At 33.1% G+C, this 72,089-nt stretch overlaps 3 protein-coding genes, 1 long non-coding RNA gene and 1 pseudogene across 4 annotated transcripts; 2 read left to right on the top strand and 3 right to left on the bottom strand.

Annotated features, from left to right (window-relative positions):
• Positions 1–27,992: 27,992 nt before the first annotated feature.
• Positions 27,993–30,354, top strand: LOC130957372 (uncharacterized; annotated as a pseudogene).
• A 5,681-nt stretch (positions 30,355–36,035) lies between these two features.
• Positions 36,036–37,243, bottom strand: LOC130957373 (uncharacterized). Its single transcript, XM_057884236.1, has 3 exons — positions 36,975–37,243; positions 36,185–36,283; positions 36,036–36,057 (listed from the first exon to the last, which is right to left on the bottom strand). Exons 1-3 carry the CDS (start codon positions 37,241–37,243, stop codon positions 36,036–36,038), a joined length of 390 nt encoding a protein of 129 aa, XP_057740219.1.
• Positions 37,244–40,079: 2,836 nt separating this feature from the next.
• On the top strand, positions 40,080–43,633 carry LOC130957374 (protein FAR1-RELATED SEQUENCE 5-like). The gene is made up of 6 exons (XM_057884237.1): positions 40,080–40,190; positions 41,004–41,063; positions 41,160–41,830; positions 41,985–42,385; positions 43,019–43,473; positions 43,565–43,633. The coding sequence occupies exons 1-6, from the start codon at positions 40,080–40,082 to the stop codon at positions 43,631–43,633; spliced, it is 1,767 nt and encodes a 588-aa protein (XP_057740220.1).
• A 2,625-nt stretch (positions 43,634–46,258) lies between these two features.
• Positions 46,259–48,337, bottom strand: LOC130954150 (uncharacterized). The gene is made up of 6 exons (XR_009076198.1): positions 48,064–48,337; positions 47,610–47,963; positions 47,408–47,527; positions 47,141–47,302; positions 46,659–46,904; positions 46,259–46,574 (listed from the first exon to the last, which is right to left on the bottom strand). It is a non-coding gene; the product is annotated as an uncharacterized LOC130954150 (long non-coding RNA).
• A 992-nt stretch (positions 48,338–49,329) lies between these two features.
• Positions 49,330–52,804, bottom strand: LOC130957375 (uncharacterized). The gene is made up of 5 exons (XM_057884238.1): positions 52,761–52,804; positions 52,590–52,674; positions 51,879–51,975; positions 51,491–51,660; positions 49,330–49,585 (listed from the first exon to the last, which is right to left on the bottom strand). Exons 1-5 carry the CDS (start codon positions 52,802–52,804, stop codon positions 49,361–49,363), a joined length of 621 nt encoding a protein of 206 aa, XP_057740221.1. The 3' UTR covers positions 49,330–49,360.
• Between the last annotated feature and the right edge of the window lie 19,285 nt (positions 52,805–72,089).

Genomic DNA, 72,089 nt, shown 5'->3' on the forward strand with positions numbered 1-72,089 from the left:
TCATTTGGTAGTTAAAGTTTTTAAATTAAAAGTTATTTAATTACCAGTAATATTAGATCAGTAGATATTATTTTGGGTTAGTACTTAATCAGCAATAATTTATACTCATTTATAAAAATTTACACATAAAAAATATATAATTTGCATTTATATTATCAGAGTTTGTATGTGTCAATTTAGTTTATATTCATATCATATTTATCAGAATTTATATACATAAATTAATAAATTTATTTGTTGAAAATAATTTGGTATTTATGTTAGTTAAATCCTGGCCAAAATTACTAAAAACCATGTCTGAGTTTCTGTTTAATTAAAAATCTAACACGAGTTGGCGATGCCCTTTGATAACCATTTCATATTTTCATACCAGTGTTTGTGTAAAAATAACCTGTCTCTATCTCTATAGCACATATAATTAACTCTTCAGCATTCATAAGAGCTAAGTACTAGCATTTAAAACACCTTCCAAGGAACCACAATCTTGCCTCATATATCACACCTCACTACTCCTTATGCTTTTCATATAGCATGTCGCCCCTTCCTGATGATTTGTTACATGAAATCCTGTTGAGGTTGCCGGTGAAGTCCTTATTTCGTTTCAAGTGTGTATCAAAGTCATGGCTCTCTCTTAAATATAGTATATCCGATCCCCACTCTGAAAAAAAAGCATTTTGAACTAGGAGCCGCATGCACCCATAGAGTTATGGTCATAGCACCAGAAGCTCTTCACGCCCTATCCATTGACTCAGAACCATCGCCTCAAGATGATTCTACCAGTGACAAAATGGAAATGGATTTTCTCCACCATGAATTGGAACCTTGTTTTGATCCCTTTTTTTTTTCTTTTTGATCCTGCAGAGGGTTTCTTCTATTTAAGAGAAATGTTCCTGTTGAAAACCATTGTTTGTGGAACCCATCGAATGGTGTCCACAAAAAACTAGCACCTTTTTCCTCATCTGATTTCTATGATTTTGGACACGACCCCTCAACGGGTGATTATCTGGTAGTTTGACAAACAGAAACTTTTCGCTGATAACCAAATTGGGTTTTTCTCTCTGAGAGCAAATTCTTGGAAAATAGTAAGCACCCCTTTCCTTATCAGAAATGTCACCTCTACATTCCTAAAGCTGGGACGCTGTTCAATGAAGCTATTCATTGGTTGGCTTATAACTACAAGGCTAAGATAAATGTTATCGTTGCCTACTTGCCTTTGACTTAAAGGAGAGAGAACTTTCTCAGAGATACATTCTACCACGTTTGTTAGATGGTTGTAGTTTATACATGCGCTTCTAAGATATGTGGGATATGGGTGATGCAAGAATATCAAGTGCGGTCGGTCTTGTCTTTAAGTTACCCAATTCTTCTGTCTAAAGTTAGGCCTGTCACTTGCATCCCTGTTAGCAATTTTCCCTCCAAATTCTCCGCAGAAAAGATTTTTAATATTTTTGGAACATTGGCGTGACAACATTGGTGAAATGTGATGGGTACTGCTAGGGAGCCAATGTACAATGTGTATAATGGGCTAAATCTTTGGTCCATGAATAAAATGGACATTATCCTGTACAATGGGCTAAATCTTTGGTACATGAATAAAATGAACATTATCCATATTATCCAGAATAACCATCCGGAGGATAATAAACATCTCAAGTCATAAAACCACTCATCCCAAAAGCTTAAACTGATTTTGGGGTTCACCAATGATCAAACTCTTAACCTTTCGAATCTAGAACTCTAATACCATGTCATGAAACCATTCATCCCAAAAGCGTAACTTGATAGGACAATGTAACACTAATAGTTATATCTCTAATACTTCCTAAACCTTCATTATACACATTGTACGTTTAGGCCATTGGCTCCCTATACTTTCTCTTTGATTAAATGCCTAAAAGAAAAGGGGAGCTCTACAATGTTGAAGCCTTCTACCTTCAGTAGGTGCTAAGGACAGATGTGCAGGCATGGATGATACACTTTGCAGCAGTTTATGGGTCCCACAAAAGCAGCATTTGTCGATTACTTACACACCTATTTATAATTATAATGTTGGCTTAATCCTTGCAGTAACTAAAGTGAGTAGTGTTTTCGTAAATATCGTTGGATTTATTGTAAAAACTGTGATGAGTTATTATTAGTTTTACTGAAAGGTTATTTGTAGTACATAACTTAAAAGTGGATTGCACAACAAAAAAAAAAAAAAGACTAGATTGAGTTGACTAAAATAAAGGAAATAAATTTACCCTTATCATGTTAGAATTTTGTCTGAGAAGCCTTAAATGAAGATGTCTACAAAATGCGTAATTTAATAATTAAAGTTGTGAACATTTTTTAGCAAGATGAAAAATAGAGATAATATAATTTTTAGATTAAAAAATAAATTTTATTTATTTTTTTGTGAAATTAGTCACTATTTCCTAAAATTAATTGTCAATAACAATCACTTTTATTTACTCGTAACATAGAGAGTATGATATTCTCGATTATTTTGTTATTTAGTTTCATTATCATTGTATCTATTATTTTTATTTTTTCTAAATTTCTAATAATTTTAATTAACATAAATAAGTGAATAAAAATACAAATAAAAATAAAAAAAATATGAATATGATGAAAAAAAAAAGTAGAAATAATTTGGAAGTGGGATGATATTGACAAATATCATACTATGTCACGAGTGAATAAAGGTGATTGCTATTGACAAATAATTTTTAGACAACGGTGTCTAATTTCATAAGAAAAAGAAAAAATTAATATTCAATTCAAAAATTATAAACGTAAATTAACTTTTAATAATTAAATTTTGCTTAAAAAAAACTACACAATAATTGGACACCAATTTACAAGCACCATATAATTAACCATGGATAAGAAATAAAAAATCACTACACAACATAATTTCTTCGAATCTTAAATTATTGGTTTTTTATTCTTATTCCATAAATAATCAGACTATTATTTCAATTATCAAACATGAATTATGTCATCACTATCTTTCATCTTGACAAAAAAATGTTGTCACAATTCTAATTATTAACTTACACTTTTTTTAAACCGTTTTTCTAATGACATATTCACTTAAAGCTTCTCATGAAAACAAAAACGATTAGTGCACTTTTTTTGACACAAAAACATAGTTTTACCGCAAAAGTGATTGGCAAGAATCACTTATGACTTATGAGACATGTTGTCGAAGCTGAGCATGGAGACCACCATGTTGATAATCTGTTGAAGGAAACATGGTTACCCAAGTGATACAAAGGCTTCCCACACACAACATATAACAAAAATGTATGTTAACCATTACTTACGTCGTCAACAACTTAGTGTCCTGGTCGCAGGCTCCACAGTGCATGCCGATCACCTTGTGCGTGCTCATCCGCAACTAGAATCACTACCAAAAGAAACGGTAAACAATTATGATCACGCTCTAATAACTGAAGACCGCTCAAGTGTATTGTTGCGACAACTCACATTCACCAAGCCAAGCCGAATACATACGTACCGTTCATCCAGATTTTTCGAAAAAATGTAAGCGGTCACAACAAATTTCGACTCCTGAAAATACATTCCCTCTGGTGGCCGAAATGCCAATTTGAGACACTACCCAAGCAAAGCAACACAAACTCCATGTAAGTTAACTCCATTTGGACTAACACAAGGAAACTTCACAAAGCAAATAAATATTACTAAGCACCCAAACAGGAAACTCATTACCTGCGGCATCTCAGATGCAACATGGAAGGCAGGGTGTGTGTGTGATATGTGAATGGCGACCCATGCTCAATTTACCGGACGTCACTACCTTCTGTTAACGCAGAATCCTGATTTTCGAATGTTAACTTGCGCTACACCAACAGTAAACGATGAAACAACTAAGTTCATACTTTGGAAGTAAATTGTCGAAACAAAATAACTTCACTTGCTTTCAACTTAGCAAACGTAGTTGCAACACCGTTTCCGTTCTTTTGTGTCTTCCTTTGGCGGGTCGTGTCCCCTCTACACTATAAGATTTTTATTCATTTGTGGAGGTTTTTTCTCCTATTTGTGGAGGTTTATAAACCCCACCAAATGATGTTTGGAGAGTTTCTAAAACTGCCAAAATTTGAAGTGCCACGAAATTTTGTAATAAATTTTGTATATGTTTAGTGGAATTTATATTGGACTTTTATGGCGGTTTTAAATTACTTTTGTGACAGTTTAAAACCTCCACAAATTAATTTTTTAATTTAACAAAAATAAACTGTGATATTTTTAAACTTTCACAAATCTTATAATTGTTTATTTATTTTCAATTTCAAAACCTTCATTAATCTCATCTCATTTACATTCTCTCCAATTAGAAATTTATTTTTTAATATCAAAATTTAAAAACTAAATCTTTTATAATACAATTCCTCAATATAAAAAAATTCTCAATATCAATAGTTCCAAACATAATTACATATGGTATTATTCTACATAACTATTCCTGCTTTTCTTTAAAAAGTAAAGTAAAATAAAACAACTTTCATATTTCAATATCATCTAATTACATAAAAATCTCAAATATTTGTCTTCGGGTGTCTGTTGCTATCACCAACTGATCTCCTAGCATCAAAGAGAGTAGTAGGCTCACTTTTAATATTGTGCATTTAACTGTGTCATATTCAGCTCAATTTGTTCCTATTTAAAGTAGTAAACAGAAACTATTCAATTTATCTATCTATCTAAAACAAATGTGTGTAGTAAACAGAAATCAAGTACATTAAAGCAGTTCCGTTCCACGCCCCATAATATTTAATTTTCTATTTTGCACTGTCACTGAACTAATTTTCTTTTTCACTCACTTTCAGCATTCAATGGTATTAAAGCTATTGCGAAAAGGGTAAGTATTTGCATCATTACCTTCTTTTTTTTCTAATTGATATGAGATGAGACCCTAGCCTAATCTATTTTAGCACCACCTAATTGATATGAGATATGAGACCCTGGCCTAAATCTATTTTGCCTCATTACCTTCATTACATAATTGATGCTTACTATGTATATTATGTCACAGAATCTAAAGCATTTATCTAATTTACACATAATTACATACAAATAAAATAAGATAAAATAGCAACGGTTTACAAAATACTTACCACTATAGTTAATGCCTCGTTATTTATAAAAGACCCATCCTTTCTCTTATGTGTTTCAATGTACATCATTAACATATATAATGCAAGTAAAATCACACATGTACCAAGTGTGTGTATATATATACCATCTCATGTCACCTCCGAGAGTTGGCTTTAGATCCACAAGTGTTAATTTTTCATGCAAAGCTCCTAAAAATAAATATAATATCTTCAATTAAGACCAAGAAATTTTCTAGACCAACTATATATTCATCTGAGTTTCGTGACTTAGCAATCCAAGATTTATCCATTGTTGCTAATTAAACTTCAAGTAGGGAAAACAATTACTAGACATGTGTACTACTAAAAAAATATATATGGGACTTCTAACATAATAAAATACAAAGCTATAATAGACTTTTAACATATTTAAAACAAAATAGGATATAATTATTATCTTACCTCAACAAGTGCTTGTTCAAAAGCAATAGCAAAAAACTGGTGAAAGGAAAATCGGTACCTACTTCAATCCCAGAAACAGAAGAAACCCAACCAAATGCCTAATAAAACCAGAAATTAAATCCATGAGCGAGATTAATTTGTAAAATAAAAATAAAGAAATGAAAGAGAATAATTAATAAAGAGGGGCAATAGCAGAACATAATAATTTTGTGTAGATACAAAAATACCTATAAATATTTGATAACACATGCAAATGCAGAACATAAATAAATAGAAATATGACGAGACTGTATAAATATTTGATAACACATGCAAATGCAAATGTAGATTATTCTTTACTGATTTCCATATATGCTAATTAAAGTAAATACAAATCCAAAATCCTGTCCATACCTGATTTAGAAGCTAAATAAAATACCATGCATTGGTGGATTGCATTCACATACATGTATATATTTTACGTTAGCAGATCATTCAATTCTCGTCAATTTTCTACTATTTCTTTCTAATTATTGTATATATATATTTTTTTTATATACAGAAAATAAGATTTTATGCATAGAAATAGTCAAAAAGTATTTATAGATGACACATTAAGTATTTTCTGAAGTAGTCTCAACCTGAAGGTGCATAAGTGGCAAGAAGTTAGAATCACATACTTTTGGTTTACAATTGACATAGAGAAGCATGATTTCCCGGACCCAGGTAAAAATCTACGTGAGAGGATCTTTGTGTAAAATTGAGTGGGAATTCACATTTTCTCCAGCTGAGGACATGAACCAAACAGGCACTTCATGTTTTGAGTATACAAGTAACTGTTACAAAAGAATAGACCACAATCGCCACATCATTATAACTAAAAAAAGAATGACTCGTGTTACTATAAGAAGTATTTATACTATGCTAGTGTGAATAAAAAATTGTCTGGCCCAACTAAAGCGTCTGCGAATCCCATCATTAGTAACAACCTCAGCAGCTAGCCAATGCATTTAAGTAGTTGTACCACTGAAGTTTTAACCAATGTTATCATGCATTTTGAAATTGTCCAGATATTTTTATCCAACTGAAGAGAAAAAAAAATTATGTGAATGAGTAGTATTAATCTGTTGAAAATATTAGGCCTCTTTATATTATCCAGAATTTTAAAATCACAAAAAAAATGTTACTATTGATGATTGGTGATGACAGTACACATGCATGTATGTAAAGCTGGCAGAGAATAACCAGCTCCATATGCTTTATGAAAATAGTTATATGAAGTTAAATAAGAGGGTTATCAACTTAGCAGTTATCATATATCATTAGTGAAGTAGATGCCAAAAGAAGAATTAAAATCAGGAGTTGACCACAAATCCATTGAACAACGGGTAATAAATTATGGAAACATAACAATGAATTGAAATTAAGATTGAAAAGGAGCATTAAAAAGGGTAATAGTGATAACAGTACCTCTGGTAACAATTCCAACTTCAGTACAAAGCTCTGCCTCTGCTATTATTATTAGCGGCTGTCTTCCCATATGAAATCTGCTCCAATATAGCCACTAAAGCTCATTTTGGGGGGGGGGGGGGGGGGGGGGGGGGTATCACAGCTATAAATCATCCGACACCAATCAGTACCCCTTAAATGCTAGTTAGAAACTGAATGAGTAACAATTGAATGATAAAATAATTTCTCTGCTGGGTGATAATTGAGCAATATTAGCATATGGTATATATAAGGGGAACCAACAATATTTATAAATAAAGAATATGACAAAATCACGGGATTACAGGAATTGAATGGTAAACTAAATGCAGATATGCTGTTCACACAAGTGACAAATCTATCAATCACAATCTTATAAAACATACTAGTAAGTGCTTGGCGATATGCCTAAACAACTGCTCTTGCCAAGATGCCCCCTCCCATCACAATCAAGTTTGCAAGAATCTTTGTTGTCTGCATAAACAGCTAAGTAACGTTAAAACCCTAAGGCGAGAAGCCGAAAACAATGCATACAGAAAAATTGAATTTTAACATAATTATTGTTAAAATAAGAATTTCATAATTATTGTCAAAAGGAACAGCTAGGACCCTGTGAAGAGAGTCAATTACTCAACTAACTGATATCATTATCATAGCCACAGTGGCATACCACAAGTAAACTTAAAAAGAGCATTGCTAAACTGCTAATAGTCATTAAATCATGACAACTGAAGATTTATATATTCATAAATGGTTCCATTTTTCTTTTTCCATTCATGTTTATCAAGTTTATTGAAACAAAAAAAATAATAAATATGAGATATTGAACATACTAGTCAAACAATTCCAATTCTTACTCCTCCAACAACTTCCACCTGAAAAATTAATTAAAAAGAAAGAAAAAATTAAAGAAAGAGTAGCGAAAACTATTTATGTACACACTTCACAGTAAATCAATCAATTTTTCATCCTCCAATTACTGGAAAAGAAAAACGAAGAAGAATAGAAAAAGATACTAGATTCGAATACATCACATTTGCAGATTCCATTGTCATTTTTAGTTACAAAACAACATTACACAGCATAGCATACCAGGGGTAACTAGTGAAGCTTTATTAGGAAAAGAACCAAGAAGTAGAGAGTTCATGTGCGGAATGCGAGTGAGTGAATGAATGAATTTGAAGAGTGTTTAGATTTTTGAGTGCGTGGAGTGAGGCACACAGAGCTAGCTACTTCATGAAAGAGTCAGAGAAGAAATTTATTGTTAACAAGAAAGAAATATCAGCAAATTAATAGGAAAGAACAAGAAAAAAAAGTACCAGCGGCAGTTCAAAGGAGAAATTGGAGTGAGAGAAAACAGCGTTGAAGAAGAAGCTCGGGAGTGAACAGATTTGAAAATGCATTGTACCACTTCAACTACGGCGGGATCGACGTCAAAAACTGTGGTGGCAACGGCGGCAGAAACTGCAGCGGCAACAGTGACAGCAACGACAGTATAGAGAGAAAGATCTGAAAACGTGTTGATAAGATAGGTGGCTCGATCCAGAAGCTCTCTACTGCAACGGACACGGCAGTGGTAATGACGCCGCCGGACAATGTATAATAAGTATATGCAGCAGTGGGCAGGTGCTAAACCAAAGTTACTTACAAGCACAAATATATAAGTATACAATTCCAAAATTATGGACAATGTATTTTAGAAAAGAAAGAGAAGCCTCTTGTACCAGCAACGTTGAATTGATTTATAGTTTCACTTTTCATCCAAAAATTCAAAGGTAACAATCATAAAGCCAAAAACCATAAAAAAGAAAGTCCAACTAAATTGTCTACTGCTATGAATCTCTACTCTAGTTTTTAAGCTCCTGGGCAATTAGAACAGCCAAATAAAAGCCAGGTTCGTCTACAAATTCAGCCAAATCAAAAGAATGAGCATCTGCAACAATTTGTAAACTTGTCCTATCAGGTAGGTCAGAAACTACAACTTCCGGATACTGCTTTCGTTGCTGTTCTAACACTAGTCTCCCTTGCGGATGACTGATAATCACCCGTCCACCTACAGGTCAGATCCAAAATTAGAGAAAGAATAAGTATCCAGAGCTCTGACCTAAGTTTCAAAAGAGGGAACAACAATTGAGCTAAAATATATGTGCAATAAGAAAATCTATTAAGTTTGCTACTATGTTTGGTGCACTGTTCTAATACACTTGAAAATTTTAGCTTCTATACCAAAGTAGTACCTAAGGAGTATTAGAAATTTGACATTTTTAATCTATCCTCTTATTCAAACTTCAGTTCAAGCAAATTAAGAGCCAGGCTTTGGTAATAGGTGTAGAAATCTTGGAATGCAAATAGCATTCTCTCCAGAGCAATTTCATTTAATGGGGCAAAACATTATTCAAAGCTTGATGAAAGACAAGATGTGTGAATAAGTGTAAATGTTACAGTTAAAATTGCAAAACGTTTTATTTTCTACCTCATAATACATCATTAATAACCAAACTATATCCACACTATCATCCTTCTTTTAACCAATTTTGGCACTATCAAACTTTTCGTCATCCAGATAAATGGATTCTTTTGAATGATTTTTAAGAAATGTGTGTAAAACATGGTACATAAAAATCAAGTCCATTTTCAAATACACAATTTGCAGAGAAATGCAAAGTAACAAGGAAAAGAACAAACTTCAACCACGAGAAAAACTTACCAGGTGAACATTTCTTAGCCAAAGACTCCAAAATCTCATCAAGTTTGAAGGGCAAAGCAGGAAGAAAATAGAGAAAAACAACATCAAGAGGAGCCCATTTCTCTGGAACATACACAATCTCTCCTTGCCAACACTAAACCTTATCATATTTCTCTTTAATAAGAGCCAATATCAGAAGTGAATCGTGCACCACAAAAAGAGACTTACACAAACCCACCAATGTATCCACAAACTCTTCAGACCCAGTTGAGACTAAGACCCTTGAACCCTCTTCAACATTCCCAGCAGATACAATATGTTCAATGCTTCTCTTGAATTCTACATTAGAATTTGACTCAACAGAATCAAGTATAGACCAGTCCTTTTCAACAACTTCTTCAATGTAAACAACGGATGCAGAACCCTCAGGGATTGAAACTTGGGCATCTGTGTCTGACTCAGTGGCTTGCAGCAAAGTTGAAATAGGCTTAATGGGTTTTGATTTTAGGGAATTTGATGAAAATTTGAAAGCACTGCCACAGAGATAATCTTGTTGGTGCTTCAATTGAAGGTTTTGGTGGAATTTGCATAGTGGTGGGGTTATGGGGTGGAAGGAACCTATAGAAACAGAATTCATGGGAAGAAAGAACTGATTTTTACAGGTGGGTTTGCTCTTAAAACCGGATCCTGATGCTCAAATCAGTGTCTTGGAAGTAGAGAATAGAGGTTAGAGCTTGGGTTTGGATATTGAGGACTTGCCGAAAGAGGTTTTACTCAGAGAAGACATCAAGACAGGATATAATTCCTGGGAGGTGCTGCAATTTTCATTTATTTAAGAAAAATATCAGATCATTAACAATTTTTTTATATTTATCTTCCATTTAAATTGATATGATTAATTTTTTATTTTACTTAAAGTATTGTCTCTAGCCTTTTTAATCAAATTACAGAAAATTATAAATAATTCTCAAGAAAAATTTTACATGCGATATTTTGGTTCTAACAAAATTGTAGAAAATTAACTTATCTTATAATAATTTTTTATTTAAATTATTTTGTAATAAAATTTATTTAAAATTTATTTACTCTATATACATAATTTTTTTTACTGAAAACAGTAAAAAAATTAATGTCTCTGATTTAAAATTTATTTCGGACCAATTTAAATTACTCATTTAATAAAAATTTATAATTTGGTCTTGGATAATTTAAAATTTGTATATCAAGTATTGAAGACCAAACAGGTTTACAGGAGCAAAGATAAGGTAATACTTAAAGACTACCATAAGGTGGTTTGCTATTATAGATAAAATCATGATTGAGATTAACTTCTTGTTTCTGGCTGAAAGTTTTATATCAGAACTTCAAATTATATTATTATGAGTCTTTCTTAAAAGGTTATGATGGCAAAAAATATGTTTATTTGCTTCAACAGGAGACCAAAACTAGTAAATTCACGTGTAAAATTTTAACATCATACCTAACACAACCAATCAACATTCAATTCATATTAGCTTGTTCATAGCTTATCAATTGAAAGGTGGGTTCATAAGAAATAGAATAAGTAAAAGCCAAAAGGTTATTGTTGAGCATAATTAAATGTAAACAAGCTAATTGGCTCTAAGGTTATATGGAGACAAAAATGATCAATTTATCATTTGTGTAGTGGTCTCAGTGCCAATTATCATCCTCCCACTTCTTATCTATTTCGTGCTCCATTAAATAAACCAAAATTCTCTCGCAACTTGTTTAGACCAAAGAACAGTAAGTACCTGTATAGAAGCTTTGGATGCTCGATTCATTAGTGGAATTATACAATTTAGTTTTCTAGCAATTAAATTTATATTAAAATATAAAATATGCAGTTGATAAGACTTATTTAGACAGGAATAGATTAGAACCTGAAAAACTTGGTACATGGCTTCAATTTGCTTCCTACACCAGTTGATAAGGAGTCCAATTCTCTTGCAAAACATTACTACTTCTTCTCAGTTAACATACTCTTGCTTATTAATTTAGTACACTTTGTTCTAAAGCTGTTAAGAACTTAAGAAAGAAGAATATCATATTTACTTCTGAGTAATAAGATTTTAGAGATTTTAGAAATTTTACCTGTTTACACTTTCAGTCAATTAATTAACATAGCAAGCTTTTAATTTAAAGAATAAAAATTGCTTTTGAGTTGTAATATGTTTAGAAATTTTTTATGTTCACGCTTGGATGTTTTGAGTTCATTATGAAACATTTTAAAGAAAGCAATGGGGGCAACCACATAAAACATATGTAGGTATATTTGTGTCTTTGTGAGCATGGGAGAAGAAAACTCCTCCTCATTAAGCTCCACAGCAGACTGAATCTATAGTTGTTCTCTCTCACACACATACGTACATAAAAGTTTCATAACAGTGTGGATAAGCTTAATTTTTAACTCATTATTATTACATTTTATAGACACAAAGGAAGAAGTTTGCACATAAGTATTACATTAAGACTACTTTGAACAAAAAAGGAAAAACAAGCAGCTTTCAAAGCAGAACCAAAATATAAGAGAAGTAAACAAAACTACAAAAGTGCAAGATGAACCCATAAGAACTAGAATGCTAAAAAAACAAACGTTGCTTGTTTTTCTTGAGTCCTCCGTTAACGAGTTCTGAATCAGAAGGCCGAACACGGGAAACCCTATAAAGAATAAGGATTTAATTTTCAAGTAGAGGGATCCAAGTGGGAAGTAGAAGAACAAGGAGAGAATGGGGGGTTTGGAGGACGGAGGAACACAGAATTTGAGAAAGGGTGGCTTCAAAAAAGAGAGCGATAGAAGGGCAACGCTGAGATTATAAAATCTTTCTTTTCCATATGTTTTTTCTCAGATTTTTATTGATTTACTACAGGAGTGACGTTATAAGCATAGTTTTCAGAACCAAACCGGCAATCAATCCAGTCATATGACCGGGTTACTGGGTTACTGGTTCAACCGGTGAATCACTGATTCACCCGGTTGACCCGGTCATAATTTAAAAAATATAAAATTATATAAATGAAATTAAAATTACGTATTAAAACTTAAAATGCAAGTCTTTACAAACATAATAATAATAATAATCAAATATTAATTTTTAGACATAACTAATGCAAAAAGAGATAATAAACTAGTTTCTAGTACAAAATACTTTCTCCATTAAATAAACAAGAGCAAGCAAAAGATAACACAATCATTAAATCAAGTCCAAGTGATCTTAAAATCGACATCTATATCTTCATAGGATAAATTTGGAACTTGATCAACATTTTCCTCATTTTGATTTGCATCTATATCTCCCATAAGAATCACTGCATTATGCAGAACATCAGAAACAGAGAAAGAAGAGTTTGAATAGAGAGGTACAAGAAGCTAGTGAATTGAATTAACTTCATCTTATTTTTCCATCAATGAATCAATTTTACACACCTCTTAGAGGGATGCAAGAGCTTCATTTATAACAGAGTTGGAAAAGAGAGAAAGATCAGAGATCAGAATAACAAATCCTAACTAACTGTACCAAACTGATTTTGTTATTGACCAACTCTCTTATCTCTTATCTCTTATCCCTTAAGATACAGCAACAAAAGATTTAGCATTTTTTTAAGCAACACAACAACAAGGTTCAGTAACAAATTCAACTCAACTCAGTTATCCAGCAACAAATTCTACTTCCAGCAACAACCACATTTATGATATGTTTAGCATCAAATTCAACTTACAGCTGACAACAAATTCTACCTCCAGAGTTCTAGAAACAAATTCAGCTATGTGAACTATGATAACTTTCAGGCAGCAACAAAAATTTAAACTATGATAACTTTCAGGCAGCAACAAAAAAAAAAACAAGAAAATTGAAACAGAAAGAACAGGGGGAACTCACCAACAAATTCAAGGTTCATGATAATCAGTAACAAATTTCAGCAACACATTCCATTTTCAGCAACAAATTATTTTGGCAACAAAATCAAAGAGCAGTGATGCAGCAACAAAATTGAAACAGAAAGCACAGGGAGACTCACCAAATCGGGTTGCACGAAGGAAGTTGACGGCGAAGGAGAAGCTGATGGCGAGGGAGAAGCTGACGGCAAGGTTCGAAGCAAGAAGACGATAACGAAGACCAGCCCACCGGGATCTGTTGCCTCTGATAGCGGCAACGAAGAGCGCAGGGAAGGGAGAGATCGAGACCAGGTACGAGACAGAGACCTTGAGAAGCAAGAAGACGATGACCACCACCACCACTCGAGGGACCAGATGCGGTTCCGTCTGCTTCTGCCGCCGGCGAAGCGAGCGCGGGGCACGGGACCGCGACGACGACCGAGGTGAGGGGGCGAGGTGAGAAACTGAGAGAGCGATGAGGTGAGGCCGTGAGAGACTGAGTGTGACGACTGTCGAGGTGAAGGGAGAGACGAGAGAATGACGAGGTGAGGGGGAGTGCCAACTGCCGAGCTAGAGACGGAGAGAGCACCGAGACTGGCTGGGTTAGGGAGGTTTCCACTCAGACTCTCAGAGTCAAGAGTCTCAGATTTGGCATTTGGGCATTAGGGATTCATCGAAAGGGAAAGGGAAAGGGAAGGGGGGAGGGGGCGTCTGAAACGACGCCGTTTCAGGTATTTGGAAAGAAAAAAAACCGATTCGGACCGGATTAAATTAACCCCGGATTTTATGCAAACCCGGCAGGTCAAACCGAAATCGACCATATCCGTTGCCCAATTGGTTATAAGTGAATACATCACAAAATAATTAATATGGTAATGTAGATTATTTTAAGTTTTTTAACATAGTTTTGTTAAAACCATTGCGAGTTAACAAATGAAGTAAGCACAGGGATAAGGTTTACTTACATTCGTTTAGAAAATATCAAATATCAATTAGAAAGAATCATGTTGCTTAGCATATTTTATATGGGGCATCTAGTGTACAGATGCACTTGTAAAAACTTTTATCTTTTATGGTTTTGAAAGCGTGTCACTAAAAGTGTTATTTAAAGAAAAAGTGTTACCCTTAATCGTTAACTTGGCTATGATACCAATTTTTTAATATCTTTTTCAGAATTTCCATTAACTCTTTTCAAAATTTTTTTCAGAATTTCCATTAACTCTTTTCATATGAGTTTATAATTTGTATAGATTTAGTTGGTGATACTTTATAGTTTATAATTTCATAATCAAAAGTATTAACCATTTTTACTACTTCTGATTTCATTTTTATAGTTTTTTTCAATCTTGTTTTAGTTTATAATATTTTTTTTTGCATGGATCATTGTAAATAAAATCTTTTATCTGTTTGTCTTTTTCTTTAATATAATTTTTTAAATCCTCAAAAACTTCTTTTATTTTTACATTTTCTGTTGTTTCTAAATATCTTTTTAATTTTTCAACTTCATTCTCCATTTTTTCTTTTAACAACTTTAATTCTTTTAAGTCATAATATGGTTTTTCAGGCATTTATAAATTTTTTAAGTTTAGCTCCAACTTGTTTATATTTGTTCTTATTTCTATCCTTTTTATTATAAGGTCATTAATTTCGAACTGAAGATTATTTAATTCCCTCTTATACTCCTTTATTTTACTTTTTAATTTTTTCGCCCTTTTTCTTTTTATTTTGTTTTCTGGTCTTTCAATCTTTGTATACTTCATTATTTATCTTAGTATTTCTGCAAATTCTATCATCGATTCATCACTATTTTCTAGAAATTCTATTAATTTTTCTAACTCTTCAACTTCTCTTTTCAATTTGTCATAGATTATTTTTAGAGCTTTAAATGCTCCTTGATTTATTTCAGAAAACTGTAAATAATTCAACCGATTTTCTCTTTCGAAGAGCTCTTGTTTCTTGTCTTGATAGGTTACATATATTTTTTCTTTATTTATTGTCATAACTTAGTGTTTAGGGTTTCATTTAATTTTTCGACCTTTTTTGTTAATTCTTTTATTTCAGAATTTTCTTCTTTAGACTTTAACTTAGATAAACTTAAAGGGCTATTAATTTTGGATTCTCTTATTTGAAAATTCGATGAAACTAATTTTCCTGATGGTTCTTTTAGTAAAAGAACTGGGTTTTCAATAGCTTTATATTTTGGTATTTCTGTCTTTACAATTTTCTGAAATAATTCATCAACATAAATTCTTTCTCTGTTTTTAAATATTATACTATGATGGCTATTTGTTAAAGCATAATTTATTGCATATGTAATTGAAAATGGTTCATCATCTTGTTCCATTAGGTTCTTTCTGTGAAATTTATAAGCCAAACTTATAGATCTTCCAAGATTTTCAGTTGACAAAGGTATAGCATATCCAAGATGGGCATTGAATTTAACATTTACGTTTGCCAAGTTTCCATGAACAATTCCAATTATTTGATCTATTGGGTCATCAGTAATTCTTTTGTCACAGATTGCTAAGCTTATTGGTGAATTAATTCCTTTCATATATGTAGATTTGATTAAGACTTGTATAGTACTAATATGAATCCATCCAATTTTAGATCTTTTTTGCTGATCCTTAATTTTCTCAATCTGTTTACTCAATTCTTCATCATTTATCAAGGCTATTTCAAGTTCTCCATTGGCAGATTTTATCTTTATAGGGGCTTCAAGTTGAATTTTTCCATAGTATATATATTTTTTCTATTAAAAACTTCTTTTAAAAGATTTTGTTTATTAAAATTTTCATTTGATTTGAGATTTAATTCTGTTTTTAGAACAGCCTGTTTTTCATTATCTAATAATGCAGATAATCTATAATAGTCAGATTCTTACGTTAATTCTAAACTTTCTAAATAATTCATAACTAAGAGATTAGGATAAAGGCGTACCTTTCTGGAGAAAAACTTCTTTTATTTAGAATATTTTACATAAGATGTTTTTTATCTCCAGAGGGGAGATTGTAGATACTAACTCCAGAGGGGAGTTTAGAATTGGTTTTTCCTAAGGGAATTCTTCTTCAAACTATAGAATCGCCTCGGCAGCTTCCTCCTTGCTCTCCTAGCATATGAGTACTCTTAGCCTCCTGCTTTCTATGGTTTGATGCCTTTTACAATTGCCTAAGCAACCTATTTATAATGGTTGGGTCTGATGGACAATTCCCATCATTACCCTTCTTATGACGTCATTGCTTACGTCATTGTTTATTATCTTGCACCAGCTACATTGTTGGTGCTCTATGACCTAAGCGCTTACGTCACTATGCAATAATGTTGAGAGATGCTTCAGATGTGCTGTCCTCCTCTTTCATCATGTGACCTTCAGATGCATTGTCTTCTTCCTTTATCATGTGGGTTGATTCCGTTTTATTATTGCTTTCTTCAGATAACTCTGAAACACATAGCTGGCACTTGTGGTCTTCTCTGTCTTTTATCAGATAGCAGAGATTCCTCTTTATCCCTTCGGGGAGCTTTTCTAAGAGTCCAGATAAGTTGTAGAATGCTGATTCAAATTCCACTAAGAGTCTCATCTCTCTTTCTTCAATTTTATTCCTTTTACTGGACACAAGCAAAGTATTTCTGCTTTTATAATTGATTCTTGTGTGAGATTCCCTTGTTATCTTTTGAGTTCTTTCGAAGACCCTTGCTAGTGTGCTGGCTAGTCTTCCTTCATGACTGTAGATTGTTAAATCTTGAACTTGATCAATTGGTTGAAAATTTCCTGGGAAGACGGACATGAAGATTACTTGATGTGCTGGAACCAAGCATTCTTCTTCTTCATTAAAAATAGGTTGACTATTCGTAAATTTTAGGGATATATCCCTTGGATTTACGTTGTCAATCATATTTTTAAATCTCTTTACTGCATCAATGAATCCTGCAAGAAACTCACTAATAATTTTCAGATCATTAAAAATTAAAATTGTATCAATTAATCCATACTGGAAAAACTGATAGGTGTCAGATGGGGAAGCATCTGGAAATATAACCAGCTTTGTTAGCTGTTCTTTGGCAATAGGATAATATCCCAAGATTGCCCTTTTTTCTTCAGTCCAATTCAGGACTATGTTAAGGGTTTCTCTGAGATTTGATCTACAGACCCTTTTCTTTTCCTTGATTTCAGCCCTTGTAGGAATGTTTCTTATTATTCCTGTTCTCTGGGTTTGAGTTGGAGCTTTATCTGCTCTTTTTAGGGTTTGCTCTGGATGAAGAGCTTCATATTCTCTGAAAGATTCCTTTGCTTCTTCTAGTGTTAAAAACCCTCCTTTATGAATTATCCTTGATTGATGTGTAAATGGTGCTGCTTTTTCCCATGCATCATATACTCCTTTCATGGGACCATTATAAATTACATAATATTTTTTATCTTGGGTGGATTTTTTGATAATTTCAGCAATTGTTTTATTTTCTGGAATTTTTTCTTCACCTGATTTGTCCACCACGCTTAGCTGGCTGAACTCTGATGGTTTTGGTTGTTGTGTTGATTTTATTGCTTCGATGGCCTTCTTGAGGGATTGGATCTGTATCCTTATTTGCTTACAATGCTTGCATTTTTCGAGTTCTTGTTCGTATTTTTGAATTTCTTGATCTAATGCGTTGTAGACGAACTCCATTCTCTTGTTAATGTATCTGCAATAACATTTTTGTCACCCTTAATATATTCAATTTTTATTGGATATTGTAACAAAAATAATTGCCATCTTACCAATCGTCCATGATTATAATCAACTTTTAAATTATATCGTATAAAACCTGTTAGGTAACTTGAATCTGTCCTTAATGTAAATTCTTTGGGTAGTAAATCGATTTTCCATTTCTTAAGAGATTTAATTGCTGCCAGAGTTTCCTTTTCATGAGTGGTATATCTCTGTTCTGTTGGAGTAAAAGTTCCTGAAATATACCTGCAAAGTAATTCCTTTGGGGGATATTTAGAATCTAGTGATTCTTTTTCTTGTTCTAAGCTTTTTATAGCTTTCTTAGCTTTTAGACATCCTGACCAGGTTATGTCTGAGGCATCTGTTTCTACTATTAAGTAGTCATTTTCTTCTGGAATATAAAGTTCTGAAAGTTTTTCACATAATTCTTTAATTCTTTGAATTTGCATACTATCTTTTTCATCCCATTTCCATTATTTTGTAGTACTTATTTTTGGAAATAAGCTTTTAGTGTATTCTGTTATATTCTTTATAAATCCTTGATCAGAAATATAATTTATACACCCTAAAAATCTTTGTAATTGTTTTCTATCTTCTATTTTATTCGGAAATAAATTTACTTTTTCTAGAACATTTGGTTGTAGTTTTAGCTTTCCTTCAGTGGATAGAATTAATCCAAGAAACTCTATTTCTTGTTTTGCTATTCTTGCTTTCTTTTTGCTAAGAACTAATCCTTTTTCTTTACATCTTTCTAAAACTATTAATAATTTTTGAAGATGATCTTCTTTATCCTGTTTTGTAAAAATTAGTATATCATCAATGTACACTAAAACAAATTTATTTAACTCCTTTAGATTTTCTTCCATAAATCTTTGATAAATACCTGGGGCTTGTTTTAATCCGAATGGTAATACATTCCATTCATAGAGCAACACACTTGTTGATTCTTTTGTTGGGCAAGTAAAAGCAGTTAATTTCTTTGCTTCTTCGTCTAAACGAAGTTGCCAATATCCTGATTTTGCATCAAGAGATGAAAACCAAGTTGCTCCTTTGATTTTTTCTAAAATAGAATCTTTTCTTAAAAGTTTATAAGCATCACCAATAGTTGCTTCATTCATTTTCTTATAGTTTATTACCATTCTTCGTTTTCCCCTTTTAATTTCATTATTGTTTTCAACGTAAAAAGCTGGAGCCGCATGAGGACTTTTACTTAATCTTATAATTCCTTTTTCCAAAAGATCTTTACATTCTAGTGAGAACTCTTCTCTATCTCTTGCGGAATAAAGAATTTTATTTGGAACATTTATCTCTTTTGTGGGATCTTTTAATTTAATGCTTACTAATTCGTTATTTGTATTTTTAATATCTAAAGGATTTTCAGCACAAATTTCATTCAAAAGTTCTTCTATCTTTATTTCAAGATTATTTTTTGGAATATTTATCTGAAAGTATAGATTTAAATAACATGTTTCTAATATAGAAAATATTTTAAATTTTAAGATCTTATCTATAGTAGTAGTTGGTATTTTTATACGTTTTGATTTTTGATTTATTGAAGAATCGTGTGGAGCTTTTAAAACTATATATGTTAATTCTTGAATGAATGGATGATATAGTTTTAAAAAGTTATTTCCTATGATAAAATCCATTCCAGAATCTAACATATATATAGATGGAACAATGAATCTATAATTTTGAATAAAAATTTCAACAATCTCTGCTTTTTGGTCAATTTTATGTATTGATTTGTCAGCTATTCTAACTCTTAATGGTTTCTTTAATTTTTTCCAATCAAGTTTTATATTTGAACTAGCAAAGCATTGTGTTGCTCCAGAGTCTATGAAAGCATTTATAAATTTTTCTGTTATTTTTATAGTAATAAATGTAGCATTATTACTCAGTCTCTGAGTCTGTTTCTGAGACATATTCAAAAATATAGTCTAAGTTATCATCAGATTCTTCTAGTGGTTCCATGAGACAAGATTTAGCAATTTCTATTTGTTTAGTAAGATCCTTTTTATCCTTCTTTTTTGGGCATTCATTTGCGTAGTGTCCTTCTTCTTGGCAATACCAACATTTACAATTTTCTTTTTTATTCGGGCAATAGTTATTTCTTTGTCTTTTGTTTTTATTGTTATTTTCTTTCCTAAAATATCTCTTTTTCTCCAGTTTGGATAGTATTTTCTTCTTCTAAATTGATATTTTCTTTTTCTTTGAAAATTTTTATTAAGACCATATTTTTGAGGTATTTCTTCATTATCCTGACAGCAAATTCTAATTATATTTGCAAATCTTTTTTGAGTTGCTTCTTGCATACAACGTTCTTTTATTTCCTCTCTTATTGCAGAGGTTGCTCCACCAAAATTATTTTCAATTGTTCCTCTATTTATTTCTCTTATAAATCTTCCCATTATAAATTCATTAGCAGGATATGGAAGTTTTGTTATATACATACTGAGATAATGATTTTTATCTTCTTCTTTTAATTTGTAATAATGTATTCTATATTCACATATATAAGACTCCACATTACATAAATCATATATCTGAATATTAGCTAAATAGTTTTTTGCTTCTTGATATTCTTTATTATAGACTTCTTGTCTATGATCTATAATATTTTTTCCAAAAAATTCTTTATATAGAATCATCATTATATATAATATCTTATCATAAGCTGTTGTTTTTGTTTCTAATTCTTCTATTATTTGGTTTTCTATTGATGTCATATAATCTCTTATAGTTCCTTTAGTATGAAATCCTATGTAATTCCAAATGTCTCTTCCAGACAATTCACTAAGTTTTGGATTAGTAAAGGCTTCTAATAAGAAGGAATTTAACCAATTTTCGAAAATTTCTTTTTCGTTCTTTTTGCAGTCTAAATCGAGCATTCTTTCTCCTTCCATTTCCTGGATTTTAGGAACGTATTTTGATGGTATTTTTGTATATTTTGAATCTTTATTTATAAATCCTTTTTTAAAAGCATAATTATCAAAACCTGTTTCCCATTTAAATTGAGATTGATTATCCTTAGATGTTCCAGCTTCATTTTTTACTTGTATTGGAATTGCTGGTTCTTCGTCACTTGAATAGTCTAGAATGTGTTCTTCATTTTCTATATTTTCATCATTTACTAATTCTTCTTCTATTTGAAAACCATGTTCCATAATATTATTTTCTTAAGCCATTTTTAATTGTTTAAAAAGCATTGTAACTTCTTCTAATTTTTCTTCAATATTCAATGGTGGTTTTACTTTTAACTCTGTTATGTTAATTATATTTTGAAAATTTTCTTCTTTAGGATTCTCTTTTTCCTTATTTCTTTGAAATTTTATAGATACTAATATTTCTTCAAGCATATCTACTATAGAATTTAATTGTGGGTTAAAAGTATGATGAAGATGTGGGGAATCATTTCCATGGTAGCATTTTTTAGAAATTCCATGTGAAAAATAAGTTTTTTCAGGTTTTTGAAGTCCCTCAATAAAACTTATAGTAAAATAAAGATTTTGAGAAAAATTATTTTGTATTGATTTTAAGAATTCAGTGTCATTACAATTAACATTGGTTAAAATCATTAATTTTTGATCTATTAGTTTTGATAATTTAATTATTTCTTCTCTTAAATCTTCTAATTTACTTTTTTTCATTAGGTGACGCTTTTCTTTGTGAAGGGTTACGGTTTTAAGTTAAAAGTGTGGTTTTAGAATATGTGGTTTAGATTTTGCCACATAAGCACATCTTTAAAACAACATCTTTACCATATATTTCACCATTTTATATTAGGTAAACAATAACCTTAAAAGGCACTTATTTATTAATTATTATTATACCATATATGCATGTGTTTTAATTTTTTAATATTTTTTCCTTATAATTTAAGATGTTAAACTATCACTTTGTTTCCAGAAAGTTATTTGTACAGTTCTGAATTATTAATTTATTATAGTCGAAAAAGTTTCTAATTTTGTAAGGTGTCAAACGTCAATTAGCATGAGGATTGGATTCCCATTACTTCACGACTCACGTGCTCCAGTTCATTTAGGTGAGTGATCATGTGAGTAAAAATCTAATACATGATGTCAACATTTATTTATCACAATTTTTTATTTAATTTTAATATACAATGACGGTAAAATAATATTACACAAACAACTAATTGTATAGCTCATTTTTAGATTCATTAATTAAAAATTTATATAAACATATAAATTTAATTAGATGAATATGTAAAATTTTTTATTAAAATTAAATTTTTTTATAATATTTTTTAAATATGTGAATATAAACAAAAGATTTTATTATTAAAATAAAAATATAATAATGTAATTTTGTAAAGTATAAAATAAAACTAAAATTTGGTTATTTTAATATTGAATTATCTTACCGTAACGTTAAAATAACACGCACTTACACATGCACATACCTGCCGACATCCACCGCCACGTCTTTATCCACGTCCCTGCATCTTACCATAACATTAAAATAACAAGCACATACATACACACACCCATCAACACTCACTGCACTGTCCCTTGCCTTCGCCCGACATCTTATTCTTCTCATCCCACTGCTCTTACCTTTGCCTTCGTCCCTGCATCTTATTCTTACCAAAACATTAAAATAATACGCACACCCACTGACACTCAACTCCTGTCTTCGCCCGTGCATCTTACCATAACATTAAAATAACATGCATATTACCATAAAATTAAAATAACACGTATGTACACACACACCCACCAATACCTACCCCACTGCCCTTGCTCTCATCCCTGCATCTTATAATAACATTAAAATAACACGCATGTACACACGCACACCCACCACCACCCACCGCCATGGCCTCACCCTCGTCTCTGCATCTTACCATAACATTAAAACAACAAGCACATATACACGCACATCCACCAATACTAACTCACCCACTGTTCTTGTCCTTACTCTCGCCCTGACATCTTACTCTTACCAAAACATTAAAAGAACACGCACACACACCGACACTCATTCTTTGTCCTCGCCCCTCCATCTTACCATAACATTAAAATAATACGCACGCACTTATCATAACATTAAAATGACACGCATGTACACATACTCACCAACACCTACCTTACTGTTCTTGTTCTCTCCCCGCATCTTATCATAATATTAAAATAACACACACGTACGTACATAGTACACACACACCCACCACGCCCCGCCCCCGCCCCTACGTGCGCACACGCATATACATAGATTGACTTTTTATGTGTACATAGTTTTTTGTTCTTTTAATTAGTTACTAAGTATATGTAACAGATAATTGAATAAATAAAACATAACATCGTACGCAATAAGCCAACATGAATTTACTAAAATGAGAAAAAAAATAATGAAACACATTTACCTTAGTGTAAAATATAGATACCCACTCTTTTTACTTTTATTTTTAATATAAATTTACGAGAAAGGTTAAATAATCAATATTTTTCTTTATCTTTTTTTTACAATTAAATTAATATTAGACAACTCTCTATTTTTTCACTAAAAATATTAGTTTCCTAACATTTTTTAATTTAAATATCATGAATTAAAATAAGTGATTGTACATATTTTTAGTTACAAATTAAATGTGATTAAGAAACATAGAATTTCTCAATGAAGTGACGTTAAGCATAATAAAATGGGAGCTATTCAAATAAAGATGGCGAAAATATTTTTTTTATAAAGATGCTTTGTATAAAAGTGTGATTTATTTATTCGTCCACATTTTAAATAAAAACAATATTTTTATGACACATCAAAATTTAACCCTTCAATTCATCATCTAAGGGTCAAAAAGAAAAATTTTCACATAAAGACAATTATAAAATCTTCATTAGAGTATTCACCTAATAAAATAATAGCTGTCAAACACAATAAAGCAAAATAGCAAATAACAACTAGTGTCATTATCAATTTCCAAACATCATTCTAAGTCAATGTCAAAAAGGAAGAAGACAGAAGCCAAATAGATATTCTTAATTGTTTCTTGACAGTGTCAGGAATAGTAGTATGCATCTTTGTACCTGAAACTAGGCATATATAGGCAGGCTAAAAACTGCGTCAATTCAAGTATGAATTACCAATTTACGGTCATCAACTAATACACTACTGTATGGTGAATGGTCTCTATTGACCAACCTACTTCTATTTAACCAAATCATGTTGCCACTATTTACATCCTCTCATTGACTATTCCCTATGAGGCATTAGATCCTCCACAATCGCAACAGAATCGATCATCAGCTGAAAATTCAATGCCATGAAGAACCAGTACGTTAGCCCATAAAAAAATACTACCTTGCAATTTTACACAAGTTCATTTAGCAATAGGTTAAGACTCAAGAATAAAAGAAATAACATTGTTAATTTTCCAATACTGCTCCCTTTTTATAGCACAATGTGAAAATGGCTCAATGAAATCTTAAAGTACCAGCTATTTTCATAGCTCCGTGACAAGTTTAAGCTATTTACATAGCTACTTGATTCCTAAAGCTCTCTAGAATGTCCTCACAATAAATAATAAATAAACTGAATAGGAAGCAAAGAAAGTTAACATTCCATAGCACATAGCCGCATACACCCAAAACATTAACGACATCAAAGTAAACATAGATACATATACCTTCCAATCCTTAAAATCCAATCAGAACACAAAGTGACTGAAAGCAACATCCCCAGCATGAATTCATTTGCACGAGGGACATTTCTGGTGCTGCATAGATAAATGATAATAAATTCAGTGAGAGCGAGAGAGAGTGAGAATGTTAATACGAGTATATTCAAAGTAACTCACACACTACTAGTTGTGATCCAGCCTCGTTGACTTTTATTTCAGCCCGCCCATCTTTGACTAAAAATAATAAAGCTTATAAATTCTCCACTGTTTGAGCAAAGGAGTTCCTATTCAAAATAAAATTCTCAAACTTAACAACGCTATTTTTCCTTAAGATGTTAAACATCGTTAACATATTTTTATCTGTATCAGCTTTCACTTCTCTTGGACCTCTGCCAAGCTGCAAAAAAAAAAAAAAAAAAAACAACAACAACAATGTGAAGGAAAAGGAAATTGTATCATAACTACATAATAAGCTTAGCATTCTGAGTAGTACACAATATTCTTAACTTCAATATTTTGACATTCTACTTATAGATAAATGGGTGATAAACTGATAGAAAGCAACTTACTAGAAATTAAGACATGAAAAGTCGAAAATCTATCAAAGAATTTTTATCAAGTCAAAACCTCTTGCTAACACGAATTTTTCTACCTTTGTCAATCGAAAACTTCATACATATTAAACCAGTTTATTATCTCTTCTGGCCGGGCCAATTCATTGGGCCTCACATGCTTCCTACTTCTACGATTAACAGCCTTCCTCTGCATTGCTTTAGCAGAGATAGGACCATTCCTGAAGGAAAAAATATTGGAAAAACATATAGGTGAGTATAGAACAAAGTCTTCTATGAATATCAAAATTACAGAACAAAGTCTTCTAAATGCATTGAAGTTACATTGTACAGCAGCCGGAACTCGCTTTAAAAACATGTGATACTAATAGTCCAACATCATTCTAGGCTATTGGGTTTCTGGTGCAACCTTCTGTGCTAGTACTTGATCCACCCTGTCCTCCAAATTCTTCAAGAATGTGCGATACAAATTCTGAATGAGTGACTCCACCGTTAGCATGACCCTTCACAGACATTACCAAGGATTTCGTTATGTCCAACAGAGCTTTTGCATCAGCCACTTGTTCCTCTTGGTTTTGTAACTGGAATTAGATAGAACAACCAATCAGAATTGAAAAATTCATTTTAGTAGAAAAAACTATTAAACATCACACACAATGTCAATTAGTTACTCCTTGCAAAACCAAAACCGCTAAAAAATATTATATCCTTTAAATTTCATGCAGGAATAGTATACTATGCTGAGACAATAAAGTTGCAAGGATGCACAACAAAATTTGAGCATACAAATGGCAAATGAAAAACTTTCAGTATAAATTCTGTTACATATGTGCAAAATTTTTTAAAAGAACATCGTAATTATTATAATTGATTTAATAATTTTTCTATAGTTTGTTTAATTTCCGGCCTTAACATTCAGTCAACTAGTACAAGTGTTGATTACTATTGATTTCTTAAATGTTCAACAAGGCGGCCAAACCAAACCTTATAATATAAATGCATCACAAGAATGTGTCGCTAATAACAGAAAAAATGAGCTTAGATACCTAGTTGATGCAACCTCTCCATTTCGCCAAATATCAACTCAAACTTCTTGGAATCAGCCCTTGCGATTTCGTCCCTTTCATCTAAAAAAAACGTAAGCAAACAGATAAAAGTAAGCATGGAAACAAGTAACATCAACAACACTATTTTTCTTTTTCTAGATTTGAACTTGTAAGGATGCTATAACTTCAATTTACAAGCATTTGGTTTCTGTTTTGAAAAATGATATATAGAAAATGAAACAATAGTAAAATAGAGCTGAAGGTTGCAGAGATTGAGAAAAGAAAGGTAGAGTTCACCGTTAATCATGTTGTTGAAGGCAAGGTAGCGAGAACGAAGACCTCGACGGGTTCGATAATCAGTGTCATCGTGAGCTGGAGGAGCTAACGACGGAGCTTGGTGTTGATTGCGGTGCTGTGGCGATCGGAGCGATTCAATTGGTGCTTGACCATGATGAGAGAGTAACATACAGTTGTTGGTTGTGACAAATGATGCGACAGAGAGAGTAACTAAGACAAGGAGGTAACAAAGGTATAAACATTTGAAAGACTGCAAGGTTTTAACGCTGAGAGACACGCGAAATAGCATTCACACACCAGCTTGCGCGACACGCCACTATTAATTTGTTGGAAAATATTACATAAAAAGCATTAAAAAAATATAAGTAATTTGAAATTTCAACCATTCAATAGCAGTTAATTTAACAAGATGGAATTGACTTAAGTCTCAAAATAATTTTTAAATTTTTATACAAATTTTAAATGAGTTCGTAAATTTTTAATTACTTCAATTCAGATCGAATTTCATTCGATGATTCACGGTAATTCTTTTTATATTTTCTACTAATGACATGTCAATATGACATATTAATCAATAACATGTGTTAAAATAAAAATTTAGGAATCAAATAAAGGTAATTGAAAATTCAAACACTAAATTAAAATTTGAATAAAAATTTATAACTACTTTAAAGCTTAACTCATTTAGATGTTTAAAAAATAAGTACAAAAATGATGAAGAAATATAAATTACATGTTAGTTAAATATATGTTTGTTAGATATTCAAATTTTTTTTATTTGTTATTTGTAACATATGAACTCTAAAATGAATATATTTAAAAAACAATAAATATCAGTTTAAGTTTTAAATACTTGATTTTTACTTGAAATATTAATAAAAAAGGACAAACTTTATCTATATTTCTATATATATGATATATAATAAAGATATGAAAAATAGTTGATATCCATATATGAATTTGAATTTGTCTATAAATTTTAATTTGATGCTTTTTTATCTATTTTCTAATTCAACAAGTGTGATTAAAAATAAAACAATAAACTTATAATTAATATAACATAATATTAGAATTAATTTAAAACATATATATATATATATATATTTTAATTTCTTTAGAATGCACATAGGTCAGGTGAAACCAGATTCATCTTGACTCGGACCCGGTCTTAAATGATGACCAGGTCTATTTTTGAGACTCGTACCCAATCCTAGACCCGATAAAATAACACCAAACTAGCCCTTAAAATGTTTGGATTCGGGCAAGATCTTCGGGTCACGCTGGGCCATGTACACCCCTATAATTTACATAGAATTGTTATCCGACCCAAATGTATCAATTCTCATTTGTTACATTTGGATATTTTTAAATCTCATTTTATTTAAATATGTGATTATCTTAAAAAATATATGGTCCAAAATTTTTTCACAGTTCTAAAAAGTTTGGTTATAAAAATTTTAAATTATCCAAGACCAAATTATAAATTTTTATTAAATGAGTAATTTAAATTGGTCTTCAATAAATTTTAAATCAAAGGCAGATTAATTTTTTTATTGTTTTCAGTAAAAAAAATTAATATGTATATAGAGTAAATAAATTTTAAATAAATTTTATTACAAAATAGTTTAAATAAAAAATTATCATAAGATAAGTTAATTTTCTACAATTTTATTAGAACCAAAATATCAAATGTAAAATTTTTCTTGAGAATGATTTATAATTTTCTGTAATTTGATTAAAAAGGTTAGAGACAATACTTTAAGTAAAATAAAAAATTAATCATATCAATTTAAATGGAAGATAAATATAAAAAAATTATTAATGATTTGATATTTTTCATAAATAAATGAAAATTGCAGCACCTCCTACGAATTATATCATGTGTTGATATCTTCTTTAAGTAAAATCTCTTTCGGCAAGTCCTCAATATCCAAACCCAAGCTCTAACCTCTATTCTCTACTTCCAAGACACTGATTTGAGTATCAGGATCCGATTTTAAGAGCAAACCCACCTGTAAAAACCAGTTCTTTCTTCCCATAAATTCTTTTTTTGTAGGTTCCTTTCACCCCATAACCCCACTACTATGCAAATTCCACCAAAACCTTCAATTGAAGCACCAACATGTTTATCTCTGTGGCAGTGCTTTCAAAATTTCATCAAATTTTTGAAAATCAAAACCCATTAAGCCTATTTCAACTTTGCTGCAAGCCACTGAGTCAGACACACAATCCCTGCTGGTTCTACATCCGTTGTTTACATTGAAGAAGTTGTTGAAAAGGACTGGTCTATACTTGATTCTGTTCAGTCAAATTCTAATGTAGAATTCAAGAGAAGCATTGAACATATTGTATCTGTTGGGAATGTTGCAGAGGGTTCAAGGGTCTTAGTCTCAACTGGGTTTGAAGAGTTTGTGAATACATTGCTGGGTTTGTGCAAGTGTCTTTTTGTGGTGCACGATTCACTTCTGATATTGGCTCTTATTAAAGAGAAATATGATAAGGTTAAGTGTTGGCAAGGAAAGATTGTGTATGTTCCAGAGAAATGGGCTCCTCTTGATGTTGTTTTTCTCTATTTTCTTCCTGCTTTGCCCACTTGATGAGATTTTGGGGTCTTTGGCTAAGAAATATTCACCTGGTAAGTTTTTCTCTTGTGGTTGAAGTTTGTTCTTTTCCTTGTTACTTTGCATTTGCAAATTGTGTGTTTGAAAATGGACTTGATTTTTATGCACCATGTTTTACACATATTTCTTAAAAATCATTCAAAAGAATCCATTTATCTGGATGACCAAAAGTTTGATAATGCCAAAATTGGTTAAAAGAATGATGATATTGTGGATATAGTTTGGTTATTAATGATGTATTATGAGATAAAACTTAAAACGTTTTGCAATTTTAATTGTAACATCTACACTTCTTCACGCATCTTGTCTTTCATCAAGCTTTGAATAATGTTTTGCCCCGTTAAATGAAATTGCTCTGGAGAGAATGCTATTTGCATTCCAAGATTTCTACACCTATTACCAAAGTCTGGCTCTTAATTTGCTTGAACTGAAAATTGAATAAGAGGATAGATTAAAAATGTCAAATTTCTAATACTCCTTAGGTACTACTTTGGTATAGAAGCTAAAATTTTCAAATGTATTAGAACAGTGCACCAAATATAGTAGCAAACTTGATAGATTTTCTTATTGCACATATATTTTAGCTCAATTGTTGTTCCCTCTTTTGAAACTTAGGTCAGAGCTCTGGATACTTCTTATTCTTTCTGTAATTTTGGATCTAACCTGTAGGTGGACGGGTGATTATCAGTCATCCACAAGGGAGACTAGTGTTAGAACAGCAACGAAAGCAGTATTCGAAAGTTGTAGTTTTAGACCTACCTGATAGGACAAGTTTACAAATTGTTGCAGATGCTCATTCTTTTGATTTGGCTAAATTTGTAGATGAACCTGGCTTTTATTTGGCTGTTCTAATTTCCTAGGAGCTTAAAAACTAGAGTAGAGATTCATAGTAGTAGACAATTTAGTTGGACTTTCTTTTTTATGGTTTTTGGCTTTATGATTGTTACCTTTGAATTTTTGGATGAAAAGTAAAACTATAAATCAATTCAATGTTGCTGGTACAAGAGGCTTCTCTTTCTTTTCTAAAATACATTGTCCATAATTTTGAAATTGTATACTTAATATATTTGTCCTTGTAAGTAACTTTGGTTTAGCACTTGCCCGCTGCTGCATATTAAGTTCTTAGTTCTATATACTATTATGAAACTATAACTCCCAATCAGAGTATTTGCCCCTTATACACTGGCTTACTAAATTGAAGATTGAAACTAAGTAAATGAGGATCACAAAGAGGCAGAGCAAAATATGACCTACAACTAAGGTGGAAGTCATTTATTAATGCATGAAATGCATGAGGAGTTGGTAAAGGTCATGCAGTGTGTACTCGCCACATATTTGATTTGAGTAATGCTAGCCTCGTTCTGATGAATTCTTTGCGGAATCCAGGTAAATGAGCCTGTGGAACACCAAATCCACAATAATCAGGTACCAGTGTTGTGATACACCACTATTTTATGATATGTTTTGTATTGAATTGAATGGATTTTGTCAACTATTCTCACACTTATTCATGTAAATTGCATGTTTTTAAGTTTTCTTCCTAATTTTGTGCTATGATTGAAAACTTGCTTCCTAGCTAGGCCTTAAAATTGTTAATTTTTAATTCTCCTTTATTACCATTCGATGCTGTGATGTGTCTTTTAAGTGTTTTCAGGTTTATAAGGCATGAATGACTTAAAGGATGAAGATGAAGCATGTTAAAGTGGAAGAAACACAAGAAATTAAAGACTTGAGAAGCGAGAAGCAATGCGCACGCATGGCTGACGCATGCGTGTGATCAAAAGCGTCTTTCAATGACGTGTAGGCGTGACCAGCGCAGAAGTTCAGACGACGCGTATGCGTGACACAGCGTCATGTACTGCACTTAACAAAACTCGCTGGGGGCAATTTCTGGGCTGATTTGGACCCAATTTCAAGCTCAAAAACACAGACTAGAGGTTGGGATGGAGCTGAGACTAGACAGACTTCACTTTTCACTTTAGTTTTTTATTATTTTGGAATTCTAATGAGAGAAACACCTACTTCTTTCTAAGATTTTTGATAATCTTAGTTTTGCTTTGAATTGGATCTTGAGAGAGCTGCTGCTACCTTTAAATGGAGTCATTGTCCTTATAGTTTTCTTCTCTAATACCTCTATTACTCTTTTCCATTTGATTGCTTTAAATTCATGTTTGGATCTTGTTACTCTTGGATTTTATTAATGCATTGAATTATTTTTATGTTTATTTTTACTATTTGTTTGATCCTTGTTAATTATTGTTAGTGCCAATTTCGATTTAATTAATTTTTCATAATTATCATGTCTTTTATTTACACCTACCATGTGTTTATGAAAATGGCATTCATGTTAATGGAGTAAAGCTCCCAACTTGTTTGAGGGTTAAGTAATTGGAACCCCTTGAGTTGTTATACCCAAGTATTAATCTGTAATTGGAAAGTGCTGGCTAGCTCAATTCTCATCAATTCTATTCCTTCCCCATAAAGTGACTAGGACTTGTGAGCTAGAGTTTGTGATGCCCACTTGACTTTCCTTTAATTGCTAGAGGATGACTAAGTAGGAGCAATGAACTTTTATTTTTACACTTGGAAAAGACAACAAAGATAGAAACTCTAATTCTCTCCCCTAACCAAGGCCTTTTATTTTGAATACTTATCATCTCTTGTTAGTTATTCATTGCTTTAATTCCTGGCTATTTATTTTTCCGTTCTCAATTTCAAAAAAAATCAGAAAAATCCTAACCAATAATTTGCCTCTTGTGTCAACTCTTAGGGAAATGACCCAGAATTCTACTCCCGGTCATTTATTATTAATTGTGATGCAATTGAAATTGATAGTGGAAATTTTATCGGTTAAGACGGTACTTGCAACGCTGTTTTAGAAAAAATTTTTCAGGAATTCTTAACCGGCATTTATCGACCCATCATGTTGCTCCCTGTACATCGGAACATATATCTGTACAAATCAAGCAAATAAGTTACGAGACACCAACATTGTTAAAAGCACATGAGAAGTCGAGTTTATCCACTTGTCTAAGACAACACTAAACTAAAGGCAGAGGACTATTGTCAATTAAAGTACAGAAATATATTGTTACCCGATGCAAGTTATCCACATAGCCCATGAAATTAGTGCGGATGAATTCAAAAGTGTTAATGCTATGGTTGACAAGACTTAGCGCAATTTGCTGGACATGAAAACACAGTTTTACATAAGACACAAACACAAATCAACCGCCTCAGGTTTTACTAAGAGTACTGTATTCACTATGTTACGAGTGAATAAAAGTGATTGCTATTGACAAATAATTTTTAGGCAACGGTGTCTAATTTCATAAGAAAAAAGGAAAAATTAATATTCAATTCAGAAATTATAAATGTAAATTAACTTTTAATAATTAAATTTTGCTTAAAAAAACTACACAATAATTGGACACCAATTTACAAGCACCATATAATTAACCACGGATAAGAAATCAAAAACCACTACGCAACATAGTTTCTTCGAACCTTAAATTATTGGTTTTTTATTCTTATTCCATAAATAATCAGACTATTATTTTAGTTAGTAAACGTGAATTATGTTATTTCTATCTTTCATCTTGACAAGAAAATGTTATCACAACTCTAATTATTAACTTACACTTTTTTAAGCCGTTATTTTAATGACATATTCACTTAAAGCTTCTCATGAAAACAAAAACGGTTAGCGCACTTTTTTTGACACGAAAACATAGTTTTACTGCAAAGGTGGTTGGCAAGAACCACTTAGGAGACATGTTGTCGAAGCTGAGCATGGAGGCCACCATGTTGATAACCTGTTGAAGGAAACATGGTTACCCAATAGTGATACAAAGGCTTCCCACACACCAACATATAACAAGAACGTATGTTAACCACTACTCACGTCGTCAACAACTTGGTGTCCTGGTTGTAGGCTCCACAGTGCACGGCGATCATCCTGTAAGTGCTCATCCGCAACTAGAATCTCCCTACCAAAAGAAACAGTAAACAATCATGATCACGCTCCAATAACTGAAGACCGCTCAAGTGTATTATTGCGACAACTCACATTCACTAAGCCAAGCCGAATACATACGTACCGTTCATCCAGATTCTTCGAGAAAATATAAGCGGTCATAGTAAACTCCGACCCCTGAAAATGCATTCTCTCTGGTGGCCAAAAACCAATTCGAGACATTACCCAAGCAAAGTTACACAAACTCCATGTAAGTTAACTCCATTTGGACTAACACAAGGGAACTTCACAAAGGAAAGAAATATTACTAAACACCCAAACGGTAAACTCATTACCTACGGCATCTTATATGCAACATGGAAGGCAGGATGTGTGTGATATGTGAACGACGACCCATGCTCAGTTTGCCAGACGTCACTACCTTCTGTTGACACAGAATCCTGGTCTTCGAATATTAACTTGTGTTGCACCAACAGTAAACGATGAAACAACTAAGTTCATACTTTTTGAAGTAAATTGCCAAAACAAAATAACTTCACTTACTTTCAACTTAGCAGACGCAGTGGTGTCACTGTTTCCGTTCTTTTGTGTCTTTCTTTGGCGGGACGTGTTCCCTCTAGTTGTTGGCTTCAGCGGAAGTGAGAGCTTTATGGCACCACGCTTTGCTCCCGCAGCTTTCTTGCTAACCACAGTCGCCTCTTGTGGATCCGACGCCTTTGCTCGCGTCTTCCTACATGCAACCATCTGTGCATTGCCTTATACGGCTTCCTTCTTCAAGTCGGCAAGTGGACCAATAGCAAGCATCAAAGACTGAAGAATCTTCCCATGATCCACCAGCATCCCGGAGATAGTCCTAATGTGGTCATCCAGGGTCTTCATGACCTCCCTGGTAATTTCATTTCGGTTTATTATCTGCAATATCCATACAACCACATACTTCCACGTAGGCTAAACTTAGTAACAACTATACACTTCATACAAAATGGCCACAACATGTTCTGCAGAAAACTAACCTCCTGAAACATCCGGATGAACCTAACGTTATGGTCATCGTCGGTGGTCCCGTCACCACCATCCGTCCCTTTAGCGACCTTATTGCTCGAAACATAACCATATTTTGACTTGTTATGAGAAAGATAACACATAACAAGAATCACAAAGGTGTCACTGGGATTGCTTTACTCACCAAGCGAGAGAGACATCGTTATTTTTCTCCTTCTGTGCATCAACTTGCTCCTTCATTTTTCCAAGTATCTCTTCCACAGTAGCACATGTCTCCATTGCTCAAACTTGCACGGACGATGGTTATAAATAGTTCCACATGTGTTATATGAAACCATGAAATGGGCTCATATCATATCATGGCCCATTAGTGAGCTAGGCCCAGTTAAACAAACACAACTATATTATTATTCCATTTAAAAAAAAATTTGTATCACATGTCTAAACAAAAGAAATATATTTAATTATTCACGAAACCACCAACGAGGCTTATAGAAGAAGCAACAAGATTGAAATGACCCTTTCACCCTTACTTGCTATGCGTTTTCCCATATGCACAGTTGTAGACCTCAGGGTAACGGCGACATGACAGATGAAAGGACTACTCACCTTTGCTTAAGAGCTATATATATGATACACGCCAGCCTCACCCAAAGTTAATTTTCAAAAGCTTTCTTTTGTAAAGACTGTATAAACTAATGACGAATAACTCCTATCACATCTTCTCTTAAGAGTAAATATGTTTAAATAAATTCCATTATCAGAGTATTGTATTTTAAATATGAGTCTTGACTATTTAATTTTTTGTGGTATAACTTAAATAAATTCATCGAAAAAAAGTTATTAAAAAATACATTTAACTGAAATTTCAAATACAATACTTGTCTACAATATTAATAATTTAAAAACTTCAAAAAAATTATATTATCCAATACAAAGAAGTTTAAAAAGAAAATAGTAAATTAAATTTACATGTAAATATTCATGTACTCAAATCTATAAAAATAGAATGATCCAATTCAAATCCATGTAGAAAAAAAAAAGATTAAATTTAATAGTGAATATTCATGTACGGAAATTTTAAATACAATATTCTTTTACATAATTAATAATTTAAAAATTAGATAAAAATATTTTATTCCATGCAAAGCAATTTAAAAGGAAAAGAAGAATTGATGGCTCATTAGTTTATTTAGGTTTATTGATCCTTTAAATTTCATTATCAAGAATTTCATAAATGATTGTCAAATAAAAAATTATTTTCATAATAATTATATCTTTAAACGATAATTAGAAAAATTGCCTGTAATAATTTTTGTTGCACCAATTGATTCTTGCTTTTAGTTATTAATCATAGCATTAGTAATTTATCCCAACATGTTGCTACAACAAATTTGAAGTAAGAGATGTCAACATACAATTTATAAATATAAGCTGTTAATTGCATTAGCTTATTATTCTATGAATTTATTGGATAATATTAGCTCCTACTTGCATTTCTTGTATCTCTTTTTTCTGGAAAATCAGTTTTCGAAAATATAAATTTCCAAACCCCCTTTAGACTCAAGGATCGTCTTCAATACACCTATGAACATTCATCAAGTTAAGGTTAATAAAATAACATATTTCTATCTAACATAGAATACCCACTTCAACCAGTTGATCCCAGATAAATAAAAGTTAACAACTACTTCATTAAACCTAGAGGGAACCCAACGGCAAACTGTATTCCATTAGAATCCAGATTAAGTATCTTTGTTACCAAAAACCCAACCAAAACACCAGCAAGATCATCCCTTACAACCCGGTACCTGCAACTGCCTCATCTTATCAAAACAAAAGGTAACTTTAAAAAAGAATCACATACAGGAACAGCATTACGGTCAACCTATTCGTCTAACATTTCTCCAAACATTTTAACTTGTCTCCAAAGTTACTTGTTTTCAAGCTCCAGTTTACGAATTCTCTCGTTCAATCGGTCAATTTCTTCCTTTTTGTCCTGATTCAACTACGCCGTGACATGTACAACAATGCGATGGTTGTAATCAAGAATAGTATAATCGATGGCAAAAAGAATCTTATCCAACATTGTAAATGAAACTTCTTGACGAGTAAAGCATTATTCGTAGCACAACGAATCATGAGCTACAAGATCTAGTCCTCTGCCATTGTGGGGGAGAACCACCATGAAACCAAAAAGCACATTATCATCCTTCGGGTTGATTTATCGAGGAACAAAAATTGAGGACCAATTTGAAAGAACGAACACGCTCTTAGCAACATTAACTCCATGTCTTCTACATGATGAACGCTCTCTCACTTACTGGCTCTACCACTGCACATCAACAACATCACACTCACTCCACATTAAAAGCTTGCTAAATGAAAACTTTGATAAAAGCTTTAAAAGTAAAGTTTTTACATCTCACCTCCCTGTTCATCAGGTTGCTGCCACCACCACATTTCTGGCTATTCGATGGAACTACTCTGAAAGATACTTACTGGGATGAAGAGATTGAACAGAAGGCCCCCTCTAACAAACTCGAAGGTCTTCTTCTCCCCGTTTGAATAGGTGGTGTTGGCTGACGGGCGGGAGGAGCTGCCGCACTGCGCAGCCAAGCCATAGCCTCAACCAAATCACGGAACCCACTGTGTTCGCTGTTTCGGTAGCCATTGACTTGTTGCTCACACTCTTGCCATGAGCGATACACGCCAGGAACATGACCCCTTTGCACGGTGTAGAACAGAAAATGACCACCATCGGTACTCATCACCACTTAAGCATACAAGAGAAATTGTGTTTTCACAGAACAACGGGACAAGAAACAACTAACACCACTAATATCTTCCTTCTCAGCTAACACTAATTTGTAAAACTCATAAGGAGGGCATTTTATAACCCACTTCAAAACTCATTCCAAACATAATAATAATAATAATAATAATAATAATAATAATAATAATAATAATAATAATAATAATAATAAGAGTAAAGTATCGTTTTTGTCCCCAACGTTTGGGGTAAGTCCTATTTGTGTCCCTAACGTTTAAATCGTTCTATTTGTATCCCTAACATTTATAAAAGTGATTCAATGTTATCCTACTATCAATTATACTAATAAATAAGATTATATTTTTCAATTATTCTCACTTGGATGTATTCATTCTCAATTAGGTCTCACTTGGATGTGTTCGATTTTAATATTATACCCACTATTTGTGTTTAGATTCAATTATGTCCCTAGAAATGTGAATTATGTAAATGTTGTAGGAATTAATTTCAACTTTTGATGAGCTATTTTTTGGAGTGGATCATCGATTCTATCCCAAATATTTGTATTCTAACTTCAAGAAGAGATTTTTAAAACTCAAACTAAAGTGTTCATGATGTGTAATTGACGGCAGGATAACATTGAATCACTTTTACAAACGTTAGGATACAAATAGGACGATTTAAACGTTAAGGACACAAATAAGATTTACCCCGAACGTTGGAGACAAAAACGATACTTTACTCTAATAACAACAACAACAACAACAACAACAACAGTAACAAGACTAAATCCCCATTTTAGTCATTGAGATTCACACAATTACTCATTTTGGTCCTCGAAATTTAAAATTATCTATATTGGTCTTTCAGATTCAAGTTCGGACACCAATGTGGTCCCTCGACTCTTTCTGGCGATGACTAAACAAACAGAATGTTGAGATGACACCTTCCCTACCACGCTGGATGATGAATAAACGACTTCGTTTACCCTTGGCACCTAAACAAGTCAGAAATGATAAATGATAACAACATTACTAGTAAATAATTGTCTTATTAAGAACCATCATGAATAAAAATAATGATATCAACAACTTTAATAATTTTTTCCATTACAGTTACAATATTTACAATACACCAAAATATTTTATAACTATGACAAATGCTGACAAATTGAATTAAAACTTTGTTTAGATCGAAGACGAAAAAATAGAAGGAAATAAAATAATAGAGGAAAAAATTAGCACAAAAAATTGGAAAAAAAATTTGGTTTTTTATGTCTTAATCGAATAAAGCAAAAAATCAGCCTCACAACAAGATAACTATGAATATCATTATTCATTTTTTTTGTTTTTCATAAACACAATAAAATATTATACTTTTAAATATTTGATTTACATTATTCATTTCACATGTGTAACATTGACATGGGATTCTCTTCTATGACACATTACTCTAAAAGACCGTTTTCAAACTTAAATTATTAAACAAAAACATTTAATACCAACCTAATTAAGAACGACCAAATATTTTTACCCATATTTATAATATATAAGACTGACGCCCAAATCTTTTCATGGAAAAAAAACATATCCTTAATTATTGTTTCAGTTATTTTCATACTATATATATTAATAATTTTCACTAATTATTTAGTTTTATGATTATTTATTTTCATAGTCTTCATATTCTTATTTTAATTTATTTTCATAACCTTTTTATTTATACTTTTTTTCATCATATTTATGGTTTTTTTTATTTCTATTTTTATTCACTTATTCATGTTAATTAAAATTATTAAAAATAAATATAATGATAATGAAACTAAATAATAAAATAATTGAGAGTACTGTACTCTCTATGTTACGAGTAAATAAAGGTAATTGCTATTGACAATTAATTTTTAGGAAACGGTGACTAATTTCACAAAAAAACTAAAACATTTTTTAATCCAAAAATTTATTACTATCTCTCATCTCGCTAAAAAATGTTGTCACAACTTTAATTATTAAATTACACATTTTATAGACTTTTTTTAATGACATCTTCATTTAAGGCTTCTCAGGAAAATAAAAAATTTTCTAACATGATAAGTGTAAATCCATTTACTTTATTTTGGTCAACCCAATTCAGTCTTTTTTTTTTTGTCGTGCAATCCACTCTTAAGTTATGTACTACAAATAGCTTTTCAATGAAACTAAAGGTATTTTGGCTAAGCCCAAACACATTAGTTCTCTAACTCCATGTTACCCGTTTTTGAAATAACCCATCACAGTTTTTGCAATAAATCCCAACGATACTTACAAAAACACTACTCACTTTAGTTACTACAAGGATTAAACCAACATTATAATTAGGAAAAGTATGAGGAGCTAATAGATGTATTGTACAATGCATACAATGGGGTTAAATTAAAATTAAAAATATATTATGGGCAATTAATTAATTTTGAATTGTTTCTAATATGAAATTTGAAACAAATTAGGATTATCGTCAGTTATAAAATCAAAACAACGACCTCCCTCTCTCAATACGGCGTGACCTCCATTCTCTCTATTTTTTCAAGAATCTTGCCAGTGCAGCGCTGCCACAATCACCGCCTACCGTTCGAGTCTGTTCCGACTGGCCTCGTCGTTTGCACAGTCCGCCGCCTAGCATGACGTTCCTCTTGTTTGGTCGATCTTCACGGCAACGCAGCAACCTAGACGTCCAACGAGGATAGTGCACAGCCGATGTGTGCCTTTTTCCCGATGTGGACATCGCAAGATGAATGTGTTTCAAGTGTGCTTCGTCCTTCATGAACATCACCCAGCCGGAGTTCCTTAATGGAGTGCGATATGGTTGATCTACTGGGTTGTGTTCCATCTACCGTTGGTAATGAGAATTCATCAAATCCATATGAAAACGTAGCTGACCATTTCGTCATCGACGGTGAGCAATCGAATAAGGTGAGCAACTTACATTCAAAATATTGATAATGGATGGTTATTTTTCAACTGATTTAGATTTTAAATCTCAATGCAAATGGTGTGTTTATTTTTATGTTTAATGCTTACCCATATGTGACGGAGAATTTGTGATTCTATCAAATCTGTGATTGTTTTATATTGACTGGTATGCTTATATGTATGTAGAATTTGCATAAATTAATTAATCGTGGCATGCTTATATAGTTGTTTTATAATGGTATGGTATGCTTATATGCTTCCTGCATATTATATGCTTATATGCTTATATGCTTCCTGCATATTATATGCTTATTTTTCATGCTTATATGCTTATATGTATGGAGAATTTGCATAAATTAATTAATGGTATGCTTATATGATTGTTTTATAATGAATGGTATGCTTATATGCTTCCTGCATGTGTAGATAAGAATTTATGTATATAATTATACATGATAATCATTGAATGAATAAAAAAAGCAACTCTAGGGTGATGCAAGCATTGAAATCGAGGACTGAATTGTGTATATGGTAATTATATATAATGCATGCTCAGCTATGTGAGGTACAATGACATTGTAAAAGAGAATCCATAGTAGTTACGATCCTTATATAATAGGTAAAATGAAATAATTAATTCAATTATCCATCATTGTCATTTTCATGCATTTGTTTTTAAGCTAGAATTGTTAGGATGATTAACTTTATTTCTAGTTTTTTTTTTTTTGTGCTGGTTATAGAGGTTTTATCTACATGATATTTAATAAAGATTTATTTTTTCTTTGATTTTTTATGTTTATTTTGGAATTATAGGTCATGCAACTGTCGGATGTTACTGAGGTTGGAAGTGAAGAGATGTCTCTTGATTACGATGTTTTAGACTGTAGTTTAATTTTGTGTAGTCATGATCTGCATGTTTGATTTGATCATTAATGGTAATGATTTTTTTGTAATTAATCTGAAATGTAGTTATCGGATCATAGTTGCCTTCAAGAAGATGAAATACCAAGAGTTGAAATACGGTTTGCACAGTTGCAGATGGCTCATGAATTCTATGTTACATACGTAAAGAAAGTAGAATTTGCAACTAAGATAAGGACGACAACATGTGACAAGATCACAAAAAAACCTGTTAACCAAGCTATCCACTGTAATCGCAATGGGTTCCGCGGGTCTCGTGTCAAAGTACCAACACGGAAGAACATGATTTTAGCTCCTGGGTGCAAGGCAAGGATATATGTGACGTTTGATAAGGACATCCAAGAGTGGGTTTTGTTCAAGGTTGAGTTGAGGTACTCGCACCCATGTTCAGTGAGAAAGGTGGTGCACTTCCATGAGTATAGGGAGCTGACCATGCATGCGAAGTGCGTGATCGAGGATAATGATGAGGCTGAGATTCGACCAAATAAGATATTCCTAGCTTTGGCAAATGAAGCTGGGGGCCTGTCTAACCTAGGATTCTCAGAAAAGGATTTAAGAAATTATATTATAGCAAGGCTCCGATCCAGCAACGTGAATGCGGATGTCAGGGAGATGATGAACTACTTCATGAGAATGAAGGACATCAATCTGAACTTCTTCTACGCGGTGAAGTTAGATGAGGGGTGTAAATTTAGGAGTGTAGTATGGGTGGATGCAAGGTGTAGGGCGTCGTATGAATAGACGTCGTGTCAGTTGATAGCACCTACAGTACAAACAGGTATGAAGTAGTTAAGTTGGTGTTTTTTTTCTTTATTTTTTTATTTTCTTCGGTCGTGATTGAGATTTCTTATTTCTGGTTGGTTTTTCTTGTAGGCATGGATTACCGTTTATGTTATTTGTCAGTGTAAACCACCATGGTAAGTCGACCCTCCTCGATTGTGCTTTGCTGGGAAATGAGGAAATCACAAGTTATGAGTGGGTTTTCAGCCAATGGGTGAAGTACATGGGAACTGCTCCACAGCGGATCATCACCGATCAATGCAGATCCATTTTCTGTGCGATCAGAAATGCGATACCTGATACACGCCACTGGTGGTACATCTGGCACATTACGAAGAAGTTATCGCACAAGCTTGGAGGTTACCACCGGTACAGAGAGTTGTATGATGACCTCAATGACATTGTGTGGAACTCTCAGACTAAGGAGTCATTTGAGGATAACTGGTCAGAATTTATAGATGAGTATAACTTACATAACAACACATGGCTGTCAGGTCTATTAGTGTACAATTACTTTACACGCTTTAATTGACAATTATTTGGTATCTAGCTTTTTCTTATTTGTAGTAATAAGTTCAGTGTAAGGTTTCTTTGCTAAAATTGAATTTTTTTCTATAGACCTCTATGATGACCGACACATGTGGGTACCCATATACTTCAAGGGTGAATTTTGGCTGCCATAAGGAGTACGCAAAGGAGTGAGAGCCTGCACGCATTCTACGGTGGATTCTTACATAGTAGGGCTAGCTTGGTCCAATTTGTTCACGAATATGACAAAGTGCTTGGAATCAAGGAGCAGAGGGAATTGGAGGATGATGCTGCAGATTCGAGGGGAGTTATCCCTTGTGCAATGAGCTTGCCTATGGAGAGACAATTTCAGTAGGAGTACACTATCAGCATGTTTAGGGATGTTCAAACTGAGTTTGTAAAGAAGGCTGATTGCAGAGTCTCTGTAGTTGCTAAATAGGGGCCATCAATATGCATGAAGGTGGAAGAGGAGAAATTAGTCAATGATACTATTCTCTACGTTCCATACGATGTCCACTTTGACCATTCCACACAAAAGGTTCATTGTGAATGCAATCTTTTTTAGAGTTCAGGTGTGTTGTGCTGTCACTGTCTTGCAGTTTTCCATTCGTATAAATTGTATAAAGTACCTACCTATTATATTCTCCCTCGATTGAGCAAGAACATAAAGTGCAAGCATACGTATGTCAAGAGTAGTCACGGCGTCAGTCGGTCGGATGAGAGTCATGTTGCATTCAGAAAATTATGTGCACACTTCTACAATGTTGCTCAAGAGTTCGTCGGTGACGACGACGTAACAGCATTGCTGCATACTGCTCTAAAAAAAATGGCCAAGCTGGCTACGCACCGTGCCAAGAAGAGGTCTGAGAGCATGGCGGAGACCCACACTAGCATTGATTCACAAAGTTCGAACGTTGTCGGTGTAGTCGACATCCAAGACCCATCGAAGGTCACCACAAAGGGCCGGTCAAAGAGTAAGAGGCTTGGCGTTGCCCTGGAGAAGTCCCTCAAGAAATATGCTCGAAAGAAAAACAAGAATGTCTCCCTGTTACATGTTTGTATCAATCAATCTCGACCTTGCATGTTTATTTGGTATAGTACTATGCAAGAAGTTAATTGTTGTCATTTTTAGTTGTGTTTAGCAGGTGGTTCGTTTGAAGGCATCTCAAGATATAAATTTCGGTGCTGTTGTCGGCCGGAATGATCCCCAATAAGCTGGTGGTTTCATGTCTTTGTTAAGCTCCTTCAACAAAAGTTAGAATAAGTTGGACATGGGTATGCTTGTGTTTATTTTTAATCTCCATGTTTATAGGGTTCAGATTGATATCTATTTATTATCAAGATTAGATGAAGAGAGTGGTCTTATGTTATAAATAAATAGTTTTAAGGTTTGTAGGCAGCTGTTGCAAGAGTCTATACTTGATTAATTTCCATGAACTATTTTTCTTTGGCCAGAATGAACCACTTTACTTTATTAATTTCAATGAACTGAATGCAAAATAATTATAGATAATGTTTTTTCTTTAACTTACGAGTTAGGTTATTAAATTTGTACTAAATTGCTTCTTGCTATACTATATAGTCATTCGGTACATAGCTGTTTGTTTTAGATAGTGACTACATGATTTTTTTCGCATACTTGGGATGTTCATTTCTGTACGTGATCAGATGTTCGCTTTTACTGTGAACATAGATGGTTATTGTTGGGTGCTTACTTGTGTATAATGGTTGCTGGTTATGTTTTATCAGACTATCACGGTTTCACAATGTTATTTTACATGGTCATTTAGTACGTAGCTGGTCGTTTTAAAAGGTAATTATGTTGTTATTTTTACCGAGTTACATTGGATGTTTGTTATTGTATAATTTTGGATGTTTAGCTCTTAGTGTTTATGGATGGTTATTCATCGGGTATTTCAACATATACTATCTGTAGCATGCATTCCAAAGAAATCATTGGATCTTGTGTCAACACCAGTGATCATGATGTCATAACTTAACATATTGAAGTCAAATCTAAAATACAAAAGAGACATACCTGTGATAAGACATAACAAACCAGATGTTCGGTTCAATAAGAATCTAGATGGTTACTTTTCCTAAACAAAATGGATGGTCAGTTTGTCACACTCGTAAATGTGTCATGCCTGAACAACTTTACACCAACAGATTCACAGAAGTTTATTTAAAAAAAATCTACTGGAAACAAGTCCTTGAAATGTATCATAAATAAATCCCCAAGAATCTAAGCAGAAAGTAAGCTAAATATCATATGGTAATTAAATTCACACCAGTTAAACCTTGGTACGCTACTTCTTCCCCCCTTTGATTATCCTCCCCTTTGGTAATCCTTCTGCACATTCTATCAATGTCCTCGTGCTAGGTGCAGTGAATGGTGATCTAACTTCTTTTCTCTTGTTCTATGGTTGATTACGCCATACAGGTTCAACCTTGTCCTTCAATAATGCAAGAACCTGGTCAACCAATGCATTATGTGGCCCACAGACAATGTCTAGTATCAACTCCATCTTGTATGATTAGAGTGAATCCTGTAAATAGATTTGCCAGGCGAGTTAGGAGTAAGAACTGTTACAGTGATATATATTCAAATTGACGCGTGATATATGCCCAAAAGTTTATTGTAGTCACCTCGTCCCATTCATCAAGAGCACAGTCTTCAGCCCAACTTTCCATGAACTTAATAATACAGATGCCACAATCAAAGCTACATGCAAATAACACACTTATGCAATCAGGATGACAAGAATTTTTAATAAGGTATGCCCCATGACGGAAAGAAAAATAAAAAGCCTCAAAAGTTGAGTTGTAATTTCATCTCACTTGTTCGATTGCTTTGGAACCCTGGCGTAAGAACGAGATGGGCCGTATGTAGTCCGGACGAATACAGGAATTATAATTCTCACCATGTCTTCAAACAGTTTCCCCTAGAAATCAAGGAACAAAATACTCGAACAATATGCTATAGAATTACATATTATAACTGTATATCGGATAAAAGGAATATATTAGCTTACCACATATGCATCGAGAATATCTCGTTCATCAACTTGTGGTACAGAATGCAAACTGTCGATTATCACTAGGCGATTCGCATTCACCTCAAATGCATATACCCACCAATGGCCCCTCCAACAATTAGGAATTAACGACTGCAGCAAAGAGTACACAAGATTGAATATGTCTCTTAAAAAAAATAAGTCAACTCCCTCGACCATGAAAGAACCAGAACATCCTCAAATCAGATGACAGTCACAACATAATTCTCAAAAACAAAAAAAATTTACTGATCCTGAAGACATAAGATGCCTAAAGCAACTATTTACTAGGCCTAAGAGACCCACCCAACCCATTATAAACGTATCCAACAGCAAAGAAGAGTAGCTTCAATCAACGCAATAACATGGCACACCCGAAGAGCAAATATGGAGATAAAAATAACCATATTTATAGTATGAAATAGTAACTATCCGTTTCAAATTAAATATGGAATAAATATTGGATTCCAAAACCCACTTTAGGCAACATATGCAAATATTTTTACTTAGAAAAAGGACACGCATAAACTAGAACCTGATTCAGACAGGATATAAATATTGTAAAACAAAATAGCAGTCTCTAAGAGTCAAACAGACCATCCTTGTCCATGTTAAATAACACATAGCATGAAGGGAGATCTTTACATGTTTGTTTTGAATATAATAAGAGAGAGTGGTGCTAGTTCTGGTAACAAAATAATCACATGCAACTCATGCAACATAACCAGGAAAAACAAACTAAGAATGTTCAAAATTTTACAAGTTGTCTAATATATCGTAAGTGCAGTGTATTTAAAAAAGATTACAAGTGACCCATTTTCTCTTTTCAGCTTCGACTTTGTCAAAGAACCTATTATTCTCACCAAAGCTTGGACCAAGCCCCACATATATTGGACTTGCACCGTCAATGAATGATGCAGATTATCATTTCATGTGACTGATTCCTGCAAACCCACAACTAGTAAGAATCCTTACAAAATCTAAACATATTGTAATCAGTAGAGTGTAATTACTAATATCCCTGGACACACGCAATAGAAATCTCGCTTGAATATAGATGATTCGGTGTCGTTGAAGGGTAACACATCCATTGAATGACCTACACAATATATTGAGCAAGTATAAACTAAACATCGATAGAAAGGTAGGGAATTAAAATGCATGATTAAGTTCAGATACTTACCGTGCTGTTGACCCAACTGCGGGCTTTCAAGGTCCATAAGTCCTTCCTTTGTAATACCAGATGTTCCCCGGCCTTCATAGGATGCCAAATGTTGCTCTTTGTTCAAGGACGAGTTAAGTATCCATGCTCTTCATAGGATGTCCCCTTGCTTTTTGGGACACTCTTTCCTAGAAGTGCTTTTTTAATGCTGCTTCCAGATCAGCTTCTGCGAATAGGCAACTTTCTCCTCCTACCAGGCCTACATTCCTGTGGTGTATACATTGAGCGGATTAAGCAATATAAGCAACACAGCAGGATATGAAAAACAACATATATAAAACACTTTATCATGTTTGAGAGGAGAGGAATAATTTTTATGACCACAGTCGGGGCTATATTCCTAGATATCGTCATATGCATGATAAATACTCAAACCAGTTGCATACTTACTAAAATAAACATCCATGATAATAACACAAGTAATTTAAATTAACTGAGCTCACCTTCTGCGCATCCATATCTCTATGCTGAGATTTGGTCCTGCTCCAGGTAGATGGTGCTTGTTCGGAGTCCTTGCTCAGCCTTCTTGCTTTTTCATTTTCTGCTTTATAACTAGCTGCTTTCTTCTTTTTTTTCCCCTTCCTTGCCTTGTCCACGATGCATCCCTGTGTGTTCAATGTGGGACAACAAAGTTAGCAAAAATCAATTTGAACCTTCGATGGCATTTGTATTCAATTTGACTATAAAAATGAAATTACTACGGATTGTACCTGTGAAATAACATGGTCGGCCTTCTTATCAAGTTCATTAGCGGTCCATTCATCAATCCAAGGCTCGGGTGCTTGACATGCATGTAACGGACCATGCTTTAAGCAATGAAACTACAGAACCTAGAAACAAGTAATTCAAATGTTAGGATTTACAACTTAAGATGTACATGTAGTAAAAATTTAGGTAAATTATTTGCGATACCAGCAACATGAACATGCACCCGCTGCATGTTTCTCAGTTCTCATTTTAGAATTTTTCTTATTGCATCTCGCAACCACTTTAATATCTGATACGGCTAGTGGAATCTTCTTGGGTTCGAAACATCCAAAATCGGAGGGAGGTGCCATGGGGAAATAGTCTGCTGGCTTGTGGGGTAAAGAAACATCTTCAAAACCACGAGGATAAAGTATCGTCTAAAAGTCATCCTTTGTTGCTCGGTCTCCATTGGACAAGCAAAGACAAAGTCCTGTAGTTGTGTTGTTGTTTTCTTCTGGAACTGTCTCTTAAGTGCTAGAGGGGATGCATTTTTCTTCTACAGTTCCGGGATTGGGTCCCCTACATTAACGAAACATTATACAACAATCAATCAGTGTCAACAAAGGCAAACCAAAAAACACGCATAGTAATTATTACAACTTATATAACTTCTACTAACCTCTAGAAGGTATGCCGAATATACTGCCGATCAGTTCAGCGATAACGCGGATGTCTCCTGCGTCGACCTTGAGAATGTTTGATTCTACGTCATAGGCCCTCGCAAGTTGGAGCATAATGCTCTACTTCACATGCCATAGTGGAACTCTTATAATTATAAATAGGTGTGTAAGCAACCGACAAATACTGCTTTTGTAGGACCTATAATCTGCTGCAAAACAGAGATTTAATATTCCCTTACTTTCTCACTCACCGCGAGTCATCCCTCCAGCATGCACATCTGTCCTCAGCACCTACTGAAGGTAGAAGGCTAAATATTTTTAACTGGAAATGTTTTAAGGATTATTGCAACCATGTACACAGAGACTCTCTTTACTTTCCTTCATGACAATACTGTAGGGCAATCAGAAGATGAAACCACAATGGCAACCATGAAAATTTAGGTTAGGTTGTGAGATATTAATAGTAATTAAAGGTTGTGAAATGCCAGGGAAAGTTAGTACTTGTACTTTAAAAGTTAAAATGTTTATCTTGTTTTATCATGTTTTTATTACTATACCAATGCCTGAACTAGCTTGTTTTTTAATTTTCAGATAATCCTTCTTTTTTTCACTTTATTAACTTCCAATACAATTAACTTAATCCAATCTTACTAAAGTCCCGTAAAATTAGTTTCTGAGTTCTAATGTGTTAATGGCAATGCGATCATATTCTTCCTTTATGTTCAAGTGTTAATAGGGAATAAATTTCATAGACATGGTATAAATTCCATCCTTCGAGATACATTTAGAGTAAATTCAGCTTGAGAAACAAAATCATTCTTTAAGTGGTTGCATTCATCGAAATATATAAAAGTTAATAAAAAAATTCATAATTGTATTTGATCCTCCAAATATTTTAGATTTTTCGTTATTCTTCCCAATAGTTGTCCAGTGTTAATTTGTTAAAGAGTAGTGCTAGGGAGTCAATGGCCTAAGTGTACAATGTGTACAATGAGCTAAATCTTTAGTCTATGAATAAAATGAACATCACCTATACTATCCAGAATAATCATCCGGATACCAGGGATAATAAACATCTCATGTCATAAAACCACTCATCCTAAAAACTTAAGCTGATTTTGGAGTTTACTAAGGATCGAACTCTTAAGCCATTGTACACATTGTACGCTTAAGCCATTAGCTCCTTATACTTTCCCTTTGTTAAATCATGCAAGAATGGAAATAAAGTTTTCTTTCTTGTTTTAATTTAGATTAAGGCTCATAAATAATTGAATTAACGGAGCATAATTTTCATTATCAACTTTCTTTTCTTTTCCTACGCCTACAGGTTGAAGAAGGGTCAGGCGTAGAATCTAGGCCGAAACATTTGAGAAAAGCTACTGTGGCTAACTGGAAATACTGACAAGGGTGTAAAAATAATTCAGGTGATGATGAATCCTCATTGTCATCTGTACTTTCTTCTTCGCTTTTCAAGCTTGAACATGATACACTGTCATCCTTTATATCTAGGTTCTCTCCGCCCTGCTAAAATACATTATATGTACAAGTAATTACTATATGTCAAAAAAAATAAAATAAAATAAAAATAAATTATATATGTACATCTGTGTGAGTTAGAGTTGACTATATAGTTTGACATGGATTTCTTAGGACTTAAATGATCTTCTCCTTGCATTTAACTATGATTTAAGAGTTAGTTAAAGGGTTTAGGGTATATGCGATATATGGCTAAGTGATAACTGATATGTCATGACGTAGGATAATAATAACATACAGTCATACACATAAGCGGAAAGGAAAAATACATAACACTAAATGCTAAGATATCAATGCATTTAATTTATATTTATTAGGGCTTAGCTAATATGTGTCCTTAAGATACATAATAAATTTGCTATTAGTAAAATTTTTTTATTAAAAATATAAAAAAATCAAAATTTTAACGTATTTATTTTGTTTTTATTAAATAAAAATATTTAAAATTTTTAACTAATAGTAAATTTTTTCATGTGTCTTATAAGACACACATTAACTAAACTCTATTCATTATTTGATAACTAAACTCGTTACAACCATATCCGGGAGCGCTGCAATGTTTTGCATTACAAAATTCTCACTTTCGCCACAGTAATGAATTGCAAATTTGCAACAATATCAAAATGGATGGTCTTTAGTTTTAACAGAAATGTCTTATAAAAAAAATTAGTTAAAAACTGCTTAAACTTCTTATTTTTAGTTTATTTAATATATCTTGCAATAAATAAAAGTTAAATAAAACAAATATGAGCTGTTTTGATCATAATTGTCAGAATTAAAATAGTGATAAAACCGGTCAAGTTATTTATTTATTGGTTATTGGTAGGTCACTGATAAAATCAGTTAATTTGATTCCACGTAAATAAAAAATATAAAATAATAAAAAATTTAAAATTAAAATTTAAAATACACATCTTCACTAATATTTTAAAAATAATTAAAACTTCAATAAATTATAATCAACAAATTCTAATCTACTTATATTAGATAATTATATAAAATTTTAGTCATTTTTTATAATAATTTTTTTTATTTTTTATAATAAAATTTTTTAATTTTATTTTTATATTAATATAAATATTTTAATATTAGTATATACTATATATATATTTATTAAAAAAATAATATTAATAAATATCATATAATTACAAAAAAATATATTTGATATTTTTATTTATATATATTTAATAACATTTATATTTATATTAGTAATTATACATAATAAAAAATATAATTAATTTAAAAAATTAAAATAATATCTAACAAAATTATTGTATTAATAATTATACATAACAAAATTAAAAAAATAAAAAAATAAATTTTTTTAAATCAATCCAAACTTATCCTTAGTATTTAATAGAAAAGGAGTTCCACTGGTTTTTACTCGAGATATCACTCTCATGTTTATTTTTGAATAATACTATGCATTCAAGTTTTTTTATAAATTAAATTTAACAAAATTAAACAATAAAATTTAATAGGACTTGCTTAACAAAAATATTAAATGTGTAACATTATTCTTAATTTAAATTTAAATGCTAAATTTAAAAAAGTGACGAACATTCAATTAAGGATTAAATCTCTGTAAGAGTTCTTCAGCTGTAATCATAGGGATATGTATTTTTTTAGAACATGCGTGGCAATGAGAATCGGACTTAAAAATCTATATATAGTGTTTAAACTCCTCAAAACTAGTCACTGTTAATCTTTTATTGACTGGAATGTAAAAGTATAATTGTCCAATTTAAAAAAACAAAATTCTCTATTTGAGGCCAAGTACTCGATCTCTTGCTCGTTTAGGAGAGAAAAGGAACAAATTAACAAAATAATAATATTTAAAAAAAAAACAAAAAACAAAGATTGAAGAAGAAAAATGATGAGGTGTGTAACCTGTGTATGGCGTAGATTGGAGGTAAGTACGACGGTGGACGTTTCATCGTCCTCGGCGACCTGCTTGTCGTTTTGAATCTGGTGAATATCATGGACATGGAACCTAGTGGTAGAAGTAGAAGCGGTGGCCGGCGCGGCGGTGGCACCGCCATCCTCATCATCGGTGTGATCTAGAGTGAAGCAAAATAGAACGAAAAGGAGAAGAAAAGAAACTAAGAATTGAATCCAAATCAGCCATGGAATTCCACATCCCTCTACCATCCCTAAACCGAACATGTCAATAATCTGCTGCGATTAGATTGAATTAGATCATAACAATATTAATGATTGTTAATTTGTTATGAGAAGAAATAATTATTGGACAGTTAATTAAGTAAACGTTACTTACCGGAGTGGATAAATCTAATCAGAACACAAAGTTGGGGGAGGGTACGACGGTGACCACGCGCCGTTAAAGGAACGTGGCTGCAAGTTGCGGAACCCAGTTATTTACAGCACACGCCAACTTGATGGAGAAAGAAGCAACGAATTAAGTAATCGTTGCCTCGGCTCCATTAGTTGTGTGCTTGCTTCTCCTTAAAAACTTTTAGATTAATCGACTTACTAACAAGCAACGAATTTAGTTTCAATCTCAAATTGTAACTAAGTTGTAATAACCAATTATTTTAAATTATCTTTTTTTTTTTAAAAGATTCCACTTAATATGGATGTATATAAGATTAAACTATTTTATTTAAAAAAAAAACAAATAAAAACAACTATTTGTACTCATATTTTATTTTTTAAAAAATAAATAACAAAAACAACTATTTGTACCATAAATTTTATGATGAACGTTAACAAAAGTATTTATTAAAAAAAAATTAATGTTGTATCTATTAAAGATAAATTCCGTACGACAAAAATATTCAAACCCTAAATTTTTGTTTTTTAGTAAAATTCTCAAATTACCACCTCCTTTATCTTTAACCTGAACTCCACCACCATCTCTTTTTTTCTCAAATATTTCATTTTTACATCTCTCTATCGTCAACACCTTAACCACCTTCTCTTCTCTACCACTCTACCACTGCTACCACCACCGTCAGTGGACATTAACATCATCAAGATAATCATCATCGACATCATCACTACTACTCCTCTTTTTATAATCCTCTCCTCCTCTGTAATCATTATCACCATACCTGCATCTGATTCAAGTATCAAACCAAACCATAAATGCAAAACCATAGCAAAAAGTATCACTCAAAAACAAAATTCGAAACGCTACCTTCTTCTGGAAATGCGGCTGCGCTTAGATCTGGAAGCATGCATATTCGACAATCTTATCTTTGTGGATGCGCTTGGCGGTTGTACAAAAGGTGATATTGAGAACGAGAAGGAAATATGTGTCACTAATGTCTGATGGAACTGACTTTTCGAAGTAAGATATGGTTGATGTCTTTGTAAATTGCAGCAACAACAATAGTGTCGAGGTAGAGGTAATCTGTGTGCAGACTTGAGACGGTGCTGGGCCGTCGTGGGACTTTAGGTGGGTGTTGTCGAAGGTGGCATGGGAACAGGCGGATTGTCTAGAGGCCTTGTCATCATCTTTGTCATCGTCGGCGTGGAAAGATGGTGGCGGCGGTGGTGGCAGTAGTGGAGTAGCAGAGAATAGAAAATGTGGTTAAGGTGGTGGTAATGGAGGGACGTGAATGTTTGAGATTTGGAGAAGATATAATTGTGGGGTTAAAAGTTAAACATAAAAGGATAGAGATAATTTAAAAATTTTATTAAAAATTCAACAAAAATTTAGAGTTTAGATATTTTTGTCGTACGAAACCCATCTTTAATAAGTACGTTAGTTTCTTTTTTTTTAATGAATACTTTTATCAGCATTCATAAAATTAATTGGTACAAATGATTGTTTTTCTAAACAAATATGCTACTAGAATTGAAATAAATATTTAAATGAATACTGCGTATAATTAATAATTAAATTAATTATAGTAGAATAATCAAATCTATATGAATAGTCAAACTTATTTATAATTGTATAATAGAAATTTTTATGAGATATCAAATACATATAAAAATAAAAAATATTTTTATATTAAAATCAACCACCAAATACAGTCACTAATATATTTATATATAAATCCTTGTGTTGTTCAATTTATATTATATATAAAACAGTCCCTAATATTTATTTTGATTAGACAATACAATTTTCTCTGTTAATCATTAACGATAATTACTGATGTGTAATGTTAACTTATATACGTGGCTATTAAGTGTCCATATATGCGATTTAGACAAATCAATTCCTAAGATGAAGTATAAAGCAATAATCTATGAAGAGTTTAAAAAAAATCTCAAAATAGCCACTGAAAAATTTTAAAATAGTCCCTTTCAATTATTTATATATAATTATTTCTAATTAATAAATTTTAATATTTAAAATATATATATATATATATATATTATCTATGTATTTTTAAGTAAATTATAAATTAATTTTAAAAAATATTATTTCTCGAAAAATTAAAATAAATAAATTTATATTTATTTGTAAGTATCATATTTTAAAAACCTTAATATAGAGATGAATATTGGAGAAAACATCCTACGACTTTAAAATTGCGTAGGTGATGGCAGACAATCCATCAAGAAATTATATAGATAGAGCAGTGTAGGGCTGCTCTTGACAGTTTTCATTTTCATCAATTGAGAAAGCGGCAGGCCCCAAGAGCACTACAGTAGCGTCTTGCGAGGTCGTAGAGTCGGTAACTCTCGTTTGCCTAAGATCGAAAATGCTCTATCTTTGAGTAAAGAGAGATATAGCAAATGTTCAGTAATTTTATTGTTGATACTCGAGATCATTGATGTTGCATTTGATCAATAGAACAAGAAGAGGAGTCAAACCCAACAGGAGCATGCAAATCAAATATTTTCATATCTTATTGAAGGGCGTCCGAAGAAGTCAAACTCGCGGTGAGCAAGACACTGAACGCTCACCTACCTGTATCCGCTTTTTTAGAAGATACAGATAGTACTAGTCTCTGTTTCGGCCTTCGAATCCAGTCTACTGAAAAAATGGCCAAAAGTAGTCTGGCCGAAAAGCGAATTTGGGATTTTAAGTATCTTGGGTGTATCATACAAGACAATGAAGAGATTGAACAGGATGTAAATGATAGGATCCAAGTAAGTTGGTCAAAATGGCAGAGTGCATCTGATTTTATATATGACAAAAAAGCGTGTTTAAAATTTAAAGGTAAATTCTATTGCACTGCTATAAGACCGGATATGCTTTATGGTACAGAGTATTGGGTAGCCAAAGAGGAGCATGAACATAAGCTAAGTGTAGCAGAGATGAAGATGTTGAGATGGATGAGTGGCCATACGCGATTGGATAAAATAAGGAACGAAGATATAAGGAAGAGAGTTGGAGTAGCACCTATTGTGGAAAAGATAGTAGAATTGCGTCTCAGGTGGTTTGGACACATGAGAAGAAGACCGATAGAGCACCCAGTCAGGAGGGTGAATGAGATGGAGGATAGACAAAGGGTAAAAAGTAGAGAAAGGCCTAAGAAGACCATCTATGAGGTGGTCAAACGAGATCTACAAGTAAATAATCTCGTTGTAGACATGATACATGACAGAGCTCAATGGCGTTGTTCGATTCATGTAGCCGATCCCACCTAGTGGGACAAGATTTTGTTGTTATTTTTGTTGTTGTTGTAAGTATCATATTTTATGATCATTTTCTAATATTGAAGAGAATGAGCTAGTATTATTTAAAAATATAAAAAAATTTATTTAAGATAAAATTTTTTACATAAATAATTAGAAATATTTGTGTGAATGCTTGTGAGGGCAACATTTTAGAACTTACTTGCAATGCAAACTAAGTTATTTATGGAGTTAAATTTATAAATTTTGGTCAACACAAAGTCAATGTTGATGATTTACAAAATTTTATTGTGAAGTTAATTCCTAATACTTTGCAATACTTGAAGAAGAAATGTCTTGACAAATTCAAGTGTTTTATTCATATTTCTTAAAAAATTTTAGATTCATTAGTTGTAATATTGTACAAAATAGACTTGCAATTAAAGTTATTTGTACTACCATAATTAGCAATTATGTCAAAAAATATTTTTTCACTTAAAAATATTTTTCAAAATTTATTTGGTGTCAATATTTTAATAGTTTAGGCATATAAAATAGACTTCATAAATTAGCATTGACCTCTTAGATTTAGTTATTATTATTATTATTATTATTATTATTATTATTATTATTATTATTATCTCGATTTAAGAACAACTCCAATGAAATTAATGTTGAGTATCATTTTTGATCTGTACAATAAATGAACTAATTTAAAATTAAAACTTATATTGGATACTATCTTTAAAATGATATATATCAGTAAGGAGATACTTTATCACTTTGAAGAAAAAAGAGTGAAATATTATCACTTGTTTAAACTCATTAAATGAATACTAATATTATTATTGTAACGTTGTTTTATTGTAACATTATAATATTATTTTATTGTAACAAAATCTCAATTAAAAATTACTTAAATATGTTAGATGTATACTCTACTTTTTTATTATCTTCTTATAAATTTTGTTAAAAAATAGACGAAAATCAATTTAACATAAATTTTTTTGGAATTATTAATAAACTTTTTATTTTTTTCCATCTAAATGCATAAAATTATCAATCTTTACATTCATAAAATTCTAATTTTCTATTGCATTTTTTTTAAAATCCAATAAGCCAAAATTCAAATACTCAGTTTTCTTCTTAATTTCAAGTTCATCTCATTTATAAGTTTTATTTTTCTCAAACAATCAAAGTTCAGGATCACTTCTATTTTCTAACCCATTTAATCCAATGATAAAAAATACGAGTATCCTATCTAATTCATGTGTAATATTTTTTTTTAATATGCAATGTGTTTTTTTAATGTCATTATGCTTAACTAGGTAAATTTTAAAGTTTATTTTTATTAGTGTGTAATATCTTTTAAATATAGTATATAATTATTAAATTTTATAATTTAATCTTTTTTATTTTAGTTTAATTTTTACAATTTAATTAAATTTATTTGAAATAATTAAAAATAACTTAAAGTTTAAATTAAAATAAAACTAAACATTAGAGTGACAAATTTTATATTAAGTTTCAAATCAAGTCTTATGATATATAGTTTCATAAATACTAATCTGACATCTTGTGAAACCCAAAATAAAATAAAATTAATACCGAATATTAGAAATACTCTAAATATCATAGATTAATGATTCAATAATGTTATTTGTTATGTTATTTTAGTGTTAATAAATAAAATTTTTATCATATATTTTGTTATTTTTGTATTATCTATTCATTATATATTTTTTAATAATCTTTTATTGTTCTAATTGATAAAAATATTATAAGATGTTGATTTTTTAAAAAGATTATGAACATTTGAAAGGACTATTTTAAATTTTTTAGAAATTGTTTTAAAATTTTTAAAATTTTGACACTATTTTATATTTTATTCTAGAAATTGATTTGTCCAACTTGTATACATGAATATTTAACGGGCTATTTGTGTGAGTTAATATTTCATATCAACTGTAATGATCCAATTTTCGATAGGTTCGAATCACTGCAAGTTATCAGGTGTCACTTCTCAGTAACCCTATAAACTCTATACTAAATAATATTTACTACATATGAGCCTTTCGTACTAACAAAATCGCGTATGTTATCTTATTTGTATCATATCATTTTTCTTAATAAACCCATTAACAACAACAAAGACATTATCAGAGATATATAATATAAAATAAATACCAATTAACAGCGAAATCAAATAGCAACGAGATCATAAAAAAGTTTTCATATCTATATACATCCCAAATTTGTTCATACAAATTGGTACTCAGACTAATAAAAGAAAATATCAAGTCTTATCCTTCAAAATGCTACAAAAGTGAGGAAAAGCAGAGTCTAAGGACTAAAGACCATCTATCTTACAATTCTCCACTTTCGAGGCACAAGTCTGCCAGCATCATCTCAGGATTAGTCTCGAGCACCTCTCACAATATCTCCTATAGAATCTTGAAACACATGCTCTTCTGGTACCTCTATGAATAGAATTTCAGTGACGGGACCAAGTCTGGATCTTTCATCTGTGGGAAAATGAGAAGGAAGGGGTGAGAAGTTATATGGTTCCTAGTAACGCGACATCGCAAAAACACATCTCACTCGCGAAACCTAGAATTTTGGTGCTATCGTAATATTTATTTTCAGTTTACTTTGTTCTAGGTACTATATTAAACTTTTTCTCTCCTTTCCGTACTTGCAAGGTTTGTCATAACTCTTCCTTAGTATCTTCTTTTGGGGTTCATGCCATTCCTACGCTATTTTCTACGACTATTATTCCTAACTTTACTATCTTATTCTAAGTTTTGGAGAAATTTAAATCATATAATTTGAAAAATACAGACAATAATCAGAGAATGAAAATTTAACGAGAAGTAGATAGGACATAGCAGAAAGAATGAACCATAAATAATCACAATCAAATGCACAAGCAATTTATGATGCATGTCTATCCCTAGTGTAGGCCTTGAGCTCATGCGTCGGTTGTCTACCCGCAACCTGACGTTATCTGGAGCTACGCCCGAAGATGATTTCTCCACTGTGTCAGTCAGGCACATTGGTACCATCATGAGTGAAGCCATGTCAGTCAGGATACCTCGGCATTACGGGTTTATCCGTATCAGTTAGGCCGAATCATAATCATAATAATTTTGCTAACATCTCCAGTGTACATCACAGTGAGAAACAGACTATCAGTCATGTAGGCGTTTTCACATTTGCAATTTCTAGTTAACATCTTGGGGCTTTTGTTATTCTTTGCATTACTCTCTTGGAGACTTTTGCCCCCAGCTCTCTATACCTTATAAAATATTCATATATGTTGTGAAAAATTCAAACATAAAATAGTTAATTATACAAAATAATTCTACAGGCTTAAAGCTTTAATATAAAAATTAATTTTGAGACAATCCGATTAAAATTAAATTTTATAAAAATTTTCCAATTTATGTCATCACTTTGAGAGCATAAAAAAAAGCAGAGAGCCATAATTTTAGCAAATTTATGAAAAATCTAATTCTACCCAAATGTCTTTTAAATTTGGTGACCTTAAATAAGACTCACTTAACTTTCAAACAAAGTAAATTTTAGTTCAATAGCATATCACACCAAAAAGTTATACAGCTTGAAATATGGCCCTATTTTAGAGGAAGCTGGTTGAAAAGAATAGTGAGCTAGTCACCTTCTTACCTATATAACTATTTTTATAAACATGGCATAAGTCTGAAATTTAAACTAGGTATTATAGACATATAGAGCTTTAAATTGCCACTAGTTTCTGTTGGGAATAAGTAGTATGACCACAATTCAATCAATTATGTGTCAAATAATTTGTTATTGTTATTATATTAAAATGTTAATATAATAAGGTCTTTGATTAGATTTAGAGATTTATCATTGTGATAGTAATCATAATATTGAGAGATGAATATTTTATAATTTAATCTAAATTGTTCTTGGTCATATGATTATCAAAAAGGACATTATAATCTGAAAAGATCAATATATATATATATATATATATATATATATATATATATATATATTAATATAATGATCTTTATTGGATGAAAATTAATAGCTCTCATTTATTAAATTATATATATAGATGGTGCATATAGAGATATGACCATTCACGCGTACGCCTCCAATGGCAGATTTCCAAAACTTCATTTCTTCATGAATTCTCCACTTTTACATACTTTTTCTTCATTCCTTCAATCCAATCTTTGCCTTATAAACTTGGGATTACTCAACAAACATATCAAGACATCGAATGGAATTAAATTGAATTAAATTTATCAAATTAAGAGCCTAAAAAGCATGTTTTTACTCTTAAACACAATTTAAGGAGAATTTACAAAACCATGCTATTCCATTGAATAAATATAGAAAAAGTTGATAAAATCCACCAAATTCAATACAAGATAAACCATAAAATTATGGTTTACCAAACATTGAATTGACTCAATTTGAGAATTTCTAATGGTTATAATTACTGCATATTTGTCAATAGGATATTCCCAAAATGAACATGGTAATAGACTTTTCTTTGACATGCGACTGTCATAGTAATTAACAATGTATTTATTATACTTTGATTCCAGACACCTAATATCCTACGGTGCTAGTTGAATGGATATTGGGTATGATTTAGATACTTGTAGAATTAATGATTAGTCAATAAGGAATCCGTCAACTCTCGATAAAAAGTTTGAGCTCTATGATTATAATGACTGAGATGAATAAAACCTTGGTAAAGGAGATTGAATGAATGAAGAAATGAGTTTCTTAAGTCATTCACAGTTCATTATATAATGGTAACAAGTTAGAGTTTTGACAACTGAACTATACTCTAAGGGTTAACCAAGAGCTGGAAAGATGGAAGGAATTATACTTTGTTCTTCTCAGGTTCTTAGTAAAAAATATACTACTTCATACTTCGGATCGTTGAGGAGTGTTGCTAGACACCAACCTTGATTAGTAAATTTAGTATGACTAATTTACTACCCGCTTAATATTGAACCTGTGGAGTCACACACTAATGAATGTTTTAATCTTTGTTGTAGAATTATTTCATTATTATTTTGATTTGATCAAATAAATAATTATATTAATTCAAAAGGAATATTATTATATTTTTTGCTAGTACCAAGAATATAATAATAGTATGGTAATTGAGAATATGAAATGAGATTTGAGAATAATTAGTTATTCTATTTCTAAATTTGAATTCTAAATTTGGATGAGATCCTAACTAATTTTGTTTCAAATTGAGTTATGATATGATTCATAAATTTGAGAGATTCAAGTTTAGAATAGTAAGATATGATTCAAATTTGAATTGAGATTCAAATTTAAAATCAGTAACAAATCTTATACATACATATATATATATATTCTAAGAGTAGAGGAAATAGATGAGAATAAAATACAAAAGTTTTATTCTTTTACCTCTACACACATAAACGTATGTGAGCTTAATTTTTGGAGAAGAATTTTATGGCGTACAAAGAGTTGCAATAGCTTTCTCAATTTAGATCAGATGTCCATTGGTCAAATAGTTGACAACAAAAGTTGGTCTCAGTGTGGATACGCATAGGGCCTTCGTACCATCGAACAAAAAAATGATTTTTACCAGTATACACGACTATTTAGATATGATCTATATATTGTTTATTCGAATAAAATTTAAGCACAACATAGATCTTTAGTATTACTTTCTTTTCTTTCGCTGTCACTACTAGAAAACTAGTTATTACAGACGGATATTTCCAATGGATTTTATCCGACGAAAATACAGACGGAATTTCAGAGGGATTTTTTGTCGAAAAACAAAAAAATGAATTAGCATAAATTACAGACGGAAAAGAGAATCCATCGATAATTTTGTCAGAAAAATTAATTTTTTTCGTGAGAAATGATTACAGACGGAAAATCCGTCTGTAATTAAATGGACAAAAATGGTGCGTTTTATTAAATTATTACAGACAGAAAATACGTCTGTAATTTAAAATTTTCCGTCGAAAATATTGAGTTTACCCTAATTTTATTCCCACCCTATTGAACTCCATTCACACTCCACACAAATCAAATGTGCTTTTTCTTCTTTCCATCACAGAGTTGATTCTCTTCTTCGTCGCACCAGCTTCTTCCGCCGCTCGCGTTGCAGGATCTCTCTGTCATCCCTTGCGTCGCACGGGCTCCTTCCGCCGCCACTCTCGTCGCGTCTTCAGCGATTCATGAAACTCAGCTCAACTCGGTGGTTATCATTAAATGGCGAAGCTTGAAGTGAAGCTCGGAATGATAGTTGACTCCGTTGGTAACTTCTTCTCTGGGAAAGACCAGCTTCCCTGGTGTGACCCTGACATCATTGCTGTAAGCCTTTTCTTTTTCTTGATTCCATTTTCTTTATTCAGAATTGATATCAACTTGTGATTTATTGTTATCTATTGGTCGTGATTTCAGTCTTGATGTTTAGGTGAAAATCAAGTAAGCACTTGCAATAGGTTTAGGGTTTAGATATAAATCAATCACATATCTTTTACTATTTTAGTTAAGGAAGAAGAATTGCAGCTTTGGTGCATAAAATTGCAATCACACTTTTGCAACTCCGCACAACTAACCAGCAAGTGCACTGGGTCGTCCAAGTAATAAAACCTTACGCGAGTAAGGGTCGATCCCACAGAGATTGTCAGCTTGAAGCAAGCTATGGTCATCCTGTAAATCTTAGTCAGGCGGATTCAAATGGTTATGAGGATTTGATATTTAAAAGATAAATAAAACATAAAATAAAATAAAGATACTTATGTAATTCATTGGTGGGAATTTCAAATAAGCGTTTGGAGATGCTTTGTTGCTTCTGAACCTCTGCTTTCCTATTGTCTTCATCTAATCATGCGTGCTCCCTTCCATGGCAAGCTGTATGTTGGTGGATCACCATTGTCAATGGCTACCATCCATCCTCTCAGTGAAAATGGTCCAGGTACGGTTTTCGCACGGCTAATCATCTGTCGGTTCTCACTTATGTCGGAATAGGATCTCTTTATCCTTTTGCACACCGTCACTGCGCCCAACATTTGCGAGTTTGAAGCTCATCATAGTTATCCCATCCCTGATCCTACTCGAAGTACCACAGACAAGGTTTAGACTTTTCTGATCTCAGGAATGCTGCCAAGTGGTTCTAGCCTATACCACGAATATTCTAATCTCATGGATTCGAATGCTCTGTTGTCAAGAGAGGTGAGTCAAATACGTGGATCAGAGACCCAAGAGATTATACTCCGGCTGTCGTCCAATGACTACATTGAACATCATGTAGACTGCTTGTGGTTGTCAGGCACGCGAATTTTGGCTAAGCGAGTAACGAAGATAGTGGGTGATTGTCACGGGTCACCCCTTCATTCTGAATTAACTGAATTAAGAACGAGAGTATATCTTGAAGAAGAAGTAGGCATGAATTGAAAGAGAAACAATAGTACTTGCATTAATTCATGAAGAACAGCAGAGCTCCACACCTTAATCTATGAGGTGTAGAAACTCCGCTGTTGGAAAATACATAAGAGAAAAATGTCTAGACATGGCCAAATGGCCAGCCTTCCAAATGTGAAAAATGGTATAATCTCCCTAATACAATAGTAAAAAGTTCTATTTATACTATACTAGTTACTGGAGAGTACAGAAAATAAGTAACTAAGTGCAGATAGTGCAGAAATCCACTTCTAGGGCCCATTTGGTATGTATTTGGGCTGAGCTTTGAAGTTTTCACATGCATAGGCCATTCTTGGAGTTAAACGCCAGCTTGGATGCCAGTTTGGGTGTTTAACTCCAGTTCTGGTGCCAGTTCCGGCGTTTAACGCCAGAAAAGGGTCTCTGGTGGGCGTTTGGACGCCAGTTTGGGTAGTGAAATCTCGAAAAAAGTATGGACTATTATACATTGCTGGAAATCCCAAGATGTTTACTTTCCAATGCAATTGAGAGCACGCCAATTAGGCTTCTGTAGCTTTAGAAAATTCACTTCGAGTGTAGGAGGGTCAGAATCCAACAACATCTGCAGTCCTTTCTCAGCCTCTGAATCAGACTTTTGCTCAGGTCCCTCAATTTCAGCCAGAAAATACCTGAAAATTATAGAAAAATACATAAACTCATAGTAAAGTCCAGAAATGTGATTTTTGCATAAAAATTAATAAAAATATATTAAAAAGTAACTAAAACATACTAAAAACTACCTAAAAACAATGCCAAAAAGTGTATAGATTATCCGCTCATCACAACACCAAACTTAAATTGTTGCTTGTCCCCAAGCAACGAAAAACAAAATAGGATAAAAAGAAGAGAATATACAATAAATTTCAAAATATCAATGAAATTAAAGAACGGGTCCACCTTAGTGACGGCGGCTAGTTCTTCCTCTTGAAGACCCTATGGAGTGCTTTAGCTCCTCAATATCTCTTCTTTGTCCTTGTTGCTCCTCTCTCATGGCTCTTTGGTCCTCTCTAATTTCATGGAGGATAATGGAGTGCCCTTGGTGCTCCATCCTTAGTTGTTCCATATTGGAGCTCAAATCTCCTAAAGAGGTGTTGAGTTACTCCCAATAGTTGTGTGGAGGCAAATGCATCCCTTGAGGAATCTCAGGGATTTCTTGATGAGGAACTTTCTCATGCTCTTGTTGAGGTCTATGAGTGGGCTCTCTTGTTTGCTCCATCCTCTTTTTAGTTATGGGCTTGTCTTCTTCAATGAGGATGTCTTCTCCTATGGCAATTCTGGCTGAATTGCATAGGTGACAGATGAGATGAAGAAAGGCTAACCTTGCCAAAGTGGAGGGCTTGTCAGCCACCTTGTATAGTTCTAGAGGTATGATCTCATGAACTTCCACTTCCTCTCTAATCATGATACTATGGATCATGATATCCCGATCCACAGTTACTTCGGACCGGTTGCTAGTAGGAATGATAGAGCGTTGTATGAACTCCAACCATCCTCTAGCCACGGGTTTGAGGTAAGGCCTTCTTAGTTGAACCGGCTTGCCTTTGGAGTCTCTCTTCCATTGGGCACCTTCCACACAGATGTCCATGAGGACTTGGTCTAACCTTTGATCAAAGTTGACCCTTCTAGTGAAAGGATGAGGATCTTCTTGCATCATTGGCAAGTTGAATGCCAACCTCACAGTTTCCAGACTGAAATCCAAGTATTTCCCCCGAACCATTGTGAGCCAATTCTTTAGGTTTAGGTTCATACTTTGATCATGGTTCTTAGTGATCTATGCTTTAGCATATAACTCTTGAACCATTAAGATTCCGACTTGTTGGATGGGGTTAGCTAGAACTTCCCAACCTCTTCTTCGCACTTCACGTCGGATCTCCGGATATTCAATCTTTTTGAGTATGAAGGGGACCTTGGGGATCACCTTTTTCTTGGCCACAACTTCATAGAAGTGGTCTTGATGGACCTTTGAGATGAATCTTTCCATCTCCCATGACTCGAAGGTCGAAGCAACTGCCTTTCCTTTCCTCTTTCTAGAGGTTTCTCTGGCCTTAGGTGCCATTAATGGTTATGGAAAAACCAAAAAGCAGAGCTTTTTCCCACACCAAACTTAAAAGGTTTGCTCATCCTCGAGCAAAAGAAGAAAGAAGTGAGTAGAAGAAGAAGAAATGGAGGAGATGAAAGTGTATGAGTGGTTCGGCCAAGGGGGTAAAGAAGTGTTTGTGATGTGTGAAATTGAAGGTGGTGAGAAATGGTATTTATAGGGTAAGGGAGAGAGGGAATCCGTGTGAGAATGGGTGGGTTTGGGAGGGAAATATTTTGAATTTGAATGGTGAGGTAGGTGGGGTTTTATGAGGGGTTTTTGGGGAAGAGTGGATGGATGTGAGTGATGGAGAGATTATGGGGAAGAGGGTAAGATTTGATAGGTGAATGGTGTTTGTGGAAGAGTGTTATGGAAATGTGTGAAGAGGAGAGAGAGTGAGTTGGGGTAGGTGGGGATCCTGTGGGGTCCACATATCCTAAGGTGTCAAAGATTTCTCATCCCTGCACCTTTCTGGTATTTAAATGCCCTGTGTATGCCATTTCTGGCGTTTAACGCCAGCTCTGCTGCCTTTCCTGGTGTTAAACACCGGTCTGGCTGCCATTTCTGGCGTTTAATGCCCAGAATGCTGCCAGACTGGGCGTTAAACGCCTATTTTGCTATCCTTACTGGCGTTTAACGCCAGCCAGACACCAGACACCATTTTCTGGAGTCAAACGCCAGTTTGTCTACCCATTCTGGCGTTTAACGCCCAGAATGCTGCCATTTTGGGTGTTAAACGCCCATTTTGCTATCCTTACTGGCGTTTAAATGCCAGTAAGCTCGTCCTCCAGGGTGTGCTATTTTTGATGCTGTTTTTGATTCCGCTTTAATTCTACAACTATTTTTTTGACTCAACATGATCATCAACCTAAAGAAAACATAAAATAACAATGGAAAATAAAAAAGTAATTAACATAGATAAATAAAATTGGGTTGCCTCCCAATAAGCGCTTCTTTAATGTCAATAGCTTGACAGGAAGCTCTTACAGAGCTTCACAGATGCTCAGAGCATGATTGTGGCCTCCCAACACCAAACTTAGAGTTTGAATGTGAGGGCTCTGCTTGACTCTTTATGGAGAGAATTGGATGAAGCTTTTCATGCTTCTTCTCCATGTTTACAGAAAAAAATCCTTGAGCCTTAAACACAAGGTAGTCCTCATTCAATTGAAGGACTAACTCTCCTTTGTCCATATCAATCACAGCCCTTGCTGTGGCTAGGAAAGGTCTTCCAAGGATGATGGATTCATCCTCATCCTTCCCAGTGTCTAGGACTATGAAGTCAGCAGGGATGTAAAGGCCTTCAACTTCACTAAGACATCCTCTACAAGTCCATAAGCCTGTCTCATTGATTTGTCTGCCATCTCTAGTGATATTCTTACAGTTTGTACCTCAAAGATCCCTAGTTTCTCCATTACAGAGAGTGGCATGAGGTTTATACCTGATCCCAGGTCACACAGAGCCTTCTCAAAGGTCATGGTGCCTATAGTACAAGGTATTAAGAACCTTCTGGAATCCGATTTCTTCTGAGGTACTTTTAGCTGAACCAAGGCATCCAGTTCATTGGTGAGAAATGGAGGTTTATCCTCCCAAGTCTTATTACCAAATAACTTGGCATTCAGCTTCATGATTGCTCCTAGATACCGAGCAACTTGCTCTTCAACAATATCTTCATCTTCTTCAGAGGAAGAATACTTATCAGAGCTCGGAAATGGCAATAGTAAGTTTAGTGGAATCTCTATGGTCTCTGTATGAGCCTCAGATTCCTTTAGTTCCCCATTAGGGAACGTCTTAGTGGTCAGTGGACGTCCAGTGAGGTCTTCCTCGTTGGAGATCATTGCCTCTTCCTCCTCTGTAGGTTCGGCCATTTTGGTTATATTGATGGCCTTGCACTCTCTCTTTGGATTCTCTTCTGTATTGCTTGGGAGAGTACTAGGAGGAGTTTCTGTAACTCTTTTACTCAACTGACCCACTTGTGCCTCCAAATTTCTGATGGAGGACCTTGTCTCAGTCATGAAACGGAGAGTGGCCTTAGATAGATCAGAGACTATATTTGCTAAGCTAGAGTGGCTCTGCTGATGAGCGGATAATTTATACGCTTTTTGGCATTGTTTTTATATAGTTTTTAGGATGATTAAGCTACTTTTAGGGATGTTTTCATTAGTTTTTATGTTAAATTCACATTTCTGGGCTTTACTATGAGTTTGTGTGTTTTTCTGTGATTTCAGGTAAATTCTGACTGAAATTGAGGGATTTGAGCAAAACTCTGAAAAAGGCTGACTAAAGGACTGCTGATGCTGTTGGATTCTGACCTCTCTGCACTCGAAATGGATTTTCTGGAGCTACAGAACTCCAATTGGCGCGATCTCAACGGCGTTGGAAAGTAGACATCCAGGGCTTTCCAGCAATATATAATAGTCCATACTTTATTCGAAGAATGACGACGTAACTTGGCGTTGAACGCCAAGTACACGCTGCTGTCTGGAGTTAAACGCCAGAAAAACGTCATTATCCGGAGTTGAACGCCCAAAACACATCATAACTCGAAATTCAACTCCAAGAGAAGCCTTAGCTCGTGTATTGATCAAGCTCAGCCCAAGCACACACCAAGTGGGCCCCGGAAGTGGATTTATGCATCAATTACTTACTCATGTAAACCCTAGTAGCTAGTCTAGTATATATAGGACATCTATCTATTGTATTAGACATCCTGGATTGTGTTTTTGATCTAGTGATCACGTTTTAGGGGGCTGGCCTCTCGGCCATGCCTGGACCTCTTTCACTTATGTATTTTCAACGGTGGAGTTTCTGCACACCATAGATTAAGGGTGTGGAGCTCTGCTGTACCTCAAAGATTAATGAAGTTCTATTTTCTCTTATTCAATTCTCTATCTTATTCTTATTCCAAGATATTCATTCGTACCTAAGAACAGGATGAATGATGATGAGTTAGATAACCCTCATTATTATTCTCACTTATGAACACACGTGATTGACAACCACTTCCGTTCTACATGCAACAAGGCTTGAATGTGTATCTCTTAGATTCCCCAACAGAATCTTCGTGGTATAAGTTAGATAGATGGCGGCATTCATGAGGATCCGGAAAGTCTAAACCTTGTCTATGGTATTCCGAGTAGGATTCTAGGATTGGATGACTGTGACGAGCTTCAAACCTGTAACCTGCTGGGCGTTAGTGACAGACGCAAAAGAGGGATTCTATTCCAGTAGGGGAGGGAACCGACCGGTGATTGGCCGTACTGTGACAGAGTGCGTGAGCATTAGCTTTCACTGCGAGGATGGGATGTAGCCACTGACAACGGTGATGCCCTATACAAAGCTTGCCATGGAAAGGAGTAAGAAAGATTGAGTGGAAGCAGTAGGAAGGCAGGCGTCCGAGAGCTCTACAGCATCTCCATTCCGCTTATCTGAAATTCCCACCAATGAATCTGCATAAAGTATTTTTATCCCTTTTATTTTATCTATTTTATTATTTGAATCTAATTAAGTATCATGTTTAATCCGCCTGACTGAGATCTACAAGGTGACCATAGCTTGCTTCATGCCAACAATCTCTGTGGATTCGACCCTTACTCACGTAAGGTTTATTACTTGGACGACCCAGTACACTTGCTGGTTAGTTGAACGGAGTTGTGAATTCAAGTTAAGAAAATAAACAGTGCCCTAAGGGTATATTCATACTAAAGCTCAAAAGATAGAAGAACATAGTGATCACAATTTCGTCCACCAAGTTTTTGGCGCCGTTGCCGGGGATTGTTCGAGTATGGACAACTGACGGTTCATCTTGTTGCTCAGATTAGGTAATTTTCTTTTCAAAAAAAAATCTTTTTTTTAAAATTTTTCTTTTATTTTTCATTTTTCTAAACTTTATTTTCGAAAAAATTAATAAAAATCCAAAAAAAAAAAAATTTAGAAAATCAAAAAATCAAAAATATTTTATGTTTCTTGTTTGAGTTTTGAGTCAATTTTTAAGTTTGGTGTCAATTGCATGCTTTAAAAATTTTTCTTGCATTTTTTTCGAAAATTTCATGCATTCATAGTGTTCTTCATGATCTTCAAGTTGTTCTTGACAAGTCTTCTTGTTTGATCTTGATGATTTCTTGTTTTGTGTCTTTTCTTGTTTTTCATGTGCATTTTTGCATTCATATTTTTCATGCATTAAAAATTTCTAAGTTTGGTGTCTTGCATGTTTCCTTTGCATCAAAATTTTTTCAAAATTATGTTCTTGATGTTCATCATGATCTTCATAGTGTTCTTGGTGTTCATCTTGACATTCATAGCATTCTTGCATGCATCTTGTGTCTTGATCCAAAATTTTCATGTTTTGGGTCATTTTTGTGTTTTTCTTTAAAAATTTAAAAAATCAAAAATATCTTTTCCTTAATTCCCTCCAAAATTTTGAAATTTTGGGATTGACTTGGTCAAAAATTTTCAAAATTAGTTGTTTCTTACAAGTCAAGTCAAAATTTCAAAATTTTAAAAAAATCTTATTTTTTCAAAATCTTTTTCAAAAATCATATCTTTTTCAATTTTTTTCTATTTTTCGAAAATTTCAAAAATCTTTTTCAAATTATTTTCAAAATCTTTTCCTTATCTTTATATGTAATTTTCGAAAATTCACTAATAATTAATGTGATTGGTTCAAAAATTTGAAGTTTGTTACTTTCTTGTTAAGAAAGGTTCAATCTTTAAATTCTAGAATCTTATCTTGTAGTTTCTTGTTAGTGAAGTAAGTAATTTCAAAAGTTTTGAATTAAATCTTTTTATCTTTTATTTTATCTTTTTCAAAAATTTTATATTTTTCAAAATTTGATTTCAAAATATCTTATCTAATTTGCTATCTTCTTATCTTTTTCAATTTTGATTTCAAATCTTTTTCAATCAACTAACTAACTTTTTGTTTGTTGCTTATCTTTTTCAAAACCACCTAACTAATTTTCCCTCTTCTATTTTCGAAAATATCTCTCTCTTTTTCAAAAATTCTTTTCTTATTAATTAACTGTTTCATGTTTTAATTTTAATTACAATTTATCTCTAATTTTCGAAAATCACTAACTCTTTTTCAAAATTATTTCCGAAATTCCTCTTCTCTTTTCTTCTTCTATTTAATTATTTAATTACTAACACTTCTCTTCACTTCTCTTCATCCATAAAACCGAATCCATTCTTCATCCTTCTACCCCCTTCTTTTTCTACTAACTTAAAGGAAGCTCTATACTGTGACATAGAGGATTCCTTTTTCTTTTCTTGTTTTCTTCTTTTTCATATGAGCTGGAACAAGGATAAAGGCACTCTTGTTGAAATTGATCCAGAACCTGAAAGGACTCTGAAGAGAAGATTAAGAGAAGCTAAATTACAACAATCCAAAAACATCTTTAAGAGAAACAACCTTTCAGAAATTTTCGAACAGGAGAAGGACATGGCAGCCGAAAATAATAATAATAATGCAAGGAGAGTGCTTGGTGACTTCACAAAGCCAACATCCAAGTTTGATGGAAGAAGCATCTCCATTCCTGCCATTGGAGCCAATAACTTTGAGCTTAAGCCTCAACTAGTTGCTTTAATGCAACAAAACTGCAAGTTTTATGGACTTCCATCTGAAGATCCTTATCAGTTTTTAACTGAATTCTTGCAGATCTGTGAGACTGTAAAGACGAATGGAGTTGATCCTGAAGTCTACAGACTCATGCTTTTCCCTTTTGCTGTCAGAGACAGAGCTAGAGTATGGTTGGATTCTCAACCCAAGGATAGCCTGGACTCATGGGATAAGCTTGTCACTGCATTCTTAGATAAGTTCTTTCCTCCTCAAAAGCTGAGCAAGCTGAGAGTGGATGTTCAAACCTTCAAACAAAAAGATGGTGAATCCCTCTATGAAGCTTGGGAAAGATACAAGCAGCTGACTAAAAGATGTCCATCTGACATGTTTTCAGAATGGACCATATTAGATATATTCTATTATGGTCTCTCTGAATTTTCGAAAATGTCATTGGACCATTCTGCAGGTGGATCTATTCACCTGAAGAAATCGCCTGGAGAGGCTCAAGAACTCATTGACATGGTTGCAAACAACCAGTTCATGTATACTTCTGAGAGGAATTCCGTGAATAATGGGGTACCTCAGAAGAATGGAGTTCTTGAAATTGATGCTCTGAATGCCATACTGGCTCAGAACAAAGTGTTGACACAACAGGTCAACATAATCTCTCAAAATCTGAATGGATTGCAACATGCATCCAACAGTAATAGAGAGGCAGCTTCTGAAGAAGCTTATGATCCTGAAAACCCTGCCATGGCAGAGGTTAATTACTTAGGTGAACCTTATGGAAACACCTATAACTCATCATGGAGAAATCATCCAAATTTCTCATGGAAGGATCAACAAAAACCTCAACAAGGTTTTAACAATGGTGGACGTACAAGGCTGAATAATAGTAAGCCATATCCATCATCTTCTCAGCAACAGATAGAGAACTCTGAACAAAATAATTCTAATTTAGCCAATATAGTCTCTGATCTGTCAAAGGCCACTTTCAGTTTCATGAATGAAACCAGATCCTCCATTAGAAATTTGGAGGCACAAGTGGGCCAGCTGAGTAAGAAAGTTATTGAAACTCCTCCCAGTATTCTCCCAAGCAATACAGAAGAAAATCCAAAAGGAGAGTGCAAAGCCTTTGATTTAATCAAAGTGGCCGAATGCACTAGGGAGGAGGAGGACGAAAATCCTAAGGAGAAAGACCTCCTGGGACGTCCCTCAAGCAAGAAGGAGTTTCCTATTGAGGATCCAAAGGAATCTGAGGCTCATACAGAGAACATAGAGATTCCAATGAACCTTCTTCTGCCATTCATGAGCTCTGAAGACTATTCTTCCTCTGAAGAGGACGAAGATGTGACTGGAGTGCAAGCTGCTCTATATTTAGGAGCTATCATGAAACTGAATGCTAAGCTGTTTGGTAATGAGACTTGGGAAAGTGAACCTCCCTTGCTCATTAGTGAACTAGAAACTTGAATTCAGAGAACCCTACCTCAAAAGAAGCAAGATCCTGGCAAGATCTCAATACCTTGTACCATAGGCACCATGAGCTTTGAAAAAGCTCTATGTGATCTGGGATCTGGGATAAACCTTATGCCACTCTCTGTAATGGAGAAGCTGGGGATCATTGAGGTACAACCTGCCTTGTTCTCATTACAACTGGCAGACAAGTCAGTGAGACAAGCTTATGGAATAGTAGAGGACGTGCTAGTAAGGGTTGAAGGCCTTTACATCCCTACTGATTTCATAATCCTAGACACTAGGAAGGAAGATGATGAATGCATCATCCTAGGAAGACCTTTCCTAGCCACAGCAGGAGCTGTGATAGATGTCAACAG

The sequence above is a fragment of the Arachis stenosperma genome, chromosome 10, assembly GCF_014773155.1.
Source record: "Arachis stenosperma cultivar V10309 chromosome 10, arast.V10309.gnm1.PFL2, whole genome shotgun sequence".
In the NCBI taxonomy this organism is placed as follows: Eukaryota; Viridiplantae; Streptophyta; class Magnoliopsida; order Fabales; family Fabaceae; genus Arachis; species Arachis stenosperma.

Coding starts and splice junctions, on each gene's coding strand:
- LOC130957375 (XM_057884238.1), bottom strand. CDS start 52,804: ATGCATGCTTCCAGATCTAAGCGCAGCCGCATTTCCAGAAGAAG. Junction 51,976..52,589: donor ATGATGATTATCTTGATGAT/GTTAATGTCCAC, acceptor TGCTGTAAATAA/CTGGGTTCCGCAACTTGCAG. Junction 51,661..51,878: donor GATTAGATTTATCCACTCCG/GTAAGTAACGTT, acceptor GCTTCACTCTAG/ATCACACCGATGATGAGGAT.
- LOC130957374 (XM_057884237.1), top strand. CDS start 40,080: ATGGTTGATCTACTGGGTTGTGTTCCATCTACCGTTGGTAATGAGAAT. Junction 41,064..41,159: donor AGATGTCTCTTGATTACGAT/GTTTTAGACTGT, acceptor TCTGAAATGTAG/TTATCGGATCATAGTTGCCT. Junction 43,474..43,564: donor AGAATGTCTCCCTGTTACAT/GTTTGTATCAAT, acceptor TGTGTTTAGCAG/GTGGTTCGTTTGAAGGCATC.
- LOC130957373 (XM_057884236.1), bottom strand. CDS start 37,243: ATGAGTACCGATGGTGGTCATTTTCTGTTCTACACCGTGCAAAGGGGT. Junction 36,284..36,974: donor TGTTCAATCTCTTCATCCCA/GTAAGTATCTTT, acceptor AGGCAGTTGCAG/GTACCGGGTTGTAAGGGATG. Junction 36,058..36,184: donor GGAATACAGTTTGCCGTTGG/GTTCCCTCTAGG, acceptor GAATGTTCATAG/GTGTATTGAAGACGATCCTT.